This window comes from Gossypium raimondii, chromosome 3 (assembly GCF_025698545.1).
Source record: "Gossypium raimondii isolate GPD5lz chromosome 3, ASM2569854v1, whole genome shotgun sequence".
Lineage (NCBI taxonomy): Eukaryota > Viridiplantae > Streptophyta > Magnoliopsida > Malvales > Malvaceae > Gossypium > Gossypium raimondii.
In genome coordinates this window covers 29,242,813-29,314,901 of record NC_068567.1, presented here as the reverse complement: position 1 = coordinate 29,314,901, position 72,089 = coordinate 29,242,813, and the positions used below count along the sequence as shown (strand labels likewise).

Genomic DNA, 72,089 nt, shown 5'->3' with positions numbered 1-72,089 from the left:
AGGATACAAACGACATGTCATTAGGGATTATATCTTTCGGGTGCTAGTCTTGGATGTCCTACTGATGGCTAAGGTCTTGCATTTGTTGTGTATTCTCCACAGCTCGTGTGAGCAGCATCGTGTAGCTAACATCCTGACCCATAGCTTGTGTGAGCAAACCCATTCCACAACTTATGTGAGCACTATTGGAAAAGTTACAGTTACAAGAAAAGGCACACTTTGTGTAAGCATTCCTGAGTATCTGATGTTATTCTATATGGTTCAAAGAGCAATTAAAGGTTAATGGAAAGGCATGTATGCAAACTTATTGTTGTTAATGATCTTAAGAAATGGGTAGTTTGGTATTTTCAAATGAATGAAAAAGATTACTAATTAACATATGAGAAAAGATGAATGTATACAATTCATTTCATGACATATGCCATGTTTTTGTGATGTTACATCTTTAAGTTATTTACTAACAAAGTGGATTGCTGTGAATAGGAAAGTAAATATCTATAGGATTTAATGAGCATGGTTGAATGATTTAACATTTGATGTTCGGTAAGTTTCAGTTTCTCTTATACGAGCTTACTAAGCACTAGTTGCTTACATAGTTGTTTTTCCATTTTTTTAGTTGTTTTTTCATTTTTTTTGTAGGTCATCGAAATCTCGATTAGTTGGAATCTTGCCGGAGTCCTATCACACTATCCAGCAATCGCTTTGGTAGTTTTGGTTACTTTGGCTATGGTTATAAATGGCATGTATAGGGCTTGTATGTAATAGGTGTTTTGAATATGTTATTTGGTTGACTTCATATGTTATGTCTTTTGTGTACATGTTGCCTGGACTTGTAATGCTTTGGAAAGTTGTGTGTTTTGGTCAGTTTTAAGTGCATTGTACATATATGGCTTGAGACATGTTTATTTGTGATTGAAATGGTTAAATGATATGTGGTTGTGGTGATGTATGTTTAAGGTATAATGTTATTTTGAATGAAGTGATTTTGGTGTGAATTGTGGTGCCTTTGAATGGCATATTGGTTAGAATTTATAGGTTGATTGATTTTGTATGTTTTGAGTGTGTATGGAGAGTGTTTTGGTCAATTGAATGTATGTGTAAATGGTCTATCTTGTTGGGAAAGGATAGGTATTGAATTGTCTTGTTTTAGGGGCTAAGTTTAGAGCCCTACACGGTCACCCTACACGGCCATGTTTCATTTATATTTTAGGTGCAAGCCTCACACGATCTGTAACAAGGCCATGTGTCTCAAAACAGTTTATTACACGATCTGGCACACGGCTGTGTGACCTAACATTGAATGCACACACAGTTTGGTATACGGCTTGCGACACGACCATGTGGCCCTATTTCGAATACTCACACAATTGGACACACAAGCTGAGACACGGTCACATGTCCCTACTTCAAATATCCACACGGCCTGGGCTATTTCACATGGCTGTGTGACCCCTGTTTCCCAAATTTGTAAGTTTTTTCCAAAATTTTTTGATTTGTTTCAAATTCATCCCCAATTGTCCTCAAATTGGTTTTGAGGTCCCCAAAGGCTCAATTTAAGGCCTAAATGTGTATTTTAGTCATGATTGTAATGTGTTATTAGAAATGGATATTAAAATGTATTATTGTTCTGTTTTGAAGTTAAAGATTCTGTTTTATACAACAATGTTCTATAACCCTAATCTGGCAATAGAGACAGGTTAGGGGTGTTACATCATCTCCAATTGATTAAGCCTTTCGAGGATTTGTTGATACTTGTCCTCGCTACCAACAGTATTCATTGCCGATTGTTTGGCCCAATATATGAACCACTCAATTGGCCACATGTAAGAGTTCATCGCCATGTCCTCGATAAGTTGACAAGCTTAAGTGTACATCTTTGACATGAATGCTCCAGCAGACGCTCTATCAAGATTAGAGCGTAATCTTGTAACACCCTATACCTGGTCCGGTCATTTCCAATAACACATTACAATCATGTTATTCAATCATATTTGAGCCTAAATCATTCATTACTGAATAGTGAATAATGTTAAAGTTTTTATAGTGAATAATGTTATTCAATCATGTTATTACATTACAACTATAAAAACTTTAACATTATTCACTATTTAGTAAAAAAATAACTAAATCATTCATTTAATAACTATATCACATTCATCTCCATGTTATTCAATCATATCTGAGCCTAAATCGAGCATATGAAGCCTTTAAAACAAATCAGGAACAATTCTAGACTAAACTGAAACTTTTATAAGAATTTAGGTAAATAGTGAAAATAGAGGTCACATGGCCGTGTGGGTAGGCCATGTGATAGAGCTTAGCCCGTGTGGCTCAAGAACATGGCCGTCTGACCAACCTGCGTAACTCTCTGTGCATGTGTAATTTAGGGTCACACGGCCGTATCGCCAGGCCATGTAATTCTTTGTGATCATGTAAACAATCTTACATGAAAAATCAAAGCGGCTACATGGTCGTGTCATGCAACTATGTGGGACACACAGTCGTGTCACAGACCGTGTACGCCCAAAATACCTTCAAACACAAGCCAATTCACCTACAATTTATTAGACATTAAGGCATACAGTTACCATCACATTAGCCTATTCAAACTGTACCAAAACATGCCAAAATATGCTAATTCACATTAAACCTATGTGCCTAACCAATATGCCCTCGTTGGCACCACATTTCAAAATAAACAACCATCCAAAACAAGACATAATTCAAATGGCACAAAACATGACCAAATGATCACCAACATGCATATACCAAAACCCTATTTGCATGCCACTTATAACCGGTCAAAATAAACATATAACTACCAAAAGAGTTGACGAATAGGGTGATCTTCAAAAACCAATCCAATCAAAAGCTTGTATTTGACGATCTACAAAAAATAAAAATCACATAGAGTAAGCTTAAGTAAAGCTTAGTAAGTCCGTGTTGAACTTAAATTTTAACTTCTGTGACTGTTGTAACTAAAATTTAAGTTAAAATTTAAGTTCAACACGGACTTACTAAGCTTTACTTAAGCTTACTAACATGAGTTATGGGTTGGGATGTTAGGCTATAGGATGTTGCCCACACGAGTTGTGACAAATCCACTACAAATGTAGGACCTCAGCCATCGGTATGACATCCAAGACCAGCACCTGAAACGGTAAATAACCCTAATGACATGTCATTTGTATTCTAAACGTTCACGAGGTTCATAGGGGTCGCGATTCAAATCCATATCATATAATTACTTAAGAATTTCTTTGTCACATGAATGCAACTATATAATTTCTCCATTTCAATCATGACCCTCAATTATAATTTCATTTCAATTTGATCCACTTCCACAACTTAATATTTACTATTGAAGCAAATCTAAAAACAACATACTTAGATATTTAATAATTTACAAAATAGAAACTAAATCAATTAATTTATTATGCAAACTTACCTAATCTAAAAATGGCAACGAACACAACACCGATGATTACACCGCTAACTTTCCTTTCCTGCAATTATTCTCTGATTAACTCGTTTCTTAATCTAAATATAATAATTTAATTCAACTATCTAATTCAAATACTTTTAAATACTAAAATTCATTAAATTGACCCTTTAATCAATATTTTACACTTTTACCCTAACCTTTTACCTTTTATTCAATTTAGCCCATAAACCCGAAACTTTCAAATTTATCACAATTAAACCAACTCCATGCTAGAAGAAATTTCCCCTATTCAATTTCAACCCATATTTATTTAAAATTTAGAAATTACATATCAATTTCAAAATATCATCAATTTAGTCCTTATGTTCAATATTAACAAAATTACTTTATAAAATAGTCCTTAAACATTTCATAGCTTCCATATCTACAATTTTCTATCAAAAAAATCTAAGATTCATCAATGGAAAGTTTTAAGATCTTTAATAGCTTTGAAAACGGAGGTACAGATTAGTTGGACCTAGTTGCAACAATCTAAAAAACACAAAAATTACTGAAAATGGATAACAAAATGACTTGCATGAACTTAAGCAAGCTTGTTCGAATCTTCCAACCCCAATAAATGGTGTTTTCAATTGAAGAATTCCAAGTGAAGGAGATGATGGCTTTGATTTTGTTTTAATTTATGCTTTTATTAATTAAATTATCATTTTACCCTTTAATAATCATTAAAATTTCTTATTTACCAAGCCAAGACCCTCAATTCATGTTTTTACAACCATTAAACTTATATAAACTAATAGCGATTAACTTTTGTAACTTTTACGATTTAGTCCTTTTTCTTTACTTAACTATCCAAACGTCAAAATTTCTCGATCAAATTTCAATATACCTATATTTTAACTCCATAAATATTTAATAAAAATATTTACAATCTCGATTTACAGAAATGAGGTCCCGATACCTCATTTTTTGAAACCACTTGACTTCGAAGACAAATCACTTGTACTTAACTATTCATTCAATTAACAAAATTTATCATATAAAAATTCAATATTATACTATATTTGACTCATAATATTAAAATATAATATTTACAAACTCACTCGTCAGATTTGTTATCCCGAAACCACTATTTCTGACACCACTAAAAAATAAGGTATTACAAATCTTTTAAACTATGATATGGACACTTGCGTAGCATTAGCTTAAAGCACTCCCATACCTCACATAATGACTCTCCTTCCAATTGCTGAAAATTTGTAATATCTATTTGAAGCTTCATTGTCTTACTCGGGGAAAAGTAATTTGCCAAAAACTTGGTCACTAACTCGTCTCAAGTATTAATGGAATCTACCAGCTGTGAATCTAATCACATAAAAGTATCATTAGTAAAAGAAAGGGAATAATCAAAGATGGATAGCGTCACCAGATACCCCATTGTACTTAAAGGTATCACAAATGGTTAGAAATCGTTTAAGGTGTTGGTTTGCATCCTCATTCATTGACCCTCAAAATCAAAGGTTCGATTGTATCATCTTGATCATTGTCAGTTTGATTTTGAAGCTACCTCAAAGAGCATCCAAGTTGGACATCGCATAATCGCGCAAAGTTCATTGCTCCATGAGTAAGTGTGGTGGTTGTTGAATCTCTACTTGCGAATTTTCAATAGGTTGATCTCTTTGTGGAGGTGGCACGTCCCTAGGATGTTGCACCCTCCTCGCGTGTGTGATGATACATTCTGGTTTTGACTCATGGTAAGACACCGTTACCGGTCCGATTCATACAACGCCTCCTACAAGCATAAAAGTGTTACATTGGAACACCAAAGAATTCCAAGGATCGAACCTAAAGGAGATGGCGATTGAATAATAGATAGCATACACAATAGAGTCTAAGCAGTTACTAATAAAATTTTATAGTACAACAAATCATAAAAAAGGAAATTTTTGCAAGAAAATTAATTACGCTAATGTAGGGACTAAATTGAAAAGAGTATAAAAATAAGAATTCAACCAAACAAATGACTAGCAGTGGTTGGTTGATTTCAATGTGGTTCATCGGTTCTCAAACAAGGGATTTAAATCGCTTAAATTACTAAGTGGCTCAATTTTATCTTTTGATCTTAATTTTACTGACTCAGATGAATTAGTTCCGATTTATCTCTCGATCTCATCGGTTAATCTAAGACTAATGAATGACTGCGCAACAAGATTACCTTCTAGTCTCCAACATCCCGCCCGTCAAAGCATTAGTGTTCGAATATTGTTTAAGGCAAGAAGGCATAGAGAGTAAGTCATGAGTGTATATAGTGTTAGAACTCGACTAACTATAAGAATTCTATAAGCACGCCTAGAATGCCCCGATTTTGGCTGACACAAGGTCTAGCACATAGCCTTAAAGAAGTGTGATTGGCAAAGTATTATTCGCCCAAATGCATATTTGGCGTATAGAGTGAGCAGACTCCGAAATGAATATAAGTGAATAAGGGTTCCATTTTATTTTACTATGATCAGTGGGATGAGATTTGTGGTTGAAGGAAGTGATTTTTAAGGTATGAGTTCAGGTAACGACCCAAAAGCCAGTGGTGTCAGAAAATGTAGTTTTGAAACCCCGTTTTCGTAAATCAGACTCGTACATATTTTTATTAAATATTTACAGAGTTATATCATAAATGAATTGAAATTCAATTAGGTAATTCTAACAAAATAAATTTTAATTAGAGTATAATGACTAAATTGTTTAAGTGATAAAAATGTGATTATTATTAAATTATAAGCTAAACCATATTTAAGGGACTTGAAAGGAAAATATACCTTTGTTTTTTTTAGTGTGGTTGACGATCATGATGTACATATATACATTATTTATAAAATATATATTATTATGTTAACATTAATATGTTAACATTAATATATATGTTATAATTAATTACATAAAAGTAAACCATAATAAAATATGAGAAAGTGGATTGAAAGAGAAATCATAATATTTTTTCATCCTAGGCATTTCGAAAGCAAAAGAGAAGGGAGAAGAACGCACGGCTTAGGGCTTAAAAAATCAAGCTTAAATTGGCTAGTACAATTTGGTACTTTTCTTGTAATTTTTATATTATTTGAATCCCGATACTATGAACTAACCGATCCATGTCTTATTTTTTTGTGTAAGTATTGTGATATGCATGTTTAAGACAACGCTTAAAAAAGTATCGGTTTTGCCTAACACTATGCTGATATTTGTTATACATTTACAAACTACATAAAAGTGTTGCTATAAGAAAAGCATAAGATGACTGTTTTTGAGTTATGTCAGCCTTTTTTTAACTTTTTAGGTGTCGGCAAAATCTATTATATTCCAACTTTTTGGGTATTTCTGATTTATCCCACTATTTCGTTTGACGTTTTCCCTTTTCTAAAACCCCCAAAATCAAATCCCTAAAATTTCCTCTCTTCTTTTTTTTCTCCGTTCGTTCTTTTCCCCTCTCTATATCGTATAAAAAATTTCATAAACCTTAATGATTTTCGTTCAAACCACTGATTTTACAAAGGAGGTTGATTTGATTTCAGTAATCTGATTTCTTTTTTAAAGTAATTCGAGGAATCTCGTTTCACCAACTTGAAAGGTAAATAGGCAACAGTTTTATTTCAATAATCTAATTCCCCTTTCTTTTCTTTTCTTTTTTTTTCCTAATTTTTATAATTTTTTTCTGATATTTTTTATACAGGAAGTTCAAATTTCTCTGCTTGTACTTCAATTCCTGGTATTTTTCATATAGGGAGAGAGCAAGAGGAGCAGCGACCGGCGAGAGAGATGGTAGGAGCGTTTTGGGGAACAAAAGTGATGGAGATAGTGAAGAAGCATAATTCTGGTGATCTCGTTTGGAAGAGAATTAAGCTCACTTCCACCCGCAAGCCAACGCCAAGAAGCATCTCCATCGCGTTTGGCAGGTTCTTATACCCTTCTCTTTTTTTTAATGCCAAAACCTTTCTTCGTCTTGGGTTTTTGCGTTGCTGCTTGATTCTTTATGCTCTCAGTTGATTCACTTAGTTGTTCGGAAGTAGTTAGACCTATAGGGAAAATATGAACTGTGGAAGAAGGTTGTGAACAAGTTCAAGTTAACATTTGATAGTTTATCACATTTAGAGCTTAGTTGCAAATTACGTATCCACAAGCAATTGCACAGTCAATCATACATGCTCAAGATAGCTTTGAGAGTTTAACTTCATTTGGTACAATCTCTTGTTAGTTTAGATTTCGTCTTAGGATTATTTACTATTCATGAAAAATGTTTTCCTCTTTGCTTTGTATGTGTGTGCGTGTGTCCCTTTCCTGTAGCTCTTACAAAACGGTTCTTCCATTTTATGGCCACTGGCATGTGTCTGCTAAAGTTCTGTTTTTGTTGTTTTTAAAGGGGTTTTGTGGTAGGCTTGCATTACATTGTGTTTACTTTTGTAGTGTACTTTGGATGATGGATTCAAATCCCCATTTTACACTCTCTATTTGTGAAAAACATTATTATGAGAAAAAATTTATTTAAATTTCTCATATTAGGTTGCCTACTTGCTATGAATTTATAGTCATGGTGGCACTTGGACAAAAGAATCATCATATATTATCTGTTTTTTATCAAATAATTAAATGTTAAGAATATACATTATTTGAATAATAAAATGTTTGATTTACATATTTGTGTGAAACTCTTTGCATATTTTTAACTGCTATTCATTGTCCTTTTGTTGTTCTTTTGCTTTTTTGCTCTACAGCTAGCTTTGATGAAAAATTAGAGCAGCTACAAAAAAAATTGAGGCCTTAATTAGGTTCTTATTTTGTTTTTATGGAACCGATTGATATACCGGTCTGAACAAAGGGGTTGAACCAATTGAATCAAAAATTATGTTCATTCAATAATAATAGTTCCTTTTCCTTTTTTTTCTCTTTAAATTTCTTAAATAAAAGTGAAAATCTTTGCAAACGCACTCTGCGAAAGACGAATTGTTTTTTTAGGCAATTTTGTTCGTTTGCTATATATAATTCATCCATATGAAATCTTATGTATATGTTTTTGTATGATTGATGAAGAAGAAGATGGCTATGAGTTTAATTTGTTTAATTCATCTATATGAAATCTGATGTCTTTGTTGCTTCCTGCTAGTTTATCTGCTGAACTTCTTTTGGTCTATTGGTAACTGGGTTTAGTGAAGAGAATAGTTATCTTTGGATTTAGTAGTTGTAAGTTGTTAGTATATTTTATCTTTGGATTTAGTAGTCGTAAGTTGTTAGAATATTCAAGTTTGGTCGAAACAAATAAAAAAGTGAAAGAGATATCTTAGGAAGATGGTTACCTCCTAAGTAATTTGGATTATCTTTTTAATGCAAATTTAATTACACGAACTAACTCAATTAAAGTAGGATTTTTGATAATTTAAATGAAACATAAAATTGAATGTTTTTCTAAAAATATTACACTTATGATTCTGATATGCACATGAAAATTCAATGTTTGACACCAAGAACAAAACCCATGTTTGTATCATTTTCTGTCGTTCCTTCCCTTTTTTTTTTTTTTGTTTTCCTTTAAATGTTGTATTGGATCATAAACACTTGCAATGGATTATTTCAGGGACAATGAATCAAAGTAGACAAATTCCCATGAAGAAGGTAATAGCACTGAACACTCTCATGATCTAAGCCTTAACTCGGATGGTCCAAAGAGTTTAATAGCAAATAATGATGGGTCATCCCCAAGTTCAGCCCCACGCCAAGAAGAACTTGTGAGTACGGTTGCAATTTCAGACTGTATTAGCTTTTATGTAGTACAACATCAATATCAATGTCCATCGTCTTAGGTACTTTTTTATTTGTTTACTTTTGTACATTGGGTTGAATGTTGGTGGTAAACATTTCAGCTAAATTTTAGTGTATTTTGATTGTTGGATCAATTTTTGTAGTGAATATTCAACCTTTATTTTAATTTTAATTTTATATTTTTTAGTTGTATTTAAACCACAATTTCTATCATTATTCACTAGAACTGTTTATGAAAATATATTAATATTGAAATAATAAAAAATAGAAAAAAAAATTACCTTAGACGTGTCTATCCTAACCTTTTGAAGGTTGCCTTAGACAGGTCTATTCTAACCCTTTTAAGGTTGCCTTAGAACCTATCTATCCCAACCTTTTAAACGTCGCATTTGACATGGGCATGATCCAACTCTTTAAAGGTCGGCATAGACTTAGATGAGTCTATCTCAACCCTTTTAAGGTTGCCTTAGAACCTGTCTATCCCAACCTTTTAACGTCGCATTTGATGTAGGCATGACCCAACTCTTTAAAGGTCGGCATATGTATGCTTTATTTCGCCATTTTTTTTTATCTATTCCACCCTATGCCAACTTTTACGAAATGTCGACTTTGACTATGTTTTTCTCAACCTTTCAATAAAGGTTTGCTTATGTTGAATTATGTCGACGTTTTTTCAAGTGTCGCGGAATATGCCAACTGCACTATAGATGACGTTTTTTAAAGCATTGGGAGAAGCGTCGTGAAGACCTCTGCCAACCTTTTTTTGTATCGTCTAAAGTAAAAAAATAAAAAAAAAAGTGCCACGATAGGCTTGTTTTGTTGTAGTGCATTGTTGAGTAGTTAAAGCTTTAGGAATTAATTTGATAGATTTTTAAGTTAGAAGTGAAATGATTAAATTGTGAAGCCAAATGTTGATTTTGAGCAATAGGGACTAAATTGTGAAAATTTTGAAATTATGAGGTAGAATTGAGGAATAAAGAGTTAAATTTGGCTTAGAGTGAAATCGGTATAAAAATTTAGGGTTAAATGAGGAAGTTAGGTTAGTTCCGATTTTAGGGACTAAATTGAGTAAAGCGCAAAAGTTGTTTACATTAGCAATTAAATGAGAAATTATTTGTGTATTGAATATATATATGGTTTATTTATTTCCATAGCTAATGTAGACCTAGATTCCTCGAAAAAGAAGGGAAAAGACAAGGTCGTTGACGAATAGCTCGGAGTTTACGATTTGTGTTTCTATAATCCGAACTAAATTATCAATTGTTGCATATTTATTTGTTTGTTCACGGAAAGTAATTGAGATGAGATTTCTTGTTCTATTGGGCTTCTTGAATTAATAGATAGTTATAAGAATTTGATTGTAAATATTTGAAAAGTATATGTATTTTTTTTATAAGTGTGTGAATCGACTAAATGTTTTGAAATAATTGTGGTTGTGATTAATTTAAATAAATGTGAACTGGAGACATTGATTGGTATGAAAATGTGAAATGGTTACCCTATTAAATGTTCGGGTTGAGTCAGATATAGATGGCATGCCATAGGATAGGAAGAGTTCATGGTTACTTCGATTACGAGTGGATAAGGCACTCGGTGCCAATTTGATTTGGTTTAACCAATGAGACACTGGATGTTAACTTATTATAGCTCTGAGCGCAATTATTTGCTTCAGATTTATCTGATGAGGCACTGGGTGCCAAGCTGGTGTGTTGGTTAGATCCGTGTATCCGTTCGAGTCCGAGCTGTGTTAATAAGGAAAATAATTGGTAAACTTAAATTATTGATTTTGAAATGGAAAATGTTATTGAAATAAAAATGCTATTGAAATAGCAACTGATATGGAATGAAATGTATATTGAAAACCAAAATGGAAAATGGATATGTATGAGTTGAAAATGCCATGTTTTAGTACTAGGATAATTATGATGCAAAATAAATGTATTTATGAAATTGCATATTTGAATTGAAATTAGCATAGTATCATGTAGTATTAATTTGAGCGTTTAAATGTATTTATATTCTATCTTAAATGTTCGGATTATAGAAATACCACAGAGTTATACTCAGCGTGTGTTTGTTTTCTCGTGCGCAGGTTAGGTACTTAGTAGATCTATCCTCAACTCAGCATCCAGCAATGATCCCAAACTCAAATGTTGGTGAACGGTCTTTTGGTTGGTTTTGGCGTGTACCAAGGTTAAATATGATGGTTTGGGTTATTTAGTATTATGGTGTTCCTCTGTGGTATGTAAAAATTTATATATATATTTGTGTTTGATGGAAATGGTAAATTTTGTGAATAGTTTGAAAGTGTTTTGCTTTGGCTTATATGACATGTAATAGGTGAAAATTTGTATATGTCTTGATTGTGTGTTTATAAGTGATCTTGTTTTAGACCTTGGTGTATTGTACTCTTGTTGAGCTAGTTGATCACTTGATATAAACCTTATAAAGTGTTTGAGTTATGGTATAAATGAATATGTTTTAAATGGTAAGAGGAATGGTAAGTTTTGATATGATTCAATGTGTGTTTCTTTGAGCTTAAATGCAAAACATTTGGTGTATGCTTGTGACACGAGAATATGGTCTTGGTTTTGGATTGATTAAGTGTTTGAATTGAGGTGCCATTTGAGGCACATTGGTTAGATATTTGGATGTTTGCATAGGTGAAATTATAGTCTTTTTCTTCATGGATGAACTTGGCATGAAATGAATTTGTTAAGGATGAGATTTTACCTCTTTTGAAATAAGGTATTGATATTTTGGAATTTGGTATTGACACTTGACCATATGAATAGTTTTAAAACAAACAGAATGTTAAATTGGTATCGATTTTTAATTGAATATCGATACTTTTTCATACAGTATCAATACCACATAATAATTATCGATACTTAAGTTTTGAGATAGTAAACAAAATCACAATTTGGTATCGGTTTCACGTAAGTACCGATACAGTATCGGCACAAATTATGAAATATCGATACCAACTTTTAGACTTTGAAAATTTACTCTTTAAACCCATTTCATGCCTAAGTTATAACAAATAGGTTCTTATTGTTTTCAATTTACTATGTTATAAAGATATGTAAATTGGTGAATTATGTATAAACTTATTATCTATGTGTTAATAGTAGTTTAAAATTAAAAATTAAATTGTTTGTATTGAATAGTATTGATTTGTAACATTCTATTGCTCGGTTCCAGCGACCGGAATGGGTGAGGGGTGTTACAGTATATGCCAGTAGTATAGTACACCCTGTCATTGTGGTCTCGTGCCAGTTAGATTACAAGGTAAGCCGATTAGAAACTAATTGAATGTGAACTAAAAGAGTTAAAGGCTAAGGAGATAACCGAGTAAGTCTCTTGGAAGTGGACGATTTTGGATAAGACAACTCAGTATGGATGCGGCCTTTACCAAGTTCTAATAGAGACTTAAGTTAAAAGAGTACTCCGATTTGGTTAAAGGGAGATATCTTCTTTCTTCTAAAGTATTTAGATCTAGAGCTGGAGAAAACAAGAAGCATTTTTCCTATTTAAGCTGGATTTGAAATTCTAGGCTTTACTAAGTGATTTTTCTTCATGTTGAGCTGAGTTTTATGGCTCTAGAAAGGTAGATCTGCATGAATGCCTGAAGAATTAAGGTTTTTTATGGGTTATTTAGGTTTGAAATGATTGTAAAAGTTACTCTGATGGGTTTTAATGGTGATCTTCTATTGTATGAGGCAATGGTTGTTGTAGTATCTTATTGAGCGCGGGATCTGGAGTCTAAGCTGCCCTTCGAGGTTATCAGGTGAGTCTCTAAGCCGACTCTTGCATATATGTTGTGTGTTCTAGAAACTTTCGTGAAAAGTGACTGAAACATGAAACTGAATCTAGATAATCATGGTATGATGATGAATGTTTTATAGACCTTGTGTGTATGGATTGCATGAAATTTGAAAGATCTAAGCATGCAATATAAATCTTGAGGTTAAAGGATGATAGCTTATGAATGATCAGAATGTAAATGTGTGAGTTGAAAACATGCTAAAGAATGTTGTCTGTTATGAGTGAGTCGATGCATGATGAGTCTATGTCTATCTCCATGGACTCATCTAAAGGGTTCCATTGAGACTTTAAACACAATTCTCTGAAAAATGACAAATCCATGGGCCATGACACCATATCGTGTAAGATCATAGCTGGGCTATGGCGCCATATGGAAAGAACTAAAGGAAGTTTATTACCTAACGAGGTTTTTACGTGACCCAAACGATGAGGGGCAAACCTTGCATAATGTGAGTTCAGGCAAATCCTTATAGTGAAAACACCAGAAAAGGAAAGCCTTTGTGGCGAACCTCTGAAAGGAATGCCTTTGTGGCAGACCTCTGAAAGGAAAGCCTTTGTGGCGAATATCTGAAATGGAATCCTTTGTGGCATACATAAAATGGAAGCCTTTGTGGCACATATGAAATGAAAACCTTTGTGGCATATTTGAAAAGAAAGCCTTTGTGGCAATCTCTGTAATAGGAGCCTTTGTGGCTATACATGTAAAGGAAGCCTTTGATGTTATCCATGTAAAGGAAGCCCTTGTGGCAATCTGAATAAAGGAAACCTTGTGACGAAAAATGGAAGAAATGCTTTTGTGGCACAATCTAAAGGATGGCTCTTATGGCAACCATTTGAAGGGAGTGTCTTGGTGGCAAACCCTGAATGAAAGGAAAGGAATTCTTGGCAATCTATGAAGGAATGATGTGTATTGTAACACCCCTAACTTGTCTCTGTTGCCAGATTAAGGTTATGGAGCATTACTGATCAATTGTAAAACATTTAACATCATATTATTAAATAGATTAATCTTAATAAAAACCAACCAATGACATGCATTTTGTCCCTAAATCAAGCCTTCAAGGCCCTAAAAATAGCTTAGAAGTAATTCGAGATTAATTTAAAACAAATAAGAAAATTTCAAGAAAATATGAAAATTTTCAAAAAAATAAGGGACACACGGCCATGTGGAATTCCCCAGGCCGTATAACTTTTGAAATAGGGACACACGGCTGTATCTCAACTAGTGTCCCTGCCCGTGTAACTCACTAAGTTGGGCCACACGGTCATGTCACAGGCCATGTGCTAAGCCATGTAACACACTGACTTAATGCACACGGCCGTGTGTCAGAGGCATGGGTGTGTCCCAACTCGTGTATACCTAAATGAATCTTAAATGTCAAGTTTATCATTTCAAGATTTCTTGGACCCTAAGAAATCCATTTACCAGCCATTAGACCTATTCAAAATGACATTAAACAAGCTCAGTTCATGCTAAATCAACCATATTAAGTGCCTAACCAATGTACCCTCGATGGTACCAGAAGTACACACTTAAACAACAATATAAATCATCATCCAAAACATGCCAATTCACACAACTTAACTTTTACCCAATATACCTATCATAGGCACCTCAAATCACCACAAATCAAATAGACCTCTTAGTCATACATATACTACAAGTTTATCTCAAAAACATATTCCATCATTCACATTCCATAGCAAGTCATTATCTAAACTTTTGCCAAGCAAACATCAAAATCATGTAACGGTGTTCATGTTATCAATTTGCAATTAGGTTAATTCTTTACATATATACATACCAAAACAAAAGTAAGGTCAAATCAAGTCTATACATGCCATATAATCCAAAATAATGTTCCAAAAACTACCGAAAATGGATGGATAGTGTAACTTGAGTGTTGATTCGACCGTCCAACCTTCAAAAGTATCTACAAGAACAGAAATTTACACAAGTAAGCTCATTAAAGCTTAGTAAGTTTGACGTACAGAAACAATAAATCTTACCGAAATAAATACAACAATTTAAATAAAAAATAACTCAACAACAAGTGTTTCCTACCATCCACAAAGTCGAATCGGTGAATTACATAATTCAACTCAAAGTTCAAATGGTAATTTCCGGGAAAATATATATATTCACAACGAAGTCAATTCAAGAAGTCAAACACATGCTATGCCATTCAAAATCATTAAATAATTTATAGCACAATAATTTACGATCTGATGAACGACTTACATATATGAGTACACAAGTAATCCACCTGAAACATGTCAAACGCTCGTAAGAGCTAATCCAACCGAAAACACGCCAAGTGCTCCAAAGAGCTAATCCAACCGATAACACGCCAAATGCTCAGACGCCAAATGCTCTGAAGAACTATACATCCGTTCCCATAACACACCAGAACAAGATAGTATAACACGAGGGTTCGCAATAAATGTTGAACCTCGGTATACTCAAGAAAAATATATGAACCACACCTCATCAATCTCCACTCCAAACCTCGCATAACACGCTATTATTACATTGTACTCTATCCCGAGTTCATCCGACCCGCATGTCGAAATTCAATAACATTTTCTCAAACAACTTTACTTCATCATTAAACAATTAATATCCACTATATCATATTATATCATCATACAATTCATATAGATATTGAATTATAAATTGTACAAACTTACCTGGACTAAGTTGTAATAGTTACAGAAGTTCAAAGACTATTCCGTAATTTTCTCTTTTTCACGTAAATCAATAGGATCTTGATATAAAATATAAAATTCCCGATTATTAGCTTAAATTTCATATTCCAATTTACTTTACATTTTATACTCTTCTATTTTAGAAAATTACACAACCTCTCCAAACTTTTACATTTTATGCAATTTAGTCCCTTAACCCGAAAATCATCAATTTGACCATTTTATCAAGTAAAAAATTTACAGCTGAATATTCAAGGCATCTAAATAGTCCATAAAACACCTCTTATTCACCATTAACCTAGAAATTTTAACATTTTAACAATTTAATCCTTTAATAAGAAAAACTAACTAAAATCACTTTACAAAACAACCAAAGACCATAATCAAAGCTTCAAGCATATAACTATCATCACAAACAACCAATATTCATCAATGGTAACTTCCAAAATTTTTAACAGATTCAAAAACGAAGGTACGGGCTAGTTGGACCTAGTTACAACGATCACAAAACATAAAACTTACAAGAAAACAGGTCAATTCCCATCCCATGCAAATCCAAAAGATAACCGAAGCCCCTAGGTCTTCAATGGTGGTTTTCGGTAAAGAGGTGAGGAATTGAAGAAGAAAAACCTCACTTTTCAATTTGTTTTATTTAATTTTACTTTATTTACAATTTTGCCGTTAATTATACATTATTTTTACCATTTTCATTCTTAATGTCGTCCAACATTAATAACTAGGGACTAATTGCTACATAATTTCTTCCTAATTTAGTAATTAAACTATTTAATCACTTAAATACAATATTTACTAAGTTTTGCATATTTTACAATTTAGTCTTTTTCTTTAATTAGCTATCTAAATGTTAAAATTTCTTAACCAAATTTTAATACGACTCTAATGACTCCATAAATATTCTACAAATAAAATTTCGGGCCTGCACGACAAAAATTTATGGTCCCGAAACCACTATTTTGTCACCACTGAAAAACGAGTTGTTACATGTATGGTTCCTTAAAAGCATAATATGTACAATAAACTCTGAAAGAACAATAAATATATATATACGGCTAACTCTAAAGGTAAGGTAAGGGTAATGAACCCTAAAGGAATAGTGTATGTGGGGATTTCTAAAGTAATCAAACTTTTGGCGAACTCTGAAATTAATGTATTCGTAGAAACGATTGAAGGAAACATTTTGTGGTGAAATGGGAAAGGTAATCCATATGATGATTACAGGATGTATAATTCTCATGGAATATTCTGTATGGCCCTAGAGTACAAATAGAAAGATTGGAATGGATTACGGTAGTTGAATAATTCAAGGTAAAGACCATATGAAGATAAGGAGAAAGCAAAGAAGATGAATCAAGGAGATAGTGGAGTGTATGAGTTTCCATCGGAAGAATCTTTCTGAGTAAAAGATTGGTTATTAGGACCCATGAGTGTGTTAGTAATTTCAGCGTGCCCAAAGTATCTATCAACTTTATGTTTAGAACTAGTTACGACCAAAAATCGATTAAAAATAATGAGTAGAGGAATCGTAAGAAAATACCAGGTAATACTTAAAGGGAGGTCTAAATAAGGATTTGACTCTCTACAAGCTCGAAGGAGGTCTTTTCCATCTATGACGCGTTTATGCACGATTGTGATAATACGTTCGTTCAGAATTAATCAGGTAAAGGCAATAACGTAATAGATGTGCAGATCTCTGGAAAGGAAACTGGTATAAATATATGAAGGATTAGATGAAAGTAGGAAAGTGATGTACGAAGGATAGATTGTGCAAAGGTACTCAGAAGATATATAGTATAAGGGTCGTGGTCGATAAGATTGATAGGATGTTTCATCTGTCACAAAGGATAAGTATTGTTATTAAGGTAAATAAAGTTTCCCCTCACTAAGTTCTTATGAACTTACTTCAGTGTATTGTGTTTTCAAGTTAGCTAATATGAGTCTGCGCTTGGAAGGACAATGTCAGGACTACGCCTAGAAGTGGTAATTAGGGCTATTATGCTTATAGATCGAGTTAAGTGGCATGATCAAAGAATGAACTCATGTTTGCAGATTTTTTAATTAAGGTACTTACGTTAGCACGAAATTGAAAACATAGATATCATTACAATTTAATTACCATGCATCAAACCTATAACCATTCATTTTACATACATAGAGAATTCTATTTGAAGTGAAACTATGTAATAGTCAATAATGGAAACTTTTAATTAAGTAAAAAGGTTAAGTTACATTCGTAATAGGGCATGACCCCTAATATTCGGGTTTGGTTTATCGGATTGGGTTTAGGGCGTTACACACTTGCCTAGATATTCCCTTAAGGGCATTACTTCTTAAGTTTTTAGGTCTATTGATTTAGTCCAACTTATTACGATTTAGTCCTTATTCCAAAACCAGTTTCCCACATCTCCATCAACTAACCTCATTTTAGGTTTAGCTACTCATGCTGAAAATAAAGAGGATGAACATGGAAATGAAAAACAAAATAGCCATTAAAGTAAAGCTTAAGAAAAATATAAAAGTTGAGATTTTTATGCAACAAAACTTAAAGAACATGAAACTAAAAGCATTCAACAAGAAAACCTAAAGCAATAAATATAAAAAGAACTAACTTTAACAGATTTAAAGTAAAAGAAACTAGAATACATTAAACTAAAGCTAAAAATGTCTTACAACAATGGTACAGGACTGAAAGTGTAAATAAACCTAAGCTATAGTGATAACTAACTTAACTGACACTAAGAACATCAAGAACAAGAAGTAAATGCAAAAAAAATAAGCTCTAAACTAATAAAGAAGAAGAGAAAATGAAAACCCTAGAAAAAGTGTAAAAAACTAAAAGAAAACTAAACCTAAAACTAAGCTAATGTGTGTCTCTCTCCTCCTTACCGTATTTTAGCTGTTTCAAGCCGTCTTTTGTTGAGTTTTTATTGCCAAAATGCCTCTACATGGGCCTTGGGTGACCCTTTTTTCAAATTTTGTCCCCTTGATGATGTTGATGTTGCGATACCCAGAAGTGAGTATCGTGATACCTCGGGCAGTGTCGAGCCTAAGGGTCTTCTTAGAAAGGTGGATATCGTCATACCCAAAGCGGATATCGCGATACCACTAAAGGGTGTCTCCAATCTTCCATATTGTTGGAGGTATCACGATTCCAAGGTGTGGATATCATGATACCATTTCCTTGGGTGCCATTCTTGCTCATTTCTAACATCCAACACGTCCCTACACCACTCAATCACATGTTAGGCCCCTCCAACAATACTATTTTCCTAATTGAGTCACAAAATGAGCAAAAACAAGACGTTTTAACTTATTAACTTAAAATCTAAAAGTAATGAAAAACTATGCCAAAGACACTATTTTGCTCAAGAATAGTTCCTTAAGCATACCAGGAAACCCTAATTTGCCATATCAATTTGTAGCAGATCAACAAGTAAGAAATAAAATCTCTGGGAATCTGCCAAAACATGGTTGTCGACGTCATCCTTTCTTGTAACCCACATGCAGGCTTTATGGCTAAACACAGGTTGATATGGCTCAACATAGGGTTGTTGTGGCTCAACACAAGGCTACGTGTTGCAACACAAACATTGCGTGTCGCGCCATGTAAGGTATTTTGTGGCTTAAAATGTTTTTCTCATGCTTTCACGGCCCGGGAAGCTTGTGCATCACTCACCCCAAGTTTCTAAGTCAATTGGGCCTAAAATTAAGCCTCCTGCACACTTAAGTACCCAAATTAAACCTACCTAAGGCCCGTGTCGGCCTAATAGGTTATCAACACTCAAAAATGTGTTAAAAATACTGATTTTTATTAAATTTTAATCCTAAGATACTAATACTGAAAATATAATAATTTGGTCGATTGTTCAAGCTCCAAAATTGGAGTTTTCTTTGTTTTGTTTCTAAGCCACTTACTTTTGTTTATATACTAGGATTAAGTTATAATTAATCTAGTTTAATTATACATTAATTATCCCTTAATTAAATTTAATGGCATCCACCACCATCATCCACTATTTAATATTACTTTATTTACTATTTTGGTCATTGAGATAATTGCCATTTAGATCTCCAAGCTTATTCTTAATTAAAACTCAATTGCGATTGGATTTTTACAATTTAATATATGAGCTTTAATTAATTATTTTTTAGCTAAATTACTTAACCGAATTTTATTATATTCTAATATTAACTCCGTAAATATTCCTATTTATATTTACGGACTCGGTAATAAAAATTGAATTCCAAAACTGTATTTTTTTGATACCACGAGAATTCGAGTCGATACATTCTCTCCATTTTTTCCATTTAAAAATTTACATCCAGTGTTATGACCATTAAAATCTTTTGTCAAATCAGTTGGTGTGACATTTTGAAATTAGTTGTGTAACAAAACAATATTACAATGGACTTGAATTTAACAAATAATTCAAGGAATAAATACCAAAATTATACATGAACTTTGATATAATTTCAAAATTATACACACTTTAATTTGATACATTTGTGTACATTAAGCTTTAATTTTTTTCGATTTTCACATTACAAGAACCTCATTTTCTATGTCGCATGTTTTTTGTTATGTGCAAATTACTGACATGACATTTTATTAGATTAAAACAAACAAACAAACAAATTTAAATTATTTCCACCTATATTTTAAATAAAAAGTACAAATTTCCTAAGAGAAATAATAAATTCTTTCTCAAATGTGTTTATTTTTTTAATCTATGAGGAAATATTTTAAATTCATTTGTTTTCTCAGCTTAATAAAATGTCATCAACAATTTATATATAATTTAATGAAAATTTGTCACAAATAACGAAATTAATGAAATGTAAAAATTAAACCAAAATTAAAATTTGATGTATACAAAAGAACCAAAATAAAATTAATGCATAACATTACAAATTATATTAAAAATAATGTATAATTTTAACATTTATCTCAATAATTTAATAATGTTGTAAATTTAACTATAATCTTAAATTTGAGTGTCGCATACCATTTTCATGCCGTAGATTAGGTTTTGAATTGTATCACTGTTGGCCTCACCTCAAAGTGTAGAGAATCTTGCACAAAAAGATCTGTTATCACAAAGTAGTTCTTTTCTAGTCCTTTATTTGTTTCTTTTTTCCTCAACTTCAAGACAAGAAAAATCAATAATAATTTTTTTTACAAAAAAGTAGAATACTTTGAATTTTGGAAGTATGGGATGAAACGAATTTATATACGTATATGTATATTTATATAAACAAACAAAACGACCAAACGTTAACTAAGGTCTCAACCTCAAAACCTAAAAATGGAGTCTTAACCCTAACCAGTGTATATATGACCTGAAATTCAGTACACGCTACAAAAGAACCCTAATTGACATTGCTGGTACTGAAACAGGGATCCTCAAAATTACATCCTCAACCATACCTTACTTTCCCTAAAATTGTCGAAAAACTAGACTCGACTTACCTCTTTGTTGGGTCCATTGTCGTATCTGTTCATGAAAGCAAATACATTCCCCGCAGCCCCAAAGAATGATATGGAGCTATTCTTATTTTTCTTTTTTTCTTTTTCAAATCTGCTTCATGAGATTTTGATGGAAAGAAAGGAAAGAAAGGAAAAGAACCGAATCAGACTGAGGATGTGAGAGAGAACATATAACTCAAAACGAGGGAATTTCCCATTCTGAAAACCCAAGCCTTTGGACTAGCTTCTACAATCAAGATTGCACAGCCAATCTCTGAAGATGCTCACAGAAGACTTGTAAGCTTACATCATCTGTAAAGATAATATCTGATCCTGGAGCTATGTCGGTGGCATTATTGTATGTGGCTGATGGGTTCAACTTTGCCAATAAAAATCTTGCCTGCAAAACAAACATAAATAAGCAAGCTGCTCAGTAATGTCAAAAAGTGCTATTTATTTTACACACAAAATCAGTTCCTGTTTAACCCTCTAAGGTAAAATAGAGAATTGGTTTCATAGGCCAAGTGCAGAAGTTCAGTTAACGCACTCAAATGTGGCAAAGACACAAACATTTGATTCAGACCCAACAGTTACATTGTCTACAAGAAGTTCAACATGGAACACCAGAACTTGATCAAAGCATGCAGCCACATTATACTGTTGCTAAATAGTGAATGATTAGTGTACCTAAAAAGTGATACTTGTCCTAAGGAAAAAGGATAGCTCAGCCCAAGACAGCAATAACAAATATAGGAACATATTTGCATCGAGTATTATAAACTAGGAACACAATCCATAAGCCAAGAAAAATAAAACTAAAAACTTGGTACAATCCGTAATCTATTGCTAGCCTGATCAAATTCCCTATAAATATGAAACAACCTATGTTACCCCGATTTGGGTCAGGGTGAATGTTATTCAATTGTTCAAAGTTTTCCATGTATTTGGTGGCCCATACTCAAATCCTTATACCAACATCTTGAGTCACATCAAACACATGTAACCTTACTAAAAATGCAGAGTTAAAGTATCAAAAAACAACAATTATATAAGGAAATATTAAGATAGCCATATGCTTCTACCCAATTAAACCTTGGACCGAAGGAAAGGTAGAGATGAACGAAATATGATCATGTCAAAGCAGGGGGAAGAAATTTATCAAAGCTAAACCCACAGAAGATACTATGAACCAGAAATGCTGAATAATCAAGCTTATGAGAATTTGGTACAAACAGTTCACAAATGTACTCAGATTTTCTAAAAGATTGATTTGCAGAATTTAAGAATAATTGAGATGAAAAATTAAAGAATAATTCAGATTAAAGTGATACTTGGCATCTATTTAAAAAAGATGAAATTCACAAGGGTAAATTAAGGACACATTTTGATATCTCCAGTAAGAATCAGTTTTAAGGAAAGTTGCTCACCTGGGATCCATGCTGATCACATACAACCAATCTGGGGACAGGAAAGCGGTCCCGAATAATAATTTGGGCATCAACCTGGGGTGCTTCCAAAAGAAGTGCAAATGCCTGTTGAAAAGTATAGCTTTAGAAAATAGAATCATAGACTACAGTAACTTACAAATTGGGTGGTAAACTATAGAACTATAGCAGTATTGAAGACTTCACTGAAGAACAGGCATATTCCTGACGATCTGATACAATATTGTAATTCAGAGATCAAAAAATAGAAAAATAAATATGCCATAACTATTTCTCTCGTCCCAGGAAAAAGGGCCCCATGTTCTTCTGTAAGACAAATTTTAACTCTCCAGAATAAAAGGTGCAAAAATAAGGACATTAAAAATTGACATTGAAAAACAGCAACTAGGTTATAAACCACAACATGAATTTGAGAACGTCAGTAGCAAATACAAAAATTACCAGTGAAAGTTCTTAAGTCAGTAATAATAGAACCAGGATAAAAAAAGCCAATTGCCTGGTAAAATAGAACTAACGGATAAAAAAAGCCAATTGCCTGGTAAAATAGAACTATCTTATTGGCATCCACTTCCTAGTGTTTAGAGTAAAACATTGTCAGATAAACATAATATGCATGATAACTTAGCTTTAGAAAACGAAACATCATAAAATATCCATAAAACACTTCACTAATCGTATAAAGTGGTCCAATATACAATGACAAGTCATTTCAACAAACACAACCATGCACCAGCCTTTTCCAACAAAGCATATTCCAATTTAGAGAAATTCAGACATCTTAACAAATACCATTATGATTAACCTTGTAGTTCCCATTTCTGAGCTACAAGGTGGTGGTATAAGGGGTTTTCTTCTGTAGACTGTCAGTAGTTTAGAATAAAAATTCTCGTAGGCATAGTAATATCAGCACAAGAATAATAAAATATTATTTATGGCTTAGAGAGGCATCAAAATCAGATATCCTACAGCTCCAGCTTATCTTGAACTCAGTGATCAAATTTATTATCTTAATGTTAAAAGAAGCCCAACATCAGGCATGTTTACTGAAAATCATTTTTGCACATTATGAATGTAATGATACTATAAAAACCTTTTACATTAAGCTCCAGATTTAACATGAACAAACATACCTGATGTTCAGGTTGATTCTGGTAACCCATGTTGCGCCACTGTGCTATTGTCATACCATGGAAAACAACAATACTGAAATATGAATCCAGCAAGAGAATATGATCAGCAGAAATCGAAGCCACATCCAATAATGCTGGCTGGGGTGGTGAGTTGAACGAATATGATATTAATGATGGTTGAACCATAACAGCTGCATTAGTAATATTTTCCTTGTTTAATAACACGCGAAAATATGCAGTTTCATCAGGACTGTTGTTAAAAACCTGCCACACAAAAGGAAAGGGAAAAAAAACCTCGTATATAAACATAGGTTGATTAAATATTCTAAAAAGGCTGGAAATTAGAAACAAAGAAGCAATTACCTGTACAAATTGTGACCGCCGTAGATTGAAAATAAATTGAGGAAACAAAGAAAAGCAAGGGTTTAATGAAAAAGATGATGGATCGTTCTCCCGGTAGTTGCCAAATTTGGAACAAAATCGAATGAGATTCCGATCTAACCACCTTGTAGCATCAAACCCCTCCTAAATGAAACAAAAAAGCCATAATAATTATTAAAAAGTGTGACACAAGCAACAGTTAAATGTGCCATTGTATTGGCAAGGAGCAAAAAAATAATAGATAGAAAATATAACTAGTGGGAAATCTGGGGGTAGGAGAAAAGCAAATGAAGAGAACCACTCAACATAGGGCAAAGCATTAAGAGGAAGTTCTTATCCATAGCATGGAATATATAATAACGGTGGAGAATATTAGATAAATAAAAGCATAATGAACTAAGCAGAAAGTATCAGCTATATAATATAGGCCGACAGTGAATACATCCTAATAAGAAATACAGGAAAACTAGACAAAAAGAATCCAAGACATTTTAAATTACCTCTGTCTCCATTTTCAGGGAAGTTATTCGTGCCATCACAACAGCTGCAGTCTCTTGATCAAAACCGTGTATTAATTCCTAGAATGGAGAGACATTGGCAGTCAGCTTAAACTAATTTCAAAAAATTTCTCAAACAGACATGATCGATCAACTATTCAGACCAAGACACATGGTAATGACATCAACATCCCAGGGGGACAAAACCTCTTAAATATGACCAAATGGGACATATTTAACATAACACAAAATAGAAGAAATGGAGAAAGGGTATGCTTAATTGTTTTAGACAATTAATTAAACAATCATAGGTACAAAAATGAGAGAATCTATACTAACCTCAGTACTAACAGAAATGTCTACCCATTGTCTTGTCACAGTGGTAACTCGAATAAGTGTTTTACCTTCAGGGTCTTGATAACTGCAATTAGATAAACAATATCACAATCAAATTCATTTTAGTCAATGGAGCAGGCATGCAACAGGTGCATTAAGACTTATATTGGCCCAAGGCGCAAGGCACAAAAAGCTTCTCACCTAAGAGAAACAAGCCAGAATGAGTGTGTTTTTGTATGCGTGTATTAGACAGAGAAAGCATGTCAGCGTGTAAAATAAGATTAACATATATAATCCTTATAATAAACACTACTCCAATTTATACAACAAAACATATAACTTTTTCTTTTTTCTATATGCATGATTACCTTGTTTAACACTAAAACATGAAGCGAAGAAAGTTTGAAATTGTCCCATTATTTCACTATAAAAGGTAAAAGTTAATGAAAAATTAAAGAATTTAAGAACTTCAATCAGGCAGTTTTTTTTTTTGGGAGGGGGGGGGGGGAACACCTACTACCTTATAAAAAAGCATGCCAAAGCACACAAAAGTGTGTGCTTGATCAGATGCATCTTGCCTAAAAGGGTGTGAAGCGCTTTTGTCATTTAGCGCTAATGTGCAACATCTAGGTGCATGCTTTAAAAAGGCTGATCAAATAACTAAAGGAACAAAGCAAGGAAAGAAATCAAGTATATTTATGTTAAGGTAAATAAAAAGGAGCCTTTCAAGGAGTTTATGCAGCAAACCTTGTTAGAAACTGCAAATAGAACTGTGGATTCACAGTTTCTGGAACATTTGATTGATCAGTTGATGAAAGATCAAATATAACTGTCAAGCAAGTACTCTTGTCAAGGCCACACATTTTCCATGTTGTAGTGTTACCCTCCCCAATGACCATGTCAGAAACATTAGGTCCTTTCTGCAACAGTCATTGTAATCAGCTTAAATCTCCATAAATACAAGTAGATTGAATCTGCAGTTTAGAGCAAGAGATGTGATTAGATTGTTAAATGGACCAACCTTCTCCAATGATGTGCAAGGTCCAATGATTCCCTGAACCTTGATCTCTTTTGAACAACTTATCTCAAGCATGCCACTGAAAGAAAAATTAAAAAGAAAAGAAGAGCTTAGAATGAGTTTGAAATTAATAACCAATAAACCTTAATCCCAATATCCCAATATTTTTGTGGTCAGCTACAAGAACTAAGACATGGAATCATTTACATCGTACACTTGAATCCTCCTCCAATTATTCCTATCCACCACCATCCTCTTCTAATAGTTCCAAATAATTATCACCTTCACACTTGAGTTTCTTTTATATATCCCCTTCAACCTTTCACCCCATGCAACATCAACTTGAACCCCTACCTTATACCCTTTGATCTGGTCAACCAATACATAATCATACACAATTAGCATATACACCAAGATATTTAATATGTCTTCCATTATCTCATCCATCAGTATGACAAAGAGAAATGACTCGCGATGATCTTTGGTGCACCTCCTAACCGGAAACCCATCCTTGACTAAAAATTCTTAAGTTCATAACCACTCTTTCAGCATTTCCCATATTATGCTAAGAAAGAGAGGAACTATCTTATTGTTCGTAGTCCACCAAAGAATGAGTTTGAATTTTAAACTAAAGTTAAGATGATATTTCTGGGTCTCCAAACCACAGCCAAAGATAAGTTACAGATAATGCATGCAGATACAAAAATTAACCTAAAGCAATAGCAAAATTAAAGCTAAAGTAATTTAACGGGTAACCATAGGAGGGAGATAGTTCATTTATGGCAATCAATGTTCAATTCAAAATCAGGAAATTTAACAGAAATCAGCAAGGACACTCCCATTGCTGCACTGTAATACTTGTACTACTTTCAACAATGCAAGCACTCACCTTTGAAACCTTTAGGAAGACTAATTAAGCCAACATAATTATGCCAACATAGAATACTGGCGTTTAATCATTTTCACAGATGCAGCTTTCTGACATTTGATAAATTTGTTCTCTGTTTAATTGCAAGTTCAGCAAGGTATGTAAAAATTTTACATTCTCTAACAGTAGCATAACCTAGTGCAGAATGGCGCCACAACTAAGATATGGGTGCATCTAGAACTCCAACAAATAACACAAGGACAACTAGAACTGGAATAAAAATGTGAATTTACCAATTAAGAATGCAACTATATAGTTATTTATAACAGCATGAATAAGAAAAAAGTAAACTCAAAGTTGAACAAGAAGCTTAGATGTGGCACAAGAACTAACTTAAAACATAGGCCAAGAGACTGTTCCCCATCTTCAAAGACAAGCTTGAAAGAGTCTTTGAATACAGAATGACCAAAACTTTCAGCTAGAACAACAAGTCCACCTGTCCTTTCAATTGCAACTTTCATTTCAGCAACTCCAACCTAAGAACACACAAAAAGACATAACATATTTATGTACAATTTACATTTTGAAGAATGTTAATCTCAATAGGAATTGTCATTAAACTAAAAGGTTAGTACCAATGGTAAGTGGACTAGATATTAGCATCCACAGTTTTCCGCAAAATAAGGCATTCATCACAAGCCACCAATTGAAAAAAAATGGCAAAATTAAAGTCATGTCCTCAGATTTCCACAATTTTATCTAATGTGTAAATTTTAAATTATATAGGATACTTAAGGTTTCCAAATAAATTAGGTCCTAAACCCCATCAGCTTCAACGGGTTCTTTAATCCATAGTATAAGTTAGAAGGCAGGAGAAAAAAATTGCAAATGAATCCATCCTTATTAAGAGAGTCATACAACGTTTAACCAGAGAGGACAGAAGATGAAAGTGGGCACATTGAAAATATGACTTAAGCATATAGAAGCAAATCAATCTAGATCTGCATAGAGACGGAATGACAGATTCATTAGAGAACTTAAAAGGTGGACAAGACAGACCTGATCAAGTGCAGATGCAAAAAGGTCAAGAACATGACCCTGGTCGACCAGTTGTTTTGCAAGACTATCATAAAATTTGACTGCTTTCTTAAAATATGGTGCAGCATCCTTAAAAAGATCTTTATGTGAACGTACAGGTTCTGACAAATCTTTGGATACAATCTACAAAAATCACATAAACCAGTATCATTTTGATGACAGCCAAGAAATACAAATTAAATCAGGAGCAATGCTCAAATCAATATCTTTTCAATCTCCATTTTCTCAATTCAATCACAGTTGTGTATGAATCATTCCTACAACTACAAGGTATTTAAGACCGACATTCATCTTGCACCAAAGAAAAAGTAAATATTCAGGGGACAAGATCTACGTAACTATAAAGCTAACACAAAAGTTCGTCAAAGGGTCGGAGACAGAAAGAAGGTAGTTAACAGGAATAACATTAATGAAATAGAATCTCTGTTTTAAAACAATTGCACAAAGTAAATGCACACACACTCAATGTTAACAAAAACATGACCTCTAAACAAAGTAATTACAGAGCCAGTCTGCTTGTTTATATTGCCTGCAACTTTTATCAAATATCATCCCCAAAGAAACATGAGACAGAAACTTCACATCATCTTTAGGGAAATAATAGTTTTAACCATAGAGAGAAGAAAAATGCACCTATATATTAGTGTGTGGGAGTGAACAGAAACATTCAAAATTGGGGGAAAAATAAAGTTCATGCTAATCACGACAAACCATACCCATCTCAACCATGACATATTGTTGGTGTACCATCCCAAAAATTAAATACCATTCATAAGAAAACGAATGGCAAATGCCTCACCACCAGCAACATAAATACTTCCTTTCATTAAGTTGTGGAATGCGTGAAAGTTCAGAAGCTAAACAAAAAATTTAATGGCATTACCGTGCCTGGCCCTTCAGTACATGGCCCACCAACCAAAGCAATAATCCTAGCACCAGTACCAGGCAAGCAGGCCCCAAGCAATCCTGCTGCAACACTTAAGGCCACTCCAGTGCACCTAGACGCCCTGTGTCCCGCTTGTACGGGCCATTGATCCGTTTGCAACTCATCCAAGAGCTACATTGAAATCAACCGACCACTAAATAAAAGAATTCAAACATTGGAAAAACTAATTCCTACAACAAATAAATCAAAACGCACTGAATTGAGCGTGAATTCACAATCAGAAGCGGGCAATAAAAACCGGTTAACAACTGTATTCGTAAATCCATTTTGAAGTCCTTTCGGATATCCAGCCGTTGACCGCCGCCCAGCAGCAGGGAGGCCTAATTGCTCCAAAACCTGCTCCTTGGAAATCTCCTTACTCCCCTTGAAAACATAGACCTTCGACATTTCCGTGAACCCCAATTCATGGACATGTGCTTGAGTCCCGAAAGATACGAAACCGACAAGAGCTTGTTCCGGCAACAATCCAATAGCCTGTTTCAACGCCGATTTAGCAAACACTAGCTCTTCCTCGATCATACAAGTGTCTAACACAAAAACAAAAACCGGTTGCAATTGAGGAGCATTGGAAGGGTTGTTGGGGTCGGGATTCGTTTGAAGCGTGTATTGCACGGTGGTATATTGCGGGTAGAGTTCGCAAGGCAGGTTCGTTTCGGAGATCATGGCATAATGCGGCGGAAATTGGTTGCGCTGGTAACAAAACGGACAGATCCAGATCTTGGCGAGGAAATCAACGCGCGAATAGGCGTTGAGGGCGGCGGAACATGTCCGGCAGCGGAGAGGAGCGTAAGGGAGAGTAGGAATGTCCGAGTGAGGGGGGATCGGTGCGATGGAAGCGGCCAAGGGAATGACGCACTTGCTGGCTTCAAGCTTGGTGCGGGGCCACACGTTCCATGTCATCCGAACGCCGTCAACCCCTTCGGGATCGGAGTTCGCCATTATCCGACAAGTTTGAAAACAAATTGGAACCAGATAAATTCAGAAAGGTTAATTGTTCTAGGGTTTTTCAGATTCTTACTTAATAGTAACCGAGTGAGTGAATGAGAATTTAGGGTTTATTTCCTTTTTGCTTGTTTTCCTGATTTTATGTCGACCCCGTGAGAAACTGAAGTGAAAGGGGTCACCGGAAGATCAAATATTGGATTATAAAATCGAACAATAATGAAATAAATCTACACTTATCCATACTAATATACCAATTCAAATAAAAATAAAACCTAATTTTTAAAAATCTACACTTATCTACTAATTCAAATAAAATAACCGTCAAGTGGTTAAGAAGTGACGTTTGCATACCGTGTTTAGTCCTGGCCCATCTCCTATAATATTTATTAAAACTAAACAAAATATAAACTCGTACGAATTGTATTTAAGCTAACAAACTTATCTTCTACACCCGAGCAACATCACAACATTTAAAGGAACCTCAAACGTATAATCGGATGCGACCACCTGAGCTAAGCTATAGTACTCTAAAAACGTTTAAAGTAAGCTATAGTAATTTAATAATCAATTAATAAATCTATAGGGTTTTACTGTTAAAACATAAAATATGAAACCAACTTCTCATAAAATTTATCTCTTATAATCATACGTCCAATTAATTTTGTGAATTTAATTACATTTTGAACTAGATTTGAAAAGTTCTTATACAAGCACAAAAAAAAATTTTAAACCACGTGATACCCCGATATCTACACATGTTATAAAATAAAGGATGTCATGCTCACACAAGGCTTTGGAGGTTTTGGCTTAGTTCACTAATTCCCCAAGAATAACAATTTGAAGTTACCTGAAATGAGGAAAAGAAACATGGTAAGTTCACAAGGAACTTAGTGAGTTCTAAAATAAGTTACTTTAATTTTTAGGATTCGCCACAAATCTTGCTTAGCTAAAACTTGTGAGATCATTTTCCAGAGCTTATATTTGAGCTTTGAGCATGAACCACGTAGTGGCGCAATACAATATACATGAGAATTCCCCCTGTGAAAGATCGTGAGGATATAGTCTCTTCGTACAAACTTGTTGCGTAAAATCTTAATATAAACCCACCAAATGGAGAGAGAGTCATTTCGGATTAACTTGGCAGACAATCCTACGGACTCTTTAATGTGGATTCTAAATGCGAACTCATAGAAGAAGATTCATGGATACAACGACTCATAAATGCGAATTCATAGAAGAATATTCACAATATGGCAGACTCAAACATGCATGCTCGTATAGAAAGATCCATAAATATAACAGTCCATTCATGCGAATTCATAGAAGAAACTTCATAGATAAAGCATATTTAAACATGCAAATTCATAGAAGAACTTCACAATCATAGCAGATTCATACAAGCAAACTTTGTCACGGACTTCGTTTGGTGAAATCTCACATATAACTTTAACATAAAACTTATCAGTTAAATTCGGCAGACTTTCATATCTTTCATAACTTTTATATGCCATGACCATGGACTTACTTACACATGTGATGCCTAAAGCCTTAGACTCCGCAGAGTCTCATACGTACATAGAACCCACATTAGGTTATCATATTTATTTGTGATATATCTTCATACAATTCAATCGAACCTCCGCAAAGCCGAAAACCATGCATATACATTCTCCATACTATTCGCCCGAACCTCTGCAATGCTAGATAACACGTGGCACAGAGTGCACAACATGACATTTCTTCATCTTTCATCCACCAAAACAACCCTCCACACTCCTCATATCATTCATAATTATGGAAAGCATATCACAAGCATTCAACTAATTATTTTATTTATAACACAACATATTGTACCAAATATGGCATCTAGCGAACCATGACAATGCCAACTTCCTCAATAATTATTTTTCCCGGTGAAAGTTTATCAACAATGAACTGAAAAGCATAATCGAACATACAACTTAAAACAATACTTTATATAAACCATCCACGATTATTCAACTCATCATCAATAAAACATAAAGTCAACCACAACATGATAAGACAATACCGATATATATATGTAACTACCACAAAGCTTTTGAGTTTAGAAACTAACTAACAAAATGCCTGAGTCAACACAGCTTACACTTACTTAGCCTTCTCTTTATCACTTGGACCTCTTATTTCTTAGTTGGCTAAATATAACAATCATATAAAGATCAAAATGAAGATATACATATGTAAGAAAAATTAATCCATATGCATGTAGAAAAGTTATAAATGATATCTACGACTTAAACATCACAGCTCAAAATAAATTATGTTGAATCCCTTGACTTTCTTTCTTTTTTCTTAAATCAAAAGGTATGTAAGAGTTAGAAGGATTACTAGATTTCTAAGTTCTCAAATATTTATGCTAACACCTTAGATTCTTCCTTTTATGCAACTTTGTTTCTTAGTTTTCCTATCTTACAAAATTAACCGAGAAGAATAAGATAGAAAAACAAAAAAATGAATATCAGAATGAAGAATCTTTCCTATATATGGTGTTTCCATCATCGCTTCTCTTACTCCCAAGTCAATCAGTATTATTAATACCATTAATCATAATATTTCTCACTAACAGAAACTCTTAGTTCTAATATGACGAAACTAAATTTAAAATCTAACTATTTACCCAAACATACCCTAAGGTTCACATGATTACACTAGAACCTCTTAAAAAAATTTCTAATTAAGTACTCAGAATTTCCATTATGCCAAACCTTTAATATTTTCAGGTGTGACAGCTTAGGCTACTAGACATAAAACTAAAACATGATCCAACAATTTGTACTTTCCATATCAAGGGCAAGTAGTAGCAATATTAACCCCTCTATTAGCAAGCCAACCTCTCATTGGAACAAAATTTTTCAAACATTGCCAAAAGAAATATTTTATTTTTGGTAGCAACTAACAGTTCCATGCTAGCAACCAATGACCCTCCTCACAAAAGTAAGTTATTTTAGTGCTAGGCCCAAAAATATCTATAGGGGGTGAATTGGTATTTTAATTCTTTTTTACAAAGTATTCTAAAATAAAAGAACAAGGGAGAATAGTTTGAACACTTTGATTTATAGTGGTCTGGCCCAATTGCCTACCTCTATTACCTTAGTTTTTCACTAACTCACTACTAGATGGTTACCTTTCAAGGAGAAGCTATAACCTTTACAGCTCTATCTTTTTCTTAAGGCTTAAATAGAACATTTCTCCCTAGTTTTTTATGGATAAACTAGATCTCTTATTAGTTTTTATGGCTCAACTAAAACCCTCCCAATTTACAGTTGGTGATATGAAAGAGAATAAACAAAGAAAGTTCTACAGTGTATGTGTTTACAAAAATTAAGCTCTCAAAGAAATGAAATAAGAGTGATAAAAGATCTAACAATAAGCTTTTCGAGATATTTACAATACAAATGAAAGAATAAAGACTTAAAGACTTTTCTCTTATGTTTGATACTTGAATATCTCTCTCTTGTGTCTTGATATGTCTTTGACTGTATTTATACCAAGGAATGAGATTATGGACATTTATTGTCGTTGGGGATGAATTCTAGCTGTTGGAAGTATTAATTTCTGACTTAAAAACTATCCCTGCAACCCAGGTCTCGAGACATGGCTGAAAAATATATGTTATATAGTTGTTGGCAGCCTATGTGTTGAGACATACAAACCATTATCTCTAAACATGCAATCGCTAAAGCTAACTTTTGCGTTCAGTCTTTCATGTCTTAAGACATATAGTTTTATGTCTCAAGACTTGACTACCAAAGTGCCAAAACATGTTAAACACCGTAGAACATTTTGGCATTGACTCAAAAACATTTAGATAAATTAAAACACATTTAAAACATATTTTTAAGTATTTTGCTAGTATTTGAAAATGCTTTAAAATTGTTTTATGAAATTTTCAACCATATTTTCACTAAATGACTTAGGAAATATAATACATCAAAATTTATCTTAAATGTTGTTATGTCAAAAGTTTGAGACATCAAAGCTAACAATTAGTGTACAAAACTGTAACATCCCTGTCATTTTTCAAGAAGTGAACAGAGTCAATTTTGGGTTGACACGTGTTCAAAATTTTCAGAAATGAAAAAAATAGAATGAATAATATTAGTAGAAAAGGTGATTGGAAGTTATAAGAAATTAAAAGGACTTTTGAATTTAGGAAAATTAATTCAAGAAATGAACTAGATTGCAGAAGTGTGAGAAGTGTTGGGCTATAGTGTAAAAACTAGAAATATGAAATGAGTAGATCATAAGGATGGGAAAAAAGAGGGAGGATTGGAAACATAATTATACCAAGAGGGAGTGATGTGAAAAGATGATGGATAGATTTTTTTTAGAAATTATTAAACTAATGGATTTATATAGAAACTTGGAAAAACATCTCGATCATTCACTTCTTCCCACACCACCATCATATCAAAGAAGAAAACTTTGCTTTCTTCTTTATTTTGGTCATTTTTGTCCATATCCAATAAAGAATCAAGCTTTAAACTTCAAATTTCTCCATAAATTGTTAGTAAAAATAAGAAGACAACTATATAGTGAACTTATTTTCTTACAAAGCTAACTAATAGACATTGTTGGAGAAGAAAGAAAGGTGAAGAAAAGTTAGGGATTTTAAGTAAATAAAGTAAGGATGAGGGAGTTACTTTTAGGAATTCATATTTATTTCATCATAATGCATAGAAATAGCATGTGATTTTGTTTTGATATTAAATGTTGTATATGTGTTGTGATAATGAAGAGAAGAAGAAGAAGGTGAACATCAAATGGGTGATAAAGACAAAGATATAACAAAAGAGTGAAGGAAGAAGGACATGGTTCATTCAAGCATTTTGTTGTAAGTATATCAAGAGTTTTACTTATTTAATCAAACTCTAAGTAGAATATTTGACAAATTAGTTTAGTATTTTACTTGAAATTTATTTACATAAGAAAACAATGATTTATCCTATGAAATTATTTGAACATGAAATTGTATTTTTATTATGAGTTTGAAAGTGTATGTGTAGTGAATTTGATGAAAATGACTAAATTGAAAAAAGTGTAAAAGTTAGATAGATGAAATAGATATTGATATGAAGTTTATAAATGAAAAGCTCATTATTTAAGAAATAGATGCCAAGTGAAATTTTAGTGATTATTGACTTAATTTAGATAAGGACTAAATTAAAAAAATTTTGAATTTGTTCTATTTGTTGAGAAAATGTAAACAATTGGTATAGTTAAAATGCCTTTGTAGACAAAATAAGAGCTGTTAGGATATAAATAGCATGTCATTAGGAAAGTGACTAAGTGCGCAAGTGATAGTGGCACTACAGTAGAAGTGGAAACGGCACTATGGTGCAAGTGTTAGTAGCACTTTAGTGCAAAGTGACATACAGACGTTTGTACGAAGAATAGTGACATTTAGTGCATCTTAACAACATTTTCATATATCCTATTATGTTCTATTAAGTCAACAATTAGGAAAATTAATAAAGAAGGTAAGTAAACATTAAATGGCAATAGTAAATGGTTTGTATATTATTGAATTGGTATTTTATTGTAGATTTTATTGAAATAAATTTGTGCATGATGATAGAGATTAATGATAGTATTATATAATTATGCTTATACATAAGTATGTAACTTTGTATGTGTATAAAATGGATTTTATATGTGTTGATTAATTCTTGATATACTTACTAAGCTCTCATGAGATTAACGTGTTTCTTTCAAATGAGTAGGTGAATATCTTTTGAAGCAATAAGTGAAGATTTTCTCCAACTCATCTCATCATATCTCAAGCCTTGAAGGAAGTATGACTTTAAACTTTTGCAATTACTATAATTCAGTTCAGGTAAGTTCGTACAGTTTATAATTTAACATCTATATGAAATGTTTCATGATATAATGTGATATAATAGATATATTTGATTATAAATGATGTAAAGTTATTCGAGAAAAGTTGTTGAAATTCAATACTTGGATCGGATTGAACGCAGGATAGAGTACAATCGAGATATGGTGTGTTATGGGGGATTAGAGTGTAGATTGTTGTGAAGTGATATATATATTTCCTGAGTAGGCCGAGGTTCAGTATTTGTTGCGAACTTTCGTGTTATACTCCCCATTTTGGTGTGTTTCGGTTAGACTAGCTCTTCGAAGCCATTAGTGTGTTATCAGGTGTATTGGCTCTTATGAGCATCTGTTATGTTTTGGATGGATTAGCTCTTATAAGCATCTGGTGTGTTTCGGTTGGAATATCGATGTACTCTTATCCTTAAGTCATTTCTCAGAATGTAAATCTCGGTAAGTTAACTTGTTTAATGATTTTTTATGGTTTTGTCATGTATTTGAGTTTTGAATTGAATTTTACAATTCACCGTTGAGATTGTGATTGATAGGGAACACATATGGTTGTATTATTATTTGATTTGTTATACTTACTTCGGTAAGATTTATCGTTTTAGTACATCAAACTTACTAAGCTTCAATGAGCTTACTTGTGTTATTTTCTGTTCTTGTAGATACTTTGAAGGTTAGACAGTCGGATCGGCATTCAAGTCACACTATCCACTCATTTTTGGTAGTTTTTGGAATGTTCATTTTGGATTATATGACATGTAATAGGCTTGTATGTTATTACTATTATTTTGATATGTAAATTGTTAAAATATGATCTTAAGTGCTAATAGTCAACTTATATGATATATGTGAATGAGGTATGATGTTTATGTGCAAGTTTATGGTAAGAGTGATTGGAATGTTATGATTGAGGTGCCTATGTTTGGTATATTGGTTGAATGTTAGATGGTGTGATTTAAAATACTTTGAATGATAGTTCTTTTTGTTGTAAAATTGTATATACTTGTGGTATCAATGAGGATACATTGGTTAGGCACTTAAGATGGTTGATTTAGCATGTTTTTAGCTTGTTTAAGGTCACTTTGAATAGGTATTTTGGCTAGTATATGGATTACTTAGAGTCTAAGTAAGCTTGAATTGGTAAACTTGTTGTTTAATGTTCATTTTGGTCCACACGGCCTGAGACACGGACGTGTGACTCAGCCGTGTGAAACACACGGCCTGGTAACATGGTCGTGTGTCATCTGATGAGTTTTTTAGGGTGCAAGTCAGTGAGTTACACAGCCTAACACACGGCCTGGCACACAAGCATGTAAGGAAACTCAGAGAGTTACACAGCCTAGCACACGGGTGTGTGACACGGCCGTGTGACTCTATTCAAAAGTTATACGGGTGAGGACACGGGCTAGGACATGACCGTGTGCCCCTAGTTCGATTGTTACACGGTCTGAGACAGGGGCGTGTGTCTCAGTCGTATGAGGCACACGACTGTGTGACCCCTGTTTTGTAAATTTTTCATCTTTTTCCTAAACTTTCTAAACTGTTTCAAATTGGTCCCAAATTGTTTTTAAGTTATTTTTAGAGCCTCAAGGGCTCGATTTAGGGGTGTTTTGCTTGAGTATGAATGGTTTATGATATGATTATTACACTGATTAATAAAATGTTCATATGTTTCTGATTGTTCTGTAATACTCCATAATCCTAATCTGGCGACAGAGACATGTTATAGATGTCGGTCCACTGATCACTTTCTCCGGAATTATCCTAAATAGTTAAAGGAAAATAAAGAACAGAATGAAAAGCAAATGTCTACATCTCAGAAAGGTAGTCGTCCGGGCTAGAACAGTACTGTTAGGACTACTCGTACGGGAGCAAATGACACTATTGTTCGGTTAGAGACTAGAGCCCCTGCTCGCACATATGAAACCTGAGCTAGAGAGGAAGCTGCTGTACGTAATGTGATTACTAGTACATTTTATCTCTTTAATGTTACTGTGTACGCACTGATTGACCCTGGGTCAACTTATTCTTATATTTGCATTAGATTAGTAACGAAAAAGAAACTACCTGTTGAATCAATTGAATATGATATTCAAGTTACTAATACACTAGGTCAGAGTGTGATAGTTAACTTAGTTTGTCGTAAATGTTCACTAAAAGTTAGATGCTGTGAATTCTTTGCTGATTTGATGTTACTACCCTTTCGGGAATTTGATGTTATTCTGGGTATGGATTGGTTATCGCTACATGATGTTATAGTAAATTGTACATAGAAATGGATTGACTTGATATGCCAAACAGGAGAGATGATTTCAGTTGAATCCGAAAGGCCAAATAGCGTTGTTAGAATCATTTCAGCTATTTCCGCGCAGAGATGGATTCGTAAACGCAGTGAAGCATTTCTAGCATACATTCTTGACACCAGATATCCAGAATCGAAATTAGATCAATTATCGATTGTTAGTGAGTTTATTGATGTATTTCCTGAAGAGTTGTAGGGTTTGCCTCCTAACCGTGAAGTTGAATTTGTGATTGATCTAGTTCCTGGAACTGCACTAATATCTATATCATCATATTGCATGGCACCAGCTAAATTAAAAGAGTTAAAAGCACAGTTGCAAGATTTTATAAACAGAGGGTTTATTCGACTGAGCATATCTCCCTAGGGTGCACCTGTGTTGTTTGTGAAAAAGAAAGGTGGCTATTTGAGATTGTGTATAGATTACAGACAGTTGAACAAAATCATAAAGAATAAGTACCCCTTGCCGTATATTGTTGATTTGTTTGATCAATTAAAATGTGCCACAGTGTTTTCGAAAATAGATCTCATATCTGAGTATTATCAGTTGCTGGTTAAAGATTGTGATGTGTCAAAGACTACTTTTAGAACTCGTTACGGTCATTATAAGTTTTTGGTAATGCCATTTGGTTTGACTAATGCCCCTACTGCTTCTATGAATTTAATGAATCAGGGTTTTCAACCTCATTTGGATATATTTTTGGTTGTGTTTATCGATGATATATTGATCTATTCCAAGACAAAATCAAAACATGCTCAATACTTGAGAATAGTGTTACAGATTTTGAGAGAAAAATAGTTGTACGCAAAGTTCAGTAAATGTGAATTTTGGCTTCGCGAGGTTGGGTTTTTGGGTCACATAGTATCAGCTGACGGGATTTAAGTTGATCCAAGTAAAGTTTCTGCTGTGGTGAATTAGAAAACTCCGAAAAATGTTTCTAAAGTGAAAAGTTTCCTTGGTTTAGCAGGTTACTATCGTCGTTTTGTTAAAAATTTCTCGATCATTGCTTCCCGATGAATAGGTTACTATAGAAAAATGTCGAGTTTTTTTGGTCTGATAAGTGCCAACAGAGTTTTGATCAGCTGAAAAATAGGTTAACAGAAGCCCCAATGTTGATTCAGCCTGAGTCTGGGGTAGCATATGTTGTTTACAGTGATGCGTCTCTCAACGGCTTGGGTTGTGTATTGATGCAAGCAGGGAAAGTAATAGCTTATGCTTCATGATAGTTAAAGCCACATGAAAGAAATTATCCTACTCATGATCTCGAATTGGCTGTAATTATATTCACTTTGAAGATTTGGAGACATTATTTATATGGTGAGAAATGTCATGTGTTTACAGATCACAAAATTTTAATGTGTTTAATGACTTAGAAAAAACTGAATTTAAGAAAAAGATGTTGGTTAAAGCTACTAAAAGATTATGATCTGGTTATTGATTATCATCTGGGAAAGGCTAATGTGGTTGTGGATGCACTCATTCGAAAGTCGTCATTGTTTGCACTTCGAGCGTTGAACGCTCATTTAGCTCTGAATGAAGATGGTTTGATACTTGCATAATTGAGAACTAAACCCTTATTTCTACAACGAATTTGGGAGTTACAAAACAACGATCAAAATTGATAATGAAGTGACAATTGGTTCAGAAAATATGACTATTGGGTACAATATTAATGATGATGGCACGTTGTGTTATCGTGATAGGATTTGTGTTCCGAATGATCTAGATTTAAAACTGGATATTCTGTCTAAAGCTCACAGTAGTACGTATTCTATTCATCCTGGTATGAAATGTGAAATTTGTGAGTTCGTAGCTAAATGTTTTATTTATCAGCAGGTAAAAGCAAAGGGTCAGGTACCGTCGGATTTATTACAACTTGTTATGATTCTTGAATAAAAGTGGGAGCGAGTCATGATAGATTTCATATCTGGTTTACCTGTAACTCTGAAAAAGAAAGATTCGATCTGGGTGATTGTTGATAGATTGACTAAGTCGACACACTTTATTCCAGTCAAAATAGATTTCTTAAGAGATAAGCGGAATTATATGTGCCTAAGATTGTGAGATTACACGGAGTTCAGACATATATTATTTCTGATTGTTATCCAAGGTTTATATCAAGATTTTAGAGTAAAATTCACGAGGATTTGGGCACTAAACTCAATTTCAGTACTGTGTTTCATCCTCAGACATACGGGCAATCAGAACGAGTGATACAGATTCTGGAAGATATGCTGTGATGTTGTATACTCGAGTTTGAAAGTAGCTGGGAAAAGTATCTACCGTTAGCTGAATTCGCTTATAAAAACAGTTATCAGTCAAGTATAAAAATGGCATCATTTGAAGCTCTATACGGAAGAAAGTGTAAAACACTATTGTATTGGTCTGAATTGAGTGAACCCAAAATGGTGGGAGTTGATCTGATTCGAGAAATTGAAGATAAAGTTTGAATTATTCGAGATTGTTTGAAAGCTGCATCTGATCATTAGAAATCGTACGCTGACTTGAAAAGAAAAATATAGAATTTACTATTGGGAATTGAGTATTTCTAAAAGTTTTTTCGTGGAAGAAAGTGCTACGTTTTGGCTGTAAAGGGAAACTGAGTCCAAGATTTATCGGACTGTACGAGATTGTTGAAAGAATTGGTCATGTAGCCTGCAGATTAACTTTGCCCTATAAACTTGAGAAAGTTCATAATATGTTCAACGTTTCAATGCTGAGAGGTACAGATCTGATCCTTCACATGTGATTCCTCATAGTGAGATTGAATTTCAGCCTAATTTGACGTATACTGAATTTCAGCCTAATTTGACGTATACTGAGGAACCCATAAAAATTTTGGCTTGAGAAATTAAAGAACTGCGGAATAAACATGTACCATTAGTAAAAGTCTTATGGCATCGTCATGGTACAGAAGAAGCTACCTAGGAAACTAAGAAATTGATGAAACTACAGTATCTGAATCTATTCCCAGGTAACAATTTAGAGGATGAAATTTCCTAAGTGGGAGAGACTAGTAACAACCCGATTTTCAGTGGTGACGGAACAGTAGTTTCAGGACCACAAATTTTCATCGTGTTGACCCATAAATATTATTTTTTAGAATATTTATAGAGTTATTTGAGTAGTATTAAAATTTGGTTAAGACATTTTAATGTTTAGATAGTTAATTAAAGAAAAATGACTTAATTGTAGAAGGTGCAAATCATGGTTATTATAGCATTTTGGATGATTTAATGGCCTAATTAGTCCTTATTTTAGATAGTGGACGGTAATGGAGCTAAATTTAAAGAAAAAAATTGAAAAAATAGTGTTAATGGCAATTTTGTAAATTTTGTAAAATTAAAACAAAATTAAATGTTGTAAAAGGTATTTCTTCTTCATTTTTCACTTTATCTTGCCGAAAACACCATGGAAACCTAGCTTGGAGGTTCGGCTATTGTTTTCTCTAGCATGTAAGTCCATTTTGAGTTTGTTTCTTGTAATTTTTATGTTTTTGAGATCGTTGCAACTAGGTCCAGCTAGCTCGTACCTTTGTTTTTGAATCTGTCAAAAATTTTAGAAGTTTCCATTGATGAATTTTGAATTTTTTTGATGATAACTATTTATTTGAAGCTTTGGTTGTGTTGTTTGGTGATTTTGTGAAATAATTTTTTTAGATTTTAATTTAGGGATTTAATTGTGAAAATGTCAAAATTTTAGGGTTTGATAGTGAATTTGATGTTTAGTAGGGACTGTTTAAGGGCCTAGTATATTTGACTAAAATTTTGACTTGAGAAAAATTGTTAATTTGATGATTTTCGGGTTAAGGGACTAAGTTGAAAAAAGTTATAAAAGTTAGGGGTAATTGTGTAAATTTGAAAATAAAAGGGTATAAAATGTAAACTGACTTGGAAGGTGAAATTTAATCTAATAATTGAGAAATTTTACATTTTAGATCAAGACTCTGTTTATATTCGTGGAAAAGAAAAAAGTTACAGATTAGTCCCTAAACTTTTACAATTACTACAATTCAGTCCAGGTAAGTTCGTACAGTTTATAATTTAACATTTATATGAAATGTTTGATGATATAATGTGATACAATAGATATATTTGATTATAAATGATGTAAAGTTATTCGAGAAAAGTTGTTGAAATTCAATACTTGGATCGAATTGAACGCGGGATAGAGTACAATCGAGATATGGTGTGTTATGGGAGATTGGAGTAGAGATTCTTGTGAAGTGATATATATATGTTTCCCGAGTAGACCGAGGTTCAGCATTTGTTGTGAACTGAAAACATGTTAAATTTGCATGATTTTTTTGTCTTTAAATCGGTTAATACTTGAATTGATCCCTACTGAATTAATGATTTTATATTTTAATCCTTTCAGGAGTGCAATTAGGATGCTATGAGTAAAAAACGAGCAGAAAAGGACTAATTTGTAGCATAGTAAGTAAAGTGGGGCAGAATAAAAAATGTGGAAATAGCTAATGATTCATTAGATTTCTTTTAACTTTGTAAAAGCCAAAATCAGAAAAAATCTGATTTTATTTTTTGTTAAATTTTAATTATGTATTGGGTGATTAAGTCAAATTTAGTACGTGATATGTATATAAATAGGGCTTTAAGGTAGCTTGGAAGACACACTTGACACTTGATTTTCATTTGGAATTAAATAAGAATTATTTTTTTCCTTCCAAATTTGATGCGTCATTAGCATTCTGCTACTCCCATTTCTATTTCCTTGTTTTAAAAAATTTTGTTTAATTGTTTTCCAAGTCCCATCTCTTCCCAACTTCCATCATTTTCATTCAAATCCAATCCATAGCCAACCAAAGCATGATTAAATCCATGCTTCATTAAATTCCAACTTAGCTTTAGGCCAGTGTTCTTTTCGATCGGAAATCGTGAGATATGTATCCGTACTAAAAATCCTTCCAATCGGTATTCACATTTTTCCTAAGTACTGAGATTGGAAACTCATCCCATAAAGTTAATTCGATTTCAAATCAAAAAGCATGTTGGGTTGGAGTCGTGTTTACAAACAGTTGGAGAAATGAGTTGGCCGTGTTGTATTCAGATTTTTAAGAACAAATCAAGGGAGAAGTGATCGGGTTTAAACGTCCAGCGTGATTGAGGCCATTAGTCAGAGTTGGGTTCTTCAGAACGTAAGGCTGCAAAAATTTTGAATTGAGAACATGTGTATCTTGGTTAGATAATCAGTAAGGGTTGGTTTGTAGGTCGTATCGGGACCAACTACGAGAGGAAGAATTGGTGGTTAGGACGTTCTTAACTGCTATAACCAGCTTATTGTTTGGAGGAGAAAATTAATTTTTGAGAATCGATTCAAAATCTAGAATCCTCCGAGTCTATGGCTGAGGCTTATTATCTCTGATTACAAAATTCGAATTTAATTTCCAATTTAATTAATTATTTATTTATGTTGTTTCAATTATTTAATTTCTAAACATTTCAAAACTCTCCTGATTGATTTGTTTATTTTTCAGCAGGTTCGTTTGGAGCTGTGGCCACGACTATTGCCATGATTATCGGCACGACAGAAATTCTGATCACAAGTTAAACACGAAAGTTGATTATAATACCAATCCCTGTGGACTCAACCCTACTACCACTCTTTACTACTATTTAGAGTTATTTTGTAGGAATTACTTTTAGTGGTTTCGACGCCTATCACGAACTTTCATGTTATACTCCTTATTTTGGTGTGTTTCGGCTGGACTAGCTCTTCGGAGCCATTGGTGTGTTATTAGGTGGATTGGCTCTTATGAGCATTTGTTATGTTTCGGATAGATTTGCTCTTATGAGCATCTGGTGTGTTTTGGTTGGAATATTGATGTGCTCTTATCCATAAGTCGTTTATCAGATTGTAAATTTTAGTAAGTTAACTTGTTTAGTGATTTTTTTTTATTTTTTTCATGTATTTGAGTTTTGAATCGAATTTTACAATTCACCGTTGAGATTGTGGTTGACAGGGAACACATATGGTTGTATTATATTATTTGATTTGTTGTACTTACTTCGATAAGATTTATCATTTTAGTACTTCGATCTTACTAAGCTTCAATGAGCTTACTTGTGTTATTTTTTGTTCTTGTAGATACTTTGAAGGTTGGACGGTCGGATCGACATTCAAGTCACACTATCCACTCATTTTCGGTAGTTTTTGGAACGTTCATTTTGGATTATATGGCATGTAATAGGCTTGTATGTCATTTCTATTGTTTTGATATGTAAAATGTTAAAATATGATCTTTAAGTGCTAATAGTCAACTTATATGATATATGTGAATGAGGTATGATGTTTATGTGCAAGTTTATGGTAAGAGTGATTGGAATGTTGTGATAAATGTAATACCTAAAAAAATTACTACAATAAGAAAGTAAGATAATATTTCGATATAGTAAAATAAGGAAATAAAGTGATAAAAGGGGTAATTTTGAGTTATGTCAACATTGAGAAGTATATTATGACATATTAATTCAAGAAAGGATTAAATCGAAAAAGTAAGAAAAGTTTTGTGGCCCAAGAGTAAATACTCAAAATTTAAGGGGTTAAAATGTAAATATGAAAAAGTCGAAGGACCAATAGTGTAAATATTTTAAGGGTAGAATAATCTAGAAACTAAGGAAAATGGATGAATTAGGACCAAATTGAAAAGGTGAATAATTTTGAGGGACTAAATCGTAATTTTACCAAATTAAGTGATGACTCAATGATGGAATTTTAAAAGAACATAAAGGGAAAAATGATCAATTAGAAGAGAGAGAAATCTAGAAGGCAATGATGATGTTGGTGATATTTTAGATTAATTAATTAAATAAATATTAGTTTATTAATATTTTAATTTAATTTTTAAATGATATTTTATTATTTTATTATTAATTTATTTAGTATATATATATGTGGAAAGAAATATGAAAAGCAACTAACCCATCATCTTCTATGCATCCAACGTGAGGAGAAGAGAGAAAGAAGAAAAGTTTTGCTTTCTTTATAATTTCCATATCCATCAAGAGAGAAAGATAACAAGGAGACTATGGGGAGCTAGAATATCAAGTTGGATTCAAGAAATTGAAGTTGGAGGAGAGAGAAAATGAAGTTAAAGATTGAAATCAATAGGACAAGGTAAGAAAATTGAGATTTCAATATATTTTTAAGTTTGATATTATTGAAATAGCATGGAAAAGATGTTATAGTAGAGTTTTCTTATATAAAGTCTTATGTTATTGATATATTAGTGAAGAGAAATAAGTGAAAGTGATGGGAAATATTATAGAGAAAGGGAATAAGAAAGTTATAAACTTAGTAATTAACATTTTGCACTAAAACAGTTTTGAACAGCAGCAGTAAGATAACTTTAAAAAATCACCATAAATTGTGAAAATGAAATTAGAGGATGAAAAAATATGGAATTAAATCTTACTGAGTCTAGTTTCTCATAGAAGTTACGGTGTAAGTAATGGAATTGTAAATCATGACATATAATAGATTTTGTGAGACAAGGTTAGAATGATTTCTGGTTCCCCTGTTCTGAATTTGGAAAATCATAAAAAAATTGTAAAAAAATAATTATGGGTTATAATTTATATTTTTAAAATCCTTAAATAGTCTATTTTCAATAGAAATAAACAGGGATATCATCCGAATTTTGTACAAGGAGATAATTAAGTTTTAGTGAAAAAGGGTCGGAACTGTCAGACAGTAGAACAGAGGTGAGTTTAAAGAATAAAATGTACTTATTGTCTGAACCAAAAATTCTAAAAATTTTATGGTAAGAAGATATGTGAGTCTAGTTTTAGATAAAATTAACGGATCTCAATTTAGAGTTCTGTAGCTCAAGATATAAATAATTTAGTGACTATGACTCAAGTGGACAACTTTGAATGAATATATAAATAAATGGTGAAATTATAGATTAAGGATGTTACATATAAGCATGTTATATACATTAAGGATGTGGAATGGAGAGGAGGAGGAGGAAAAATATATGATTATTCAACTGGCATGAGTTTTCATTAAAAATGACCAATTTACATGTTTTAAGTTCAGGGACTAAATTGAACAAATGTGAAACTTTAAGGGTAAATTTGTAAAAATGTCAAAAAGTGAACCAATTGCATGAAATGAATTGTTTTATTATTTAAATTAGTAAATTGAATGAAATATTAATTTAGATCAAGATTGGGTGGAAATTGAGAAAATAGAAATTTTCCAAAATGTCCCTGAATTTTGCTATTTCTGCAATTTAGCCTGGTAAGTTCGTATGAACTATATTTTGTATAATTTTAATAGAAGTGAATGCTATTTGGTAATGAATATTATATATATGTGTGTTTAATTATTGGAATTGAATTATTATTGGTAATAGGTATAATTATTAGATGTTTTGAAATGATTATCGGAAGCTCGATTGGGTTGGAAGCTTGTTGGAGATATATCACATTATCCATTGGTTCTATTGGTAATTTTGGATGATTTGATTCTGGTTATAATGACTTGTAGAAGTTAAATTGGTTAATGTTAGCTCATAAATGTTTTGATTTTGATTGGTTATAAATATGAATGCTTGATGAAATGAAATGTCTGAAAATTAATTTGTAAACTCCGGTAATGCTCTATAACCCTATTCTAGAGAAGGATACGGGTTAGGGGTGTTACAATTGAGGTGCCTATGTTTTGTATATTGGTTGAATGTTAGATGGTGTGATTTAAAATACTTTGAATGATAGTTCTTTTTGTTGTAAAATTGTATATACTTATGGTATCAATGATGATACATTGGTTAGGCATTTAAGATGGTTGATTTAGCATGTTTTTAACTTGTTTAAGGTCACTTTGAATAGCTCTTTTGGTTGGTAAATAGATTACTTAGAGTCCAAGTAAGCTTGAATTGGTAAACTTGTTGTTTAAAGTTCATTTTGGTCCACACGGCCTGAGACAAGGGTGTGTGACTTAGCCGTGTGAGACACATGGCTTGGCGACATGGCTGTGTGTCATCTGATGAGTTCTTTAAGGTGCAAGTCAGTGAGTTACACGGCCTAACTCACGGCTTGGCACACGGGCGTGTAGAGCAACTCAGAGAGTTACACAGCCTGGCACACGAGCGTGTGACATGACCGTGTGACCAAATTTAGAGAGTTACACGGGTGAGGATACAGGTAGGGACACGGCCATGTGTCCCTAGTTCAATTATTACACGGTTTGAGACAGCGACGTATGTCTCAACCATGTGAGGCACATAGCCTGACCACACGACCGTGTGACCCCTACTTTGCAAATTTTGAATTTTTTTCCTAAACATTCTAAACTATTTCAAATTGATCCCAAATTGTTTCTAGGTTATTTTTAGAGCTTCAAGGGCTCGATTTAGGGACATTTTGCATGACTATGAATGATTTATGATATGATTATTATACCGATTAATAAAATGTTCATATGTTTCTGATTGTTCTATAATACACCGTAATCCTAATCCAGCGACAAAGACGGGTTAGGGGTGTTACAATTTATCACGTCTCGACGTGGAGCCTAGTGACGTCGCGATGAGCTTCCAATGGCTTGGGTCTTTATAATTTTGTCTTAAATTGAGTTTTGGCTACTTAGGAAGCTTTCGAAAGCTCGTTTTAAGCTTAGTTAAGTGAGAAAATCATATTCTTAATGCATTATGAATGTTTTGTTGATATGATATTATTGTAGTTGTTTTGGAAACAAATCTAACATCCCGATACCTTGACCCAGAGATTAGGTCGGAGAAGGGGTGTTACAAAAATAGTTGCCATTTTATAATTTGATTTCATCGAATAAATGATATTAGTAGACTAATACCACATAAGTTAATCAAGTCATCTCTAAAAGCTAATTAAAACTCTATGAGCCCAACTAGAATCGTGAGGAGTTAAGATGCCTTCAACCAAGATAGTATACTATGCATTTCCCTCATCATTCAACAAAGCCCAAGCCTTACAATTTTGCATCCCCAACAAAGGAATAGATAGTCAACGTAAGAATTATCATCATCCCATACACCATTTAAAACCTTTATTAATAAGATCTTAGTAGCATGAATGCTCCTCCAAACAAAAAAAGGATTACTACCTTCTTCCCCATCACGAAAGCTATATTAACTAAACAAATTTAGAATATTGAAGGATGGAGAATGAATTCCACAACTCCTTGAAGAAAATCTAAAAGAAAACTACTATTAAAAAATAACAAGAAAGAAATCTTATACAAAGAAACTAATATACAAAGAAACTAACTCCCAAAGTTGAAAACTTTATTAATGAAAACAATTATGTCCTTAATAAATAATAAAGAGGCCCTTATATAGGCCAGTTAAGTACATCCAAATAAAACTCTAACTATACTGAAACTCTTAATCTAAATAAAAGTGATTTCAAAATGTGTTTCAAAGTTAAGAAATAGATCTTTGAACGCTATGATGACATCTCAACTAAAAAATGCCTGGATCCCTTCCAAAAATGCACCGCAAGTCGACTGATTGTAACATGGCTAGGCGAGTGGGCTTGATTGGGGTCCTTGAAGTGTAACGCCTAAGCTTGCTAACATTTTCCACACGTGCTTGCCATCATGCATTGAAATTTTAAGTTCACAAACAAAATTGGTCCCTCCTATTTCATCGTTGCTCAGTATTGAACTCCAAAGCCCATCGTCTTGAAGCTTCAACTCTTCTTCTCAAAATTTATTCGTGATAATGCCTTGAACGGATAAGTTGAGTTTTACCTTCAATTGCTTGGATTTGGATATCATGATTGGGCCTTAAGGGAAACTAAGCCCATCTTCATCATGGACTTTGAATTGGGTCGGGCCGCTCGTATCATAATCCTTGTACTTTAGATAAAAAATCAAACGGATCAAAAATCAAATGAGTATATAAACTAGTATATATATACAAAGTAATGAACATGAGTATTTTAGCAAGCTTGGAGTTCTAAGTTAATTGTTTGAATTCCAAAATGCTTCCTTAATAATTATTTTATAATTTTCATCTTTAATTAATAATTAATAATTTCTCTAATTAATTTTTATCCTTAATTAATAATTTAATATATATTTTGGTGATATATGTATAATTTAATATAAGGTATTGGAACAAATTAGGTAAGTTTTAATTTAAAATTATGATTATAAAGAGCAGTAAAAGAAATAGAATGTCAGTAAAAAAATGCAATTTGGTTTTACTTTTAAAAATGTTAACATGAAATCTAAATAAAATTACGTGATATTAATTTATTTCTATTTTTACGTATAAGAATCTGAATAAGATTCTCTAAAAAAATAACATTAATTATTTTCATTTTATATTAAATTATAACACCCTAATACAATTATAAAAATAATCATAAATAATTTATTCCATAAATTTGCAAATAGTATATTTTTTAAATCTCAAAAAGCTAATGGAATTTGATTCACAATTGATTTGTATTACCATAAATATAATTAGCAGCAGTATAGTCATGACAAATTTATCACCATATAAGTATTTAATCAATTATATTTAATCATATACACCAAAGTACAATCTAATAGAAAATTGATAACAAGTATTGCTGGCATAGTTTTACCAAATCCTGATTGTTAGATCATTTTACTTTCTCTTTTACCGTGCCTCCCTTCCAAAAAGCAAAAATGCCTCGTTTTTCTTTTTTATTTTTGGTTGTAAGGATGTATGAAAAAAATATTTTATGAATCCTCTTACTAATTAAAAATAAATACATCATTTTTCTTTCTAAATCATTCATGATCTCTCCTTACCAATTGTATATATGATTTGGAAAAAAATAATTTATTTAAATAATGTGGTAAGGACACAAATAACATTTGAATGTGGCTCTCTCTTTCCTCTTTCACCTTATCAGGTCAAGTTTTGCTTAAAAAAAACCCTAAAATCTAAAGCTCTCCAAACAAGATACGAAGATATGTTACTTCGATAAATCGTCTTTGCCATCCAATGAAGCTAATTTTGAATTATGTATTTTCTTTCTCTTTTATTGGTTTTTTTATTCTCAACTTGCTTCTTATAGGTTTAATTTCGTTTGAGGGTTAAAGTATAGGTCTTTTTTTGGGGGGGGTATTAATTCAAGTTAGATGGGAGCTAATAGTAGCTATTGGTTAGAGGTGTTTATGGGTTGGGTTGAGTTAGGTTTGGATCGGACCTAGGCATGATATTAACACATTTTATGCTTATCCAAGCTCGGCTCAACTCGAAATATGGGCTTAAAATTTTACTCAAACCCATTTTAAGCCCCCGTATTATTATTTTTAAATAAAAATATATTTATATCATTTTAATTTAATATTTAATAAATTTATGTATTTTTATTTATTAATATTTTATATATAGTCATCTTAATTTTTTAATGTTTACATTATAATAATATTATATACTATTATAAATTTAATTTATATATATTATAAATTATATAATATATAAAAAATAGCATAATATAAAATATTACTAACTTAAACAAACGGGCCGGATCGAGTCGAGCTTAGGCCTCGAATGTTCAAGCCTGAGTTCGCCTCATATTTTAAACGGGCCTAATATTTTTGCCCAAGCCTATCTTTCGGGTTTAATATTTTTGCCCAAACCCTCCCAAATTTTGGGCAAACCTTTAGGCTTGGGCAAGAAACCTAGTTCATGAACAATTCTACTATAGGTGAAGAGTTCAGTTGAATTTGTTGATTAATGTTTGAGGGTAAGTTTATTGTTGAATTGTTAGTAGTTAAAAATGATAGGATTGATTCAATGATGGAAATGTTATTGAAGTGTTTATGCATGTGATGTTCTAGTGAAGTGAAGATGTAACAAAGGTAGATGTGGTGGTATTGACTAGGTAGTAAGTGGATTGATGGGTAGATGATTGTTTGGATTAATGGATGAAAGTCAGTAATTGAGGTGGTATGGTGATTGGATTGTTGAAAGGGGTTTGATGATGCATAGGGGTGATGGTGCACAAAGATCTAACGATGGGTTGCTGAGAACAATTTATTGAATTTTTTTTTGAAAAATCCAATTGCTAACTCCCTCATTCTATGATACAAGTGTTATTTTATCCTAGAATATGAGAGTAGTTCGCATGAGACACGACAATCTTACAATTTTTGTGTAGCTAACCAAAGAGTAATGCCTCATTGGTATTATTGAAGGTGTCTGGAGAGGTCACCATTTGAACAAAACAGTTAAAGGGACTAAATTGTAAAACATAGAAAAATTAAGGATTTTTTTATAGAATTTTCTTTTTGATGTTTTTACAATTTTTTTTGTAATATTTGATTTTTTTAATGTTTTAAATATAGTAACATGTTTATACATTTAAATATACAAATATAAAATATTATATTTTAATATTAATGGGCTAAAATCCAAAATTTCATTACCATTGAAATAAAATGAAAATTATTTATAAAAACAACTCATTAACCCAAATGGGTAATTTATCAATAAAAGCCATTTTTTTTCAAAATTTACCGAAATGGGCCGATTTTTTGATTATTTACCAGAATAGGCCATTTTTCGGGAAATCGCGTTCACGTCAGCGCGATGTCAGGGTACGTGTTAGGACATCGCATCCACGTCAGCGTGATTTACTTACGTGGATACAAATCGCGCCTACGAGGACGCGATTTGTTGACGTGGCATGAACAGTTTAGGGTTTTTAGCTTGGAAAACTTTGAAAGGCCATAACTTTTGGCTCGGTTGTCCGATTGAGATAATTTTTTTTATTTCGAATAAATTTTCGAGATCTACGCACTGGCAAACAGCCAAGGGTGGTTTGCCGAAGTTTTTGTCAAAAAAGATCCTTTTTTGCCCCTAAATTTCAATTTTTTCGGTTTAAAATTGAATTTTGAAACATTCAAATCATTATTTTCCTTATTTATTTGAAGTAAACACCGGATCTTTTTTTTCAGAATTGTCTTATATCATCCTGTTATAGGTATAAGTCAGCTCATTCCACTTTTGAGAAGTTCCCTAAAATTTTCCATTTTATTCAATTTAGTCCCTAAAACCTAAATAGTCATATTTTCAAATCTAAGCTTCGTTTTTAAATTCAAATTCAAATTCATCCTTCCATAACATTCAAATATTCTTAAATACAAAAATTTCATTCTAATTTTGAAATAATTACACTTTAGTCCTTATACTCGTAACTAACAAATTATACTTTACAAATTAGTCCCTATTCATCTCTAAGCAGTTTGTCAGCACGTAGATCTCAAAAATTTATTCGAAATAAAAAAATCGTCTCAATCGGACAATCGAGCCAAAAGTTATGGCCTTTCAAAGTTTTTCAAACTAAAAAACATAAACTGTTCATGCCACGTCAGCAAATCGCGTCCTCTAGGCGCGATTTCCCCCATCGCGTCGAAGAAGTCGCGCCGACGTGGACGCGATTCTTCAAAAGCGTACTCGACATCGCTACGACGTGGATGCGATTTCGCGAAAAATGGACCATTCCGGTAAATAATTAAATAGTTGGCCTATTTCGGTAAATTTTGAAAAAAAGGGCTTTTGTTGGTAAATTACCCAACCCAAATTTCAATCCAGTTTTAAAAGTTTTAAAATTTTTATCTATTAAATTTACTAAATTCATTTTAATTTTTATTTAATAAAACCTTAATACAATGCCAATTTTTTTAAAAAATGGTAATTCTTTTTACAAATCTTTAAACCTTTTGTTATTATGTTATAAAATATTATTATTCATATTAAAATTAATTTTTCAAAAATTCATAATACAATATCGTTTTTTTAAATAGTATTTTTTACAAACTTATAAGTATTTTTTCATTATTTTATAAAATACTATTTTATTAATACATACAACCAAATTCGTACATTATACAAATATGCAAACTCGCTATTATATATTTTAAAATTTTATATGATGACATCATCATTACCACGTGACACAACCATAAATTGTCATGTCATCAAATTTGAATGGTACTATAAAAAAATACTAGCATGGCGGATAGAAAAAAAAGAGTTCAAGTACTAATCAAAAAAAAATTAAAGTATCAATTTAGATGAGTTGTCAAATTTAGGAGTAAAATAATGTACTAATTTGTAAAAAAAAAACCTTAAGGGCTTGTTTAATAGTGCTTAAAAAATATTTTTGGTTTGAAAAACACTTTTGTAAGAAAAGCCGTACTAAACAAGCTACTTTTCAGTGAAATTTTTAACTTTTCAAAAGCATTTTTGAAAAGTAGAAGGTAAAATTTTTAGTTTTTCCTCTCTCAAGAGCACTTTTGGTGCTTAATTACTTCTTTACCCTCCAACAACATAATATTTTCCCTTCTTTTTCTTTTCTTGATACTTAATTACAAATGTGTTAAAATCATGAATTAAAAATAAAAAAAATGTTCCAAAATAATACAAATGTGTTAATATATAATTACAAATATTTAATAGTTGTATTTAAATATTTAAAATATAGTTTATATATTCTAATTAAATTTTATAAATAATTAATATCTATTGCTTAAAAATATTTAAAATTTATATTTCATATATTAAAATATTAACAAAAGTTATAATAAATTGTTTTTATATTCTTACTAAAATATAATAATATTAACTAATTTGAATACTATTTAAATGCATATTTATTACTTGATAATACCATGTCTAAAATGGACATTTTATTTCTCAAAAGCACTTTTTGATAACAATGCTAAACACTCAAATCTTAAACCAAACTTTTTAAAAATACTTTTTAAAAGCATTGCTAAACTAGCCATAAGTATCAATTTAGGTGGAGTTGTCAAATTTGGGGGCTAAAATATGTATTTAAGCGTTCCGGAAATTATGTGGGTATCATTTTTAAAATCACAAGTTTTAAAAAATTAATGCTTCGTTTGGTTTTGAGAAACAAATGTTTTTTTTTTTCATTTTCGTTTTCTTAAAAATGGAAGACATTGAAGAAAATGTGTTTAATTGAAAATTTTAAAATAATTTTAAAAAATAAAAAATATGTGAAAATTAGAACACAATGAAGAAGTTGTTTTCATTCTTTATTAAAAATGTTTTGGAAAACTGAAAAATATGAAAATAAGTGGTTTTAACTTTAAATTTTGCTCGGATTCAAATTCATATAGACACAAATATTTTGTTTTCAACAATTTTCAAATATAAATGTAAACTTTTAGATTTTATTTCATATGTTTCTATTATAGAAAAATAAGTATCAAACATGTTTTTATTAGTGATCATGCTTATCACGCTTATCAATAATAGTTCAGTATAATGACATGTTTATCATGCTTCTCGATAAATAATATCGGGGTATGTCTTGCGTACTTTCAATTAAAAGAATTAGTGGCATGTGTACATGCTTCCAATACAATCAATGTTGTACATGATATGTAACATAATTACGTACATAACACAATTTTAGTCATGGAAAATTTACATGCACATCAAACAATAATACAAAATTTAGCATGCTATACACACATTCCATTCACAATTTCATCACCCAAACATGACATTTAACATTTAGGCTTCCTATTTAATTACGTACCTTACTCAACACCTCACTTATTTGCATTTAGGTCATTCGGTCAAACCAAAATCAGCAATCAAATGACATTATTTAAATATATTTATTTGAGTATTAGGTTATTTAGACTTAGGGAAGACCTACACCTTAATTCGCAAATCGTAACACTAAACCGTAAAATCCGCACTTCCGTATTAAGCCTTAGATGAACCTAGATACAAAAATAACACTTAGAATAATAATATACGATTAATGACCAACCTTGAAACACCCCCTAAGGATTCGGCCAAATCAGTGCTACACAAACTATTTTTCGGATCTAATTCGACAAGCTAACTTACACTGATTTGATGCGAAACGAGGTTGTGAATGAAATCTAACTTCATTGCTAATCTAGGACGTTCAAATCAGCACCTACGATTAAAATATTAATAAAAATTAGTATTCAATAATCAATTAAAGGCCTTAGATCAATCAGTCAAAACAATATCTTTTAACAAAAATATTACAGTACAATCACTCGCAAAAACTACACTTACGCTTCTCGTTAATTAGATCTGAGATGTCGGATGAATGTATTTGGATACTTTATCAATTTGGAATGTCAAGGGTTGTTTTAAATAGAGAAATTTTAAGGAAAACACTATTGTAAGGGGGAGAAAAAGAAGAAAAAAATAGCAACAAAACAATGATGCTCCAAGGGTGACAACACGTCCAATGGTGGAACAAATGGATTAGTTTTAGATAAACACCAAAGAGGATTTTTGGAAGTTAGGGGTCACATTTTAGAGGCAGGAAACATTAATAAAATGGCTGTAAAAATAGCAGCAAAAATCAACAACAAAAGAAAAAGAAAGTAGAGGGAAAAGGGAACAAACCAACACCGTCACAAATGGAGGAGAGGGGGCGGCAATAGAGATTTAATGGTAGCAAGGAAAGGCTGATTTTGGGTGATTTTAGAGCAGAAAAGGTCTAATTTAAAGACAAAAATGGTGAGAATCACATTGTTTAGGACGACACAAAAAGGAAGAAAAAGGGAAAATTTGAGTGAAAAAAGGAGGGGAAGAGGAAAGGGACGACTAGGAAGGAAAAAGAAAATGAATAGTCTAAAAACTTAATGAAAAATAACTTATTACTAGGTTAAACTAGGTTGACCAGCACAAACATAGAGGAGTGGGAGAAAAAATAGAAAAATTAATATTTTACAAGGGAAAAACTTTGAACTCGGGTCTTTATGCCAATTAGATTGCCTCATTATTTTATCTTAACCATTAAGCCAATTTCTAATTCTTAAAATCATTTTATAACATTTATTTTTAAAACAATGTGTGACACCTACTAGGGTTTGAAACAAAATTTGCAAAATAACCAAAATGGTGCAAAGGAAGGGAATTGAACTTAGGTTTCAAGGATAGTTTCACTAACACTAAACCATCAAACCAATAACTTTTTTTTCAAGAACATACAAAGATAACTTTTAAAAGCCAGGGTGTGACAACTCTCGATTCACCAACCTAATTTTTTCTAACCCAATTTTTGGGATGTGATAATTATCCCCTCCTTAAAAGAAATTTCGTCCTCAAAATTTTTTTAGCCACAAAATTTGATACCCTTTTTTTAAGTCGAGCTACCATGCTTTCGCTGTGCAACTCTGATTCCAATACAGTTCCAGATAATGCTTCCTCTTAAAGTCCAAACATCACTTGGGACACTGCATCATTCCCCAGTCTCTTGATCACCGCCTTCCGCAGTAAGCACAATCACGTTGTCATTTGTCTCAGGGTTAGGTGCAATTCCCCTGAAAAACAAATGACTTAGCTTGGGCAGCTCGTTGTTGAGCCCCATAGTTCCTCATTCTATAGTTATTCATTATGTATCCTAAAATCATATGTTTGATCTACAGTTTCAAAGAATAATCACTAGTTACTTTTAGTTAGTTCTTAGGTTCTTATATTACAGTTTCTGAAAAAAATACAATTACTAGTTATTTCAGTTTTATGTCTACAACAATACACTCCTAGTGTTCATCTACAATTTAGTAATAGCAATTTTCTACAGCAACCAATATTGGAGTATCAGACCTATTTTTCTTTAAAGAAAATTATTTTCATAAATTCCTGTGGCTTGTTTTTCCCAAAATGCCCCTTGTTTTCAATGAATGCAGGCAAACCCATTTAAACTTCAGGCCGAGTTTATGAACCAGGCTATGATACCACCAAATGTAACCTCCCAAACCCTAAACATTATGACTGAATTCCGAAGGTTACATTAGCCATCAAAATGGCTAAGAAAAATGTCTGGTTGTAAAATCACTATTTTGTTAAGTTTTCAGAAGAATTAGCGTGGTTGCATAAAGCTTGTTAAAAACATCAGTCATACGAGAAACTCAGTCCAACTCAAAGGCCATAATAGAGATGGGCTTAGTTTCCCTCACGGCCTAATCACGAGATCCAAATCCAAGTAGCTAAAGTCAAAACTCAACTTATTCGTTCAAGACGTTATCACAAAAAAATTTAAGAAGAAGAGTTGAAGCTTCAAGATAATGGATTTTGGAGTTCAATACAAAGTGAGGATGAATTGGAAGGGACTAATTTTGTTCGTGGGCCTAAACTCTCAATCTATGATGACAAGCCCATGTGGAAGAAGTTAATAAATTCTCTTTAAGTTTTTCTTTTCAAGATTTTTTCTTGATTTAAAAAAAAATTAACAATATTTTTCGATTGTGGGGATCATTTTTAAACTTTTTCTTACTAAGTTTTCTTTTTGGGAGGGGAAATTAGAGCCACTTGAAGTGGGTTGTGGATTCTTCTTGTTTCCAAGGCTCCTTAGGACTTCTACAGGCCACGTTGTGTGAAAATCCAAGTTTTTTTTCCGAATGTCTAGAGCCCTAAGTCAAATCTGCGACTTGGACAAACTTATGATCCTATTTCTACTATCATCCTTATCAACTGGTTAATTAGGTCATCCCTTATTAAGTTCAATTTATTAAAAGGTCGTGTCATTTGAAATAAAGCTTAGTTGGTTACGTCAAAAAATCCCTTATTAAAACCTAAGTTTTACCGTTGTGCAACGGAAATTTTATTGTGTTTGATTTTCATAGAAAATTCCATATTTTAAGTCATATTCTGCCATTTCCCAAATTTGTTCAGTTTCTGTCAAAACTCATGCATGCAAAAATCTCAGTTTAAAATGTCTCATACCATCATCCAAACTTAAATAAAAAATTACAATCCAAAATAAAACAATACCTAAATAATTAAAGTAATTTAAAAAAAACTTCAATGCCAGAAAATACGTAATGAGACATTCGAATTTCGAATTTGAGCCTAGTCCTATGGGTTATCTATAAAGAGTAAACTAGGGGGTGAGTTTAAAAAGCCTAGTATGAATCTAAGAGTTATTTAAGCAAACACATAACAATACAATAAGACGTAGGGACATCAATAGAATGACCATAACAAATAAAACAATTTATCAATCAGTGCACATATGCATTAACTAAAGACTATAAAGCCATCTCATGGAGTTCATATCAATAAGATTTCTTATTAAATCATAAGAATATACAAAATGGAGTATGGGCATGGTATGATGCAAATGATGCAATGCAAAAGGTTCCTATCCAACCATCTGCTACACACCACGAGTTCCCTAGAACCCGTTTGCCGAACAACAAATAGTGCGAGTCGTAGCTTGATGTGGATAAACCACCAGTATAGTAGTGCAAATAAACTACCAATATATGTAGACAAGTAGGCAATAAGGCGATAAAATTTCCAATCTCCTCAAATCTCTGGTGCAGTGCATTGACAATAGTATTGCGGACTTTAAGTGCTGTTTGGTTCACCACGAACTCCTCTGTCAACCAAAAATACCCACCCCATGCAAATGCAAATATGACATACAATCAGTGAAGCACTTGATGCTTATCAATAATATTTCAATACAATGACATGCTTATAATGCTTCTCAGTAAATAGTATCGGGGTGTACCTTACATATTTTCAATTAACAGAATCAGTGGCATGTATACATGCTTTCATTACAATTTATGTCGTACATGGTATGTAACATAATTACATATATAACACAATTTTAGTCACGACAAATTTACATGTACATCAAATAGTAATACAAAATTTAGCATGCTATACACGCATTCCATTCACAATTTCATCACCCAAACAGGACATTTAACATTCAGACGTCCTATTTAATTATGTACCTTGCTCGACACCTCACTTATTTGCATTTAGGTCATTCAAACAATCCAAAATAAGCAATCAAATGACATTATTTAAATATATTTATTTAAGTTTTAGGTTATTTAGACTTAGGGAAGACCCATACCTTAATTCGCAAACTGCAACACTAAATCGTAAAATCTGCACTTCCACTCTTAAGCCTTATATGTGTGTAGATCCAAAAATAAAACTTAGAATGATAATATAAGATTAATGACAAGCCTTGAAGCACCCCTTAAGGGTTTGACCAAATCAGTGCTACACCAACTATTTTTCAGATCCAATTTGACAAGCTAACTTACACTAATTAGATGCGGAATGAGGCTGCGAACGAAATCCAACTTCACTATTGATCCGGGACGTTCAAATTTGCACATAAGGTTAAAATATTAATAAAAATAAGTAGCCAATAATCAATTAAAGGCCTTAGATCAATCGGCCAAAGCAATATCATTTAAAAAAAATTCTGATACAATCACTTGTAAAAATCACGCTTGCGCTTCTATTTAATTAGATCTGAGATGTCGAATGAACGTATTTGGATACCCTATCAATTTGGAATGTTAAGGTTTGTTTGAAATATAGAAATATTGAGGAAAACATTGCTATAAGAGGTAGAAAAAGAAGAAGAAAAATAGCATCCAAACAATGGTGCTCCAAGGGCGACAACACCTTCAACAATTGTAACAAAGGGATCGATTTTAGATCGACACCAGGGAGGATTTTTAGAAGCGAAGGGGATGAATTTTAGAAGATGGAAAAAAATAATAAAATGACTGTAAAAATAGTAGAAGAAATCGATAACAGAAGAAAAAGAAAGGAAAGGCAAAAGGGAACAAATTGGCACCGTCACGAGTGGAGGAAAAGGGGCGACAATGAAGATTTAATGGCTGCAAGGAGAGGCTAATTTTGGGAAATTTTAGTGCAAAAAAGGTCTGATTTAAAGAGAATAAAATCGATAATATGTCTGGAAAAAATGGAAGAAAAAATAATAAGTTAAACGACGACACAAAAATGGTGAGAATCACACTATTTGGGACAACACAAAGAGAAAGAATAGGGGAAAATTAAGAGAAAAAGGGAGAGGGAGGTGAGAGTGACAACTAGGAAGGATAAAGAAAATGAATAGGCTAAAAAGTTAATGAAAAATAACATATATACCTAGGTTAAACTAGGTTGAACGACACAAACATAGGGAAGTGGGAGCAAAAATAGAAAAATTAATATTTTGCAAGGGAAGTGATTCAAACTCGGACCTTTATGCCAATTAGATTGTCTCATTGTGTAGCAACCCGGTATAGTGGTGTCAAAAAGTATGATTTCGGTTTTTGTTTTAATGAATCGAGCCTGTAAATAATTAATAAAAATATTTACGGAGTTATGTTATAAATGAATTGAATCAATGATAAGTAATTTAGTTGATTTGAGTATTTAATCTAGTCCAATGATTAAATTATAAAGTTAGATCGCTATAAATTTTAATTTGACAATAGTTAAAGGGATTAAAATTGCTAATAAGTCAAAAATTTAAGATGGCATTAAGACATGCCAAATTTGTGGCTAAAAAGTGGTTGTTATGTTATAATTATTATTTATTATAAAAAAAGAATAATAATAGTAAAGTGAAATGATGTAAGTGGAAGGAGAGAGAAGATGTCTTCACCATCCTTCCACACACGAGAAAAAAAATAAAAAAGAAATAGAGGAAATTGCTTAAGGTTTTCAAGTTTTAACCCACAAATTGGTGAATGTAACTTACTAATTTTCTTATAAGTTTTATATTTTTGAGACCGGAATCATAATTTAACTAACTTGTGTATCAATTTATAAAACTGTTATGGTTTCAAAAGTTACCATTAATGATTTTTCTATGTTTTTATGTTAAATTGATAGATTTTAGTGTATACATGAAAAGGACTAGATTTTGAAGTTAGATGTTAGATTTTTCACTTGAAAAATAAAGTGGATATCGTAGAGTTGTTATGAGATTTTGTTAGAAATCGATAATAGAGGTTTAAAATAGAAGGAAATGAAGTCGGATTATAAATTGATGCTTAGAATGGAGAGTTATGCTCGTTTTGATTTTAAGAATTTAAATTGAATGAAATGTAAATTTTGTCGAGATAATAATTGATTATGAATTGGGTGAATTATTGATGTCATTTGTTTATGTTAATTAAGTAATTCTTGACAATTCAATTTCTTCAAAAGTGAATGAATTGTATAACGAATGAAGGAAGTATCACCAGAACTCAACTTATTATTTATTTTTCCTTTTAATTTCATTGTTAGGTAAGTTGGAAAAACGAAGGAAGTTACACATGAGTGGTTGACTAGAAATACAATATTGAGTTTGATTATTGTGATAGAGAGTTAAATTGTATAAAAATTTGAAATAGTTTATTTAGTAAAGTTGCGCATTAGGCTTGAACATGAGACAAATCATGCCATGTTTTATATGAAATGACATTCAACAGAAGATGTTATTGAGATCAATAGAATGGGAACTTAACTGTGAATGAAATTAGACTATTGGTTATTGTAATAAGTTTTGGGAAAAGTTGAGAATAATTAATTTGTTATAGAATCGAGAAAAATAATAATTGCTTCGATTAGAAGTCGATGAGCGCCAGGCGCATTTTCCTTTGAATGTCTCAACCGTGGCTTTCACAATTACTACTTCAGCTGAGCCGATGTGCGTAGGGCACAAATTGTTTACGTCGGATGTTCTGATATAAAATTACTTCGACTATTGGTCAATGAGCACTGGACGCACTAACCATTGGATGTACCAACGAGTGCTAGGCATGATTATTGCTTCGAATTAACCGATGAGCACTGGGTGCAACTTGTTTAGTTCGGGAGGTATTGATGAGGCACTAGGTGTCAAATTATAGTATTAATAAGATCTGTAAATTAGTTCGAATCCGAGCTATGTATTAGCTAAAACATCAATATTGAACAAGAAGAATGGTTTAATTCAAACTAGTAATGTAGTGCAATATGAAAAAATGAGACAAAATCGAATAAGGTTGTATACATCGTTAGCATAAAGTGTTAATAAGTTCGTTAAAATAGTTTGGTCAGTTATAATATCGCATTTGGTTTGTTTGGGATACATGTGGATATTAATATATTGGATAAATTTTGAAATAAAACATACTTGAATTGGTTTAAGGAAGAAACAAATCAACTGAATCCAATTATTTAAATTTCATGCTACATTGAGTAAGTTATAGTAATACTGTTTGAAATTAATACTCACCGAATGGTCTTGTTTTCATACGGTGGATAGGTGTATTTTGAGATTTTGTACTCAGAGTTGTCAGCATCTAACCGAAAAATCCTAGACTCTATAAAGTGTATATTTTGTTTTGTTTCAAGTTGGCATGTACTTGGTTTTTAGTAAAGTCATTTTGCTATAGATATGTATTTGTGACATAAAAAAATAAAACTTTTGGTTGCCATAATTATAATATTATTAGTTAATTAAATGGTTTTAATATGATATGCTTAGTTTGCTGTATGTTTCAGAATATCGAAGTGTTGGGATTTGATTTGAGAGATGATTTGAATATGGATATATATTGTGAAATCTAAATTTTGTAGGGGTTTTTACGTAAAATAAGCAGAAATGCTGCAAATTGTTTTTTTAAAAATAATTTACCACTACACTACCATTTCAATAAAGTGAAATAGTAAAATAGATTGTTTCAGCATTTGAATGTGGCATTTTATATATATATCCTCTAATTAAGTCGGGTAGAAGGTGTCACATTTAGTGGTATCAGAGCTATAAATTTAGTCGATTCTAGGATTAGATCGAGTTAAGAATTGAGTTTAGAAGTACATGCCAAAGTTAAGTCAAGTCTGAGTCGAGATTTGGATTTGATTATATATTTATTTCTTGTTTTTCCTGTTTTGTAGCTAAAGGTGTCTGTTGAAGCCTAAAATGAAGTTGATCTTAATGTAAATAGTGGTGGTTCTTCCTCTGAGAATGAAACCAAAATTCGGTCAGAAACATTTGTTTTGGACTCAACTGGTGCTCAATAGCCTAGGGATGCTAGACATAGACCCAAGTGTCATAGTGATGAAAACTTGCTCTGTGTTATAGTAGAAGCTCTTCAATGAGTAGTCGAAGCTACTCCTTCAACTATTCCAGCACCGTTAAATCAGCGAGCACTGATAAAAGGAATTGCAAAAATATGATGCGACAAAATTTATGGGTTTAAAAGGGATCAATCCATCATCAGCTGAAGCTTGGGTGGAATTAACAAATCGAGAAGTGCAACAGCTTGAGTGTACTTCACTAAAATGTGTCACATGATACGTCTTTCTCTTGAAAGAAGAGGCATATTTATGGTGGAAGATGGTTACACACCATGTATCAGCGGATCAAATTGTTTGGGAATTTTTTTTATTCTGAATATCAAAAGATATACGTTGGCCAATTATATTTGGAAGACCAGAACCATGAGTTCTGAACATTGAGACAGGGTGAAATGTCTGTGATGGATTATGAGTGAGAGTTTCTTTGGCTCAATAAATACTTCTTAGAGCTTGTGCCAATAGAAGAAGAGAGTTGTAAGTGGTTCCTTCGAGGATTGCTAGATGAACTCAGAGTTTAGTTGGTTTCTCATAGAATTAAGGAGTTTGTTCACTTGACTAAACGAGCTAAAATGGTAGAACAAGCCTTGGGTCTTGATAAGAAATCTACATTCTCTTGAGCTATTGGGAAATGAGCGGGGACTTCTAGTTCGTATCAGACATTTAAAAGAGCCAAAAAAACTTACGAGTCTAAGAGAACGAACTCAAGATTTTCTAGACTTGGCAAAGCTCGAGATCGTCAACCGTTAGTATCAGTGGGTAACGTGAGAGGTCCTGCAAGAGATTCTGATATTCCATCCTATGTTCATTTTAGGAAAAAGCATCAAAGTGAATGCTGAAAGTTGACAAAAGCTTGTTTTCGTTGTGGATCTTTGGAACATTTTGCTCGGGATTGTCCGAAGAATGAAGTTGCTTCTCCAGTTATCGTTCAGAGGTCCACTCCCTCTGTTAGGGGCCAAGGAAATCCTCATGGTGGGTTTGTTTCATGAGGAATTCGGAGGAAAATATGGGTTCAACTACTCAGCAATCAGAGGCTAGAGCTCTAGCTCAGGCCTATGTTGAGTGGACCCATGAAGAGGGCGATGCTACAAATGTCGTAGCAAGTATATTTCTTTTATGTTCAGTACCTGTATATACCCTGTTTGATTTTGGTTCATCTATATAAATGCTAGTTTTGTGAAAAATAAGGAATTTAAAGTCAAAAATGTCAAGTATTGTAATTGTAGTGACAAGTCCTTTAGGACAAACCATATTAGTTGATCAAGTTTGTAAGTGATGTCCATTGGAAATCCAAAACATATTCTTTCCTGTTGATTTATTAATTATGTCGTTTGGTGATTTCGATATGGTTCTGGTATGGACTGGTTGACAGAATATGGTGTAATTCTAGATTTTCGTATGAAGAAAATTTTAATCTAGGGTACGAATAGAGAGATAGTGGAAGTAAATGGTATTAGATCGAATGGTTCGACTTGTGTCCTTTCTTCAGTTCAAGCTAATAAGCTCATGAATCAAGGCTGTGAAGCTCTTCTAGCCTATGTCATTAACTCAAATTTGAAGGAGGGATAGATAAGTAAAATTCGAATAGTGTACCAGTTTTTTGATGTGTTTCTGGAGGAATTACTGGGATTGCCACTTGATCGAGAAGTTGAGTTTGTGATAGAAGTTTTCCTGGTACACCCCCTGTATCAATAGCTCCATATTGGGTGGCACTAACATAATTAAAGGAGTTAAAAATTCAATTGCAAGATTTGTTGGGTCGTGGATTTATACACCCTAGTATCTCGCATTAGGGAGCTCCAATTTTGTTTGTTAAGAAGAAAGATGGATCCATGCAGCTTTGTATTGATTATCGCCAACTAAATAAGTTGATGATTAAAAAATTGATATCCTTTGCCGCGCATCAATGATTTGTTTGATCAGTTGAAGGGAGCCTTAGTCATTTCTAAAATTAACTTGAGATTAGGGTGTTACCAGTTGAAGGTGAAGGATAATGATGTACCAAAAATAGTGTTTCGTATGCGGTATGGTCACAATGAGTTTCTAGTAATGCCATTCAAACTAATGAACGATGTTGCGGCATTTATGGATCTCATGAGTGGTATATTACAACCTTATTTAGATCAATTTGTGGTAGTATTTGTTGATAATATTCTGGTATATTCCAAATTGGAGACCGAACATGATGAGCATCTTAGAATTGTATTGCAAGTATTACGAGAGAAGGAATTATAGGGGAGGCTTAGTAAATTTGATTTCTGGTTGTTAAAAGTGGTTTTTCTAAGGCATGCCATTTTAGCTTAAGGAATTCGAGCTGACCCAAAAAAGATTGAAGTTATTCTTTAGTGGAAGGCACTAAAGAATGTGTTAGAGATCAGAAGTTTTTTTGGTCTAGCCAAATATTATAGAAGATTTGTAAACAAGTTTTCTAAGATAGCGATACTGGTGACAAAGTTGTTATAGAAGAAGATATCATTTGTTTGGATAGAACAATGTTAAGAAAGTTTTGAGAAATTAAAAATGATGTTAATTGAAGCTCCAATTTTAACCTTACTTGAATCGGGGAAGGAATTTATGGTTTATAGTGACGCCTCATTGAATGGGTTTGGTTGTGTATTGATGCAGGATGGTAGGGTGATTGCGTATACGTCCCAACAATTGAAACCGCATGAACGCAATTACCTGACGCATGATTTAGAGCTTGTTGTGATGGTGTTTGCTCTAAAGATATGGAGACACTATATCTATGGTGAGAAATGTCGTATCTACACCGACCATACAAGTCTTAAATATCTCTTACCTTAAAGGGAATTGAACCTGAGACAATGCCGCTGGGTTGACTTGATAAAGGATTATGATTGTGCAATTGATTATCATCCTAGGAAAGCAAATGATGTAGTTGATGTGCTGAGTAGAAAGGCAACAATTGAATTGCGAGCCATAACATCCCTAACCCATCTCCGTCACCAATTTAAGGTTACGACGTATTACCATATAATCAAAAACATTTAAACATCATATCCTTCGACATATTAATAATATCATAAACCATTCATTCACATGCATACTGTCCCTAAATCGAGCCTTTAAGGCCCTAGAAATAGCTTGGAAACAATTTGGGACTAATTTGAAACAATTTGGAAAGTTGAGAAAGAAGTCACAAAATTTGGAAAGCAGGGGTCACACGGCCGTGTGACATGGCCCTAGGACATGTAACCTTCGAAATAGGGACACACGGTCATGTCCCAGCCCATGTTTTCACTTGTGTAACTTACTGAGTAGGGTCACACGCCCGTGTGCCAGGGCGTGTAACACTGAGTTGCCCCACACGCTCGTGTTCTAGGCTGTGTAACTCACTGACTTTCACCCTTTGAAATTCTTAAATGACACACGGCCGTGTCGCCAGGCCGTGTGCCTCAAACGGCTGAATCACACACCCATCTCCCAAGCCATGTGAACCCAAAATTTACCTAAAATCAAACCATTTCATGCATAAGCATTCAATCCAATATGCACACTTCCAAAAGGTCAAAACATCATCCAAGAAAACCTATAAATGCCATTTCCAAGTCCCTAATTCAACTAACCAATATGCCATTCAAAGGCACCACAATTAGCATCCAATACATCATTTACCTAAACATGTTCACATGCCTCAATTCATACATACAAACCTAGTCTATTTAGGTACTAAAACATACCATATTTAACCATTTCCAAACATTTTAAAACACGCCATAAGAGCCATGTTTACATGCCTTTACAAGTAACCAAAATGACAACATTTGGTAAACATAAAAAATGCACCAACCAAACATAATCTTTAAGACCTAAACATATCAAAGCACAATTGCACAACATCCTATACATTTCAACTACATTTTCATCTATATATACATGCCACTACCCTAGAAGATACAAAAACTACCAACTTAGATGGATAGTGTGAGCCGATTGAGATATCCTTCCAAAATGCCAGCAACAATTATCTACAAAACAATCCCTAAGAACCGATAAGCTTACAAAGCTTAGTAAGGACATAGTATAACTTTTAATCTAAATAGAATCCTATACTATATGATTCAGAGTTACCGAGGTATAAACAAGGGCATATAAGTGCAGTCAGGGACTGAAGTACAATCAGGGGTGTGTATATGCATTCAGGGGTACCAAAGTACAAACAGGGGCATGTATGTGCATTCAGGGGTACTGAAGTACAAACAGGGGCATGTGTGTGCATTCAAGGGTACCGAAGTACAAACGGGGGGACATATATAAATCCATTCAATAGTTAATTATAAAGATTTAATTAAAGAACTATAATATAAGAATACAAGTAGGAATTCATTTACATATTGAAACACTATGAACTTACCAACTATTTAACGGTGATCAACACGCAGGGACTAATCTGTTTTTTTCTCTTTTCCTCGGTTATTGTCTTTTTTATCTATATAATAATTAAACACAATATATTAGTCTCATACACATCTCACATTCTATTCATTGCATATGACCCTTATCTTTTCATTAATTACACACTTTCCCTAAACTTTTACAACTTTTGTAATTTAGTCCCTTAACCCGAAAATCATCAAATTGACCATTTTCTAGAAGTCAAATTACAACAGAATATTCTAGGCCCTTAAATAGTCCTTATTATTCATCAAATTCACTATCAAACCTTGAAATTTGACATTTTAACAATTTATTCATTAAATCAAAATTTAACAAAAATCACTTCACAAAACAACCAAATACCATAATCAAAGCTTCATACATATAACTATCATCACAAACAACCAAGATTCATCAATGGTAACTTCCAAAATTTTTAACAAATTAACAAATAAAGGTACGGGCTAGTTGGACCTTATTGTAGTGATCTCAAAAACATAAAAGTTATAAGAAACAGAACTAGAATGAACTTACATGCAAGCAATGAGAATGGCCAAACCTAGCTTGATAAAAATGGTGTTCTTTCACCTTCAATATTCGGTTCCTTCACTTATGGATGATGACAATGTTATTTTCTTATTATTTTACTTTAGTTTTATTATTAATTTACAATTCTACCACTTTTTATTTAACATACAACTAATTAATTCAACATGTAAAACCGTTATTTGACCTTACTAAGGTCTAATTACCATATAAATCCTCCGTCTTTTTTTAATTAATCCATCTATCTCCTATACTTCAATTATAACTAGATTTTTCTATATTTTGTGATTTAGTCATTTTTCTCAAATTAACTAAGTAAACAATAAAATTTCTTCATCAAAATTTAATACGACCCTAATGACACCGTAATAATTCTATAAATAAACTTTATGAGTCAACACAATAGAAATTTGTTGTAACATCCCTAACCTGTATCGATCGCCAGAATAGGATTACGGAGCATTACCGTAAAAACATAATATAAAAACATACATTTCCGAACATCAATATAAACATAACATAACCCATTCATATACATGCATACCGTCCTTTAATGGAGCCCTCGAGGCCTTAGAAACACTTTAGAAATGATTCAGGACTAAATCGAAAACATTTGGAACATTAAGGAAAAAGTTAGAAAAATTGAACTACAAGGGTCACACGGCCGTGTGACTCACATGGCAGAGACACACGCCTGTGAGGTTGTGTAACAATCGAAATAGGGATACACGGCTGTGTCCCAGCCTGTGTCCGTGCCCGTGTAGCTTTCTGAGTTGGGTCACACGGCCAAGCCTCACGCCCGTGTGCCAGGCCATGTAACCTTCGAAATGGCCTCACACTCCCATGTCCCAAGCCTTGTGCTAGGCCGTCTAACTGCCTGACTTGTAACCTTAAAAACTACAGGGGACACACGGACGTGTCACTTGACCATGTGTCACACATGACTGAGACACACGCCCATGTCTTAGGCTGCGTGGACATGAAATTGGCCAAAATCAAGCCATTTCCATCACCTGTTTCAAACATGTACCTACAAGCAATTCACACCTATGATCAAGACACCAAAACATACTAAAACATGCATAATATGACCGATTCAATCAACCATTAATCCATCCAACCAATATGCCATTTAGGCACCTCAATCACAATCAAGCAAATATGCCTAAACATATGCATATTTGGTCACATTGCTACCATTATAAAACATACCATACTTGACTATACCATGTCAATATAAACTTACCATTTGGACCATTACTTACATGCATCAAAATCACAAAAGTGACACAAACCAACCATTTCCAAATGGTACCAAACAACCAACATATATATACCAAAATCAACACTTAACATTCAACCTAAACTTTAAACATAAGTCCACCTATACATGCCATTATAACCTTGACCAACACATCAAAACTACAAATATAATCGCTGGATAGTGTGATAAATCTCTAACGAGCTTTCAAACTGGTCGAGCTTCCGATAATTTGTAAAGTAAAGGAAAGTAATTACGTAAGCAATGAATGCTCAGTAAGCTCGTATAAAATTTAAACATAATATCTCATTTTAATAATGAAACTTTATAGGGTAAATATAAACCTAGACCAATGCCACAAGATTTATTAAACTATGTAACCATCAACTCACATTTGAGTAAGTCCATCAATATCATATATATTTTTCTTTCTTATCATAATATGATTTTATAAGACATATTACACAATCATTAACCTTTTCATGGGACTATGAACCATTCCATTTACTTACTTACTATTCCATTTACTTAGCCTAAGCTTAAATAACATTATCAATTCATGAATTAGTGTATTTATTCATAGCATGAATATATTTCTCACGTATGAGTACGTTATTTAACTCTTCAATCCTTTCAATTCATCATATTACATCTCAATTATAAACTTATCATTTCATTACCTTTTCTTACCCGTTTCATTTGCATGATACAAGGCATAAGTATAAACATCAACCATAACCACTAGCTTGACACAAGCCTAAACATCATCATCAATGCACAAGTTAGTGCATTTATACATAACTCTTTTGGGATCAACCACATGATAAACCATTTCATAAGAAAATATATCTTTTGATTCATACCACCTTTTCATGAACATAAGCATATTTTCATTTGGACACTTGCCATTTCAATGTATATCATTTAGATTAAGCATGATATAATCTAATCATAAGCTTGGCACAAGCCTAAGCATCACCAACAACACATGTTAGTACATTAAAATATAATTCACTTGAAATCATCATTTTCATAAACATATATATACTTTCATTGAACATTCCTATTTCAATCATTTTCATAGATTCATGACATAATTCATTTGAACACTTACCATTCATTTCCTTTTCATGCCCGTTGAACCACTTAGAATAATATTGGATACATGGGAAAGCTCACATAAAGTGTGCTAAACATATTGTCGAAACTATTCCTTTTCCTTTACATCGTTGCTCACTTGAGCCATAAAATAGGTCTACTCACACAAGTTGATGGTCAAAATGTAAGCTACACGATACCGCTCACACAAGCTGATAAGCATCTGCAACAAGTGCAGGACCTCAGTCATCCGTAAGACATTCAAAACCAGCACCCGAAACATGGTAATCCTAATGACATGTCATTTGTATCCTATATATTCCTAAGGTTCAAACGGGAGTCGTTAATCGTCGTAACATCATTAGATTCTCATCATTTCTTTACATGATATATAGCATAATACATAAATATCAAAATAATATTACAACGTTATTTAAACATACAAACTTACCTGGCTAAATTGCGACAATGATTAAGTAAATGGACTATTTGGTAATTTCCTCTTCTCCTCGATTTTCCACTCGTTCTTGATCTATTAATAATTTCATTCAATTCATTGATTTAGACAACAAACCAATTCATTTTATGCAATTTAGTCTTTTTTGACATTTTTACAAAATTACCCCCAACTTTTCATTTTATTCAATTTAGTCCCTAAGCCTAAAACATGCAAATTAACCATTTTTATAAAATTTCAAGCTTAGCCAAATTTATTAGGACCTCACTACAATCCATATATACTATTATTTCACATGAAACCCTTGTAATTTTACTAATTTCACATTTTAGTCCTTAAACATTAAAATTACCAAAATTACTCTACAAAATAGTCTTATCTAGCAATCAAGCTTAAAATTCTATCATAAACTTTCAAAAACATCTCAAATTCATCCATGGTAAAATTCTAAACATTCAACAACTTTGCAAATTGACCCCCCGAGTTAGCTAAATTCAGTTAATACTAAATTAAGTTAATACGATAACAAAAAATCAAATCCATGAAAAACGAGTAAGAATTGCTTACCATGCATAAAGAAATCACCTTGGCCAAAAACTAGCTTAATTTTCATGGATATTCGTTTGTGTTAGAGAAGAAACCAAAAACATGATAATATTTAAGCCTTTTATTTCTTTTAATTTCAATTAATTATGAAATTACAAGTTTGTCCATTTAAAAATCAACCAAATTTCAAGCTTTTAATTACCCAAAACCGTCCACCAACAATTTAATTGGTATAATTACCAACTAAGTGCAACAGTTCACCTTTCCATAGCTATTAGACACCTTTAATTAATAGAATTCAACCTTTGCATCTTTTACAATCTAATCCTTTTCAATTAATTAGCTATTTAAACAATAAAATTTCTTAACGAAAATTTAATACAACCTTAATAACATTCCATAAATATTTTTATAATATTTACGGCTTGGTTTATAGAAATGAGGTCCTAATACCTCATTTTCTGAAACCACTTGACTTTAGGATCTTACCACTTGAACCTAATTGTTCATTCGAATAACATATATTGTCAATTCAAAATTTATTTTAATATCATATTTGACTTATAAATATTAAATAATAATATTTACAAATTTACTTGTCAGATTTGTGGCCCCAAAACTACTATTTTCAGCACCACTGAAGAACAGACTGTTACATTTGTGGTCCCAAAATCACTATTCCATCACCACTGAAAAGCGGGCTATTACAACTCCCCCCTTAGGAAATTTCATCCTTGAAATTGTTACCTGAAAATAAATTTGGATATTGTAATTT

General features: G+C 32.7%; 1 protein-coding gene, 1 long non-coding RNA gene and 1 other non-coding gene across 5 annotated transcripts; 2 read left to right on the top strand and 1 right to left on the bottom strand.

Moving 5' to 3' along the window:
- Positions 1 to 4,617: 4,617 nt before the first annotated feature.
- LOC128040173 (small nucleolar RNA R71) lies at positions 4,618 to 4,724 on the top strand. The gene has a single exon (XR_008194832.1). It is a non-coding gene; the product is annotated as a small nucleolar RNA R71 (small nucleolar RNA).
- A 2,063-nt stretch (positions 4,725 to 6,787) lies between these two features.
- On the top strand, positions 6,788 to 11,760 carry LOC105794025 (uncharacterized). 2 transcript variants are annotated; one of them, XR_001133709.2, is made up of 4 exons: positions 6,788 to 7,064; positions 7,167 to 7,389; positions 9,063 to 9,213; positions 11,340 to 11,760. It is a non-coding gene; the product is annotated as an uncharacterized LOC105794025 (long non-coding RNA). The 2 variants fall into 2 exon arrangements; XR_001133708.2 differs by lacking the exon at positions 11,340 to 11,760 and having other exon boundaries at positions 6,792 to 7,064; positions 9,063 to 9,445.
- Positions 11,761 to 21,003: 9,243 nt separating this feature from the next.
- Positions 21,004 to 30,177, bottom strand: LOC105794024 (protein transport protein SEC23). 2 transcript variants are annotated; one of them, XM_012622983.2, is made up of 12 exons: positions 29,184 to 30,176; positions 28,926 to 29,099; positions 28,004 to 28,165; positions 27,338 to 27,480; positions 26,080 to 26,155; positions 25,806 to 25,978; positions 25,062 to 25,143; positions 24,726 to 24,803; positions 24,208 to 24,369; positions 23,845 to 24,108; positions 22,697 to 22,801; positions 21,004 to 21,669 (listed from the first exon to the last, which is right to left on the bottom strand). In XM_012622983.2, the coding sequence occupies exons 1-12, from the start codon at positions 29,925 to 29,927 to the stop codon at positions 21,523 to 21,525; spliced, it is 2,310 nt and encodes a 769-aa protein (XP_012478437.1). In that variant the 5' UTR covers positions 29,928 to 30,176; the 3' UTR covers positions 21,004 to 21,522. The 2 variants fall into 2 exon arrangements, with proteins under 2 accessions (XP_012478437.1, XP_052484214.1); XM_052628254.1 differs by lacking the exon at positions 28,004 to 28,165 and having other exon boundaries at positions 29,184 to 30,177.
- Positions 30,178 to 72,089: the final 41,912 nt, after the last annotated feature.

Coding starts and splice junctions, on each gene's coding strand:
- LOC105794024 (XM_012622983.2), bottom strand. CDS start 29,927: ATGGCGAACTCCGATCCCGAAGGGGTTGACGGCGTTCGGATGACATGG. Junction 29,100..29,183: donor GTGAATTCACGCTCAATTCA/GTGCGTTTTGAT, acceptor ATTTCAATGTAG/CTCTTGGATGAGTTGCAAAC. Junction 24,804..25,061: donor ACATTTCTGTTAGTACTGAG/GTTAGTATAGAT, acceptor TCTCCATTCTAG/GAATTAATACACGGTTTTGA.